General features: G+C 33.2%; 3 protein-coding genes across 3 annotated transcripts in view; all 3 read left to right on the plus strand.

Moving 5' to 3' along the window:
* LOC109790937 (uncharacterized) overlaps positions 1–4,570 on the plus strand; it is a 9,208-nt gene extending 4,638 nt beyond the window's left edge. The window contains exons 3-4 of the mRNA XM_083063093.1: positions 489–912; positions 1,817–4,570. Of these exons, the coding sequence (XP_082919219.1) occupies positions 489–912; positions 1,817–4,099 (2,707 nt within the window). The 3' untranslated portion in view covers positions 4,100–4,570. The remainder of the gene's footprint in view (positions 1–488; positions 913–1,816) is intronic.
* A 4,126-nt stretch (positions 4,571–8,696) lies between these two features.
* Positions 8,697–14,292, plus strand: LOC114915274 (receptor-like protein EIX1). Its single transcript, XM_083076199.1, has 2 exons — positions 8,697–13,409; positions 13,969–14,292. The coding sequence occupies exon 1, from the start codon at positions 9,942–9,944 to the stop codon at positions 13,404–13,406; it is 3,465 nt and encodes a 1,154-aa protein (XP_082932325.1). The 5' UTR covers positions 8,697–9,941; the 3' UTR covers positions 13,407–13,409; positions 13,969–14,292.
* Positions 14,293–37,223: 22,931 nt separating this feature from the next.
* Positions 37,224–46,698, plus strand: LOC145951624 (receptor-like protein EIX2). The gene is made up of 4 exons (XM_083063114.1): positions 37,224–37,434; positions 41,110–43,688; positions 45,882–45,988; positions 46,308–46,698. The coding sequence occupies exons 1-4, from the start codon at positions 37,224–37,226 to the stop codon at positions 46,696–46,698; spliced, it is 3,288 nt and encodes a 1,095-aa protein (XP_082919240.1).
* Positions 46,699–61,496: the final 14,798 nt, after the last annotated feature.

Below are 61,496 nucleotides of genomic sequence, written 5' to 3' on the forward strand. Positions count from 1 at the left end.
TTCTTTTCAGGAAGTACACCCATACCTTTCTTGTGCAGTCATCGACGAACGTCATGTAGTATGTCGATCCTCCAAGAGATATCACCGGTGCTGGCCCCCATAAGTCAGTGTGTACGAGCTCCAGTTTTTTCATCTTTGGAGTTCTCCCCGTGGTCATAAAGCTCACCCGCTTCTGCTTTCCAAGCACACAATGCTCACATAGACCTACGTCCACCGACTTTAATTCGGGCAACCGTCCGATTGACTTCAGCACGCTCATGCCTTTCTCGCTCATGTGGCCCAAGCGATTGTGCCACAAATCAGCCTGCGAGACTGCTCCTGCAAAGGGGATGTTTGGGTTGGATCCTCCTGCCATGTAGAGCGTTCCTGACTTCAGCCCTCGTGCCAATGTCATAGCTCCTTTTGCTGACCTTCCACTTACCGTCTCCGAACATTATGTGGAAGCCGTCACTATCCAGTTGTCCGACTGAAATCAAATTCCTCTTCAGTCCTGGTATGTGCCTTACATCTCGTAAGGTCCAGCATGACCCATTTGCATACTTGATCCGTACATCACCCTTCCCTACAATCTTCAGGGGTTTGTTGTCTGCAAGATATACCATGCCAAAATCACCTGTAGTGTATGGCTCCATGATGTCTCTTCTACTGCATGAGTGGAATGAGGCCCCTGAGTCCATGACCCAGTCATCGGACGAGCTGCTCACACTCAACAAGAGTGCATCCACCGTTTCCTCTATTGCGGCATTTGCTGTCCGGCCCTCCTTCTCCTTCTTTGGCGCCCGGCATTCACTTTTCATGTGCCCGGGCATCTCACAGTTCCAGCACACCATCTCCTTCTTGCCTTTGTTTCTCCCCTTGGATTTTGACCTTCCACGGAATTTACCCCGTGTGTCGGGTCTCCCTCTAGACTCTGTATGTAGTGCAGATCCAGACGACCCTCCCGCCTGATTTCTGCGGGTCTCTTCGTTCAACATCATGTCCCTGATGTTGTCGAACTTCATCTTCTCCTTGCCAGACGAAGTGCTCACCGAAGTAACAACCACATCCCAGCTGTCGGGCAACGATGAGAGCAGGATTAAGGCCTTTACCTCATCATCAAACTCAATGTTCACAGACGCCAGCTGCGTCGTGAGTTGGTTGAAGTCGTTGAGATGATCGGCCACCGACTTCCTCTCCTCCATCTGCAACTTGAACAGCTTCTTCATCAGCATAACCTTGTTCATTGCTGAGGGTTTCTCGTACATATCGGCAAGTGTCTGCAGGACTTCCTTCGTGCTTTTCGCTCCCTTCACATGGTAGGCGACATTCCGAGAGAGCGATAGAATTATAGCGCTCATCGCCTTCCGATCGAGCACCTTCCATTCTTCATCACTCATCCTCTCGGGCTTCTCTGCAAGTGGTGCGTGCAGGTCCTTCCCATACAGGTAGGCCTCCATCTGCATGCGCCAGAATCCAAAGTCGGAACCATTGAATCGTTCGACTGGAATTTTGCCCTCCATCTTGATACTATGACCTGGCTTTGATACCAGTTGTTATGAAATGGATCAAGTCAAGATGGCCAACAACAACACAATAACGAATGTGAAAGCGATAAAGCGATAAAAGACACGAATTTGTTAACCCAGTTCGGATAAAAATCCTATGTCTGGGGGCGATACCAAGCCAGGAGAAATCACTCAAAAGAGGAGGATAAACCGAGGAGTACAACTCACACACACTTGTATGAAACACTCACTCTCTCAACTCAACTCCTTTCTTATTTCTCACTTGGAATTTCTGCACACAAAATGAGGTTTGCCTACAATGGTATATATAGCCAAGCCAATGTCCCAAACTTGTTCAACCCCATTGGGATTGCTTTGAGTCTACACTAGGTTTTGGCATCTCCAAACTTGCAAGACTCCCTTGCATGGAGTACACTCCTCAATTTGTTATTGCTTTCTTCCTAAGTCTTCTATTATGCAATCTTCACACCTTAACACGGGTGACATCTGCTTCCATTAAAAATTCTTCATCTTCTCTTGTCATCCTCGAACTCCAGGATAATCTATTGAAATCATCAGCTGTATTCCACTGGATTTCCAACATCACCACCAATCTTCGTAGCCTCGGGCTTGGTGGAAACCTCTTGGAAGGTCCTATTCCAGAAGGATTTGGGAAAGTAATGAACTCTCTTGAATATCTATACCTTTCTGATAATAAACTCCAAGGTGAGATTCCAGCTTCCATTGGGAATATATGCACATTGCAGTTTTTATACCTTGACAATAACAACTTGAGTGGGGAAATAACCACCATCATTCAAAATTCTTTGTGGTGCAACAGACACATATTTTTGTATCTGGATTTATCTTATAATCGGTTTATTGGCATGCTACCTAATTTTTCAATTTTTACATCTTTGAGGGGATTATATCTTTCCAATAATCAATTAACTGGTGATATCATTGAATCCCATCTCACAAATTTGACCAAATTGGAGGACTTAGACTTATCAGACAACTTATTGTCTCTAAAGTGTGGTACTACATGGGTTCCACCTTTCCAATTATCTAGTTTGGGACTAGCTTCTTTCAAGTTAGGTCCCAGTTTCCCAATTTGGCTTCAGACACAAAAATACTTGAACTTTCTTGATATTTCTAATGCTGGGATTGATGACTCTGTACCAGATTGGTTTTGGAACAAGTTACGGTCTATAAGGCGGATGAATATGTCTCACAACAGTCTCAAAGGTATAATTCCAAATTTACCGATCATTATCAAGCTTCCTAATGATAATACTTTTGTAATTCTAAATTCAAATCAACTTGAAGGTGGAATTCCTTCTTTTTTGTCACAAGCTTACGCATTGGATCTTTCCCAAAATAAGATTACAAATATAAATGCATTCTTGTGCGAAAAAAACCCAACCACAAAAATGGAAATTTTGGATTTGTCAAATAATCAAATAATGGGACAACTCCCCGACTGTTGGGAACATCTAAATTCCATACGATATCTTGATTTGAGCAATAATAAATTGTCAGGGGAGATACCACAATCCATGAGTACTCTTGCTAATTTAGAAGCTTTGGTCTTAAGAAACAACAGTTTAACTGGAGATCTACCATTCACATTGAAGAACTGCAGTCGTTTAAATATATTAGATGTGAGTGAAAATTTGTTGTCTGGTCCAATTCCTTCATGGATTGGAGAAAATTTACAACAATTGGAAATCTTAAGCTTTCGATTAAATCGCTTCATTGGAAATGTTCCTGTACATCTCTGTTATTTGAGCCAAATTCGTCTTTTGGACCTTTCAAGGAATATTTTGTCAGGAGGAATTCCTACATGTCTGGAGAATTTTACTGCATTGATGGAAAGGGAAGTAATAACAAGAGAGATGGTTAGGGATCGACAAATGACATCTAGAGTGACATACTATCAAATTTATGACTCTAACGTGTTATTGATGTGGAAAGGTCAGGAATATGTGTATTGGAATCCTGAGATTCTTCTAAAGAGCATTGATCTCTCAAGTAATGACTTAACAGGTGAAATACCAAAAGAGATTGGATATTTACATGGATTAGTTTCTTTAAATTTATCAAGAAACAAATTAGATGGAGAAATTCCTTCTGAAATGGGGAATTTAAATTGGCTTGAATTTCTAGACATGTCAAGAAATCATTTCTCTGGCAAAATTCCGTCTACTCTTTCCAAAATTGATCGTCTTGCCATGTTGGACTTATCAAACAATGATCTTATTGGAAGAATTCCCTGGGGAAGACAATTGCAAAACTTTGATGCCTCTAGTTTCGAAGGAAATATTGGTCTTTGTGGTGAACAAATTAACAAAAGTTGTCCTGGAGACGGGGAAATAGTACAGCCTCGAGGACATGAATTGCATAGTGAAGATGACAATTCAGTTTTCCATGAAGCATTATATATGAGCTTGGGGCTAGGATTCTTCACAGGCTTTTGGTGCTTAATGGGGTCAATACTACTTTGGCAACAATGGAGAAATGCTTACCTGAGATTCTTGAACAATCTGACTGACTATATATTTCTAATGGTTCAACTGAAGGCAACTAAATGCCATAGGTGGCTCAAAGGCTAGAAGTAGAACATAGCAGGTACATATTCTAATAACTTCTTTGAACTTCTATATTGTGTTTATTGCTCAGCTTTGGCTATATAATTTAGTGATTCCTTTTGATATGGAAACCAAGAATCTTCTGACAAAAAATGTACAACTTGGCATGAATTTGATTGTTACAATTTACTTTTTCCGTTCTTTATCCTTGCTAATGCTAATTCAAAGAAGTATTTACTTCATTGTATATCTCTTGTTCCAACACACTCATACCGGCTTTCATCAAGATAAACATTGAGCATATTGATTCTCCTCTTTCCTTATTTCTTTAGTTTCTACCTTGACTTATACCATAATTACTTCTCCCAGAAATTAGATGGTATGTTCTATTTAGAGAAATTTATTGTTTTCAAATGACTTATCCAAAATTTAAACCTCATAAAAAATGTCTGCTCACTATTACATATACCACATTTAGTAACATTTATATGCCAACATGTAACAAAATGTTACTAATTTTTCTTAATTATATATTTTTATAACAATTTTAACAATAAATGTTACCAATTAATTTAAATTATTCTTTGCAAAAAATTTCTGCGAATATTTTTTTGCAAAAAATTTCGCAAAAAATTTATGTGAATATTTTTCTCAGAAAAATTTGTAAAAAAATGATATTTTTGTAGTAGTGTTTTAAGTTTGATTAGAAATTTTTTATGTACATTTGATAATTTCAAAAGTTCTGTTTGCAGATATTTTTTAGTCATTCTATAAATATTATTTAACTTATCTAAACCTTTCATTGCGAAAAGGATTAAAAAAAAAACTTTCATTACTAAAAAATAAAAACTAATGTTGCTCGTAATAGCGCTATCGTTTCGGAAACGTTTGGCATACTTTTATGTACTCTATTTGCTTGTTTGTTATTTTTCAAACTTCGCAGCGACAAACGTAGAAAAATAACACATTGAAGTGTTGAACACGGTCAACTGTGCCTCAAGATTGAAATGTTTTTCCACAAATCATGGACGTTGGATGCGTGCAATTCTTTCAACACTATTCTTCATGATTTTATAAAAACGTTATTTTTATTATTTCTTTTAATATTCAGTTTTAAAAGAATAATGATGATAAAATGTCATGCTGTTATTTTCAGTGGAATTAGTTTTGAAAATTGAATACAAATAATTTTTTAAGTACGACTAAATTTTTTTAAAAAGAGTGTAAATTCTTTTTATTCTCGGTGTTAATCTATTGGTTTTCAACTTGCAAGATAAGAAAAGTTAAAATTACAATTCGTATGAGGGAGAAATAGATTGCAGAAATGTAAATAAGTTAAGAGTTTAGAGAAGAAAAAAATATTAAGAAATGAAAGAGTAAGTTTAAAGAAGAAATAAAGGTTAAAAAGCGAAAAAGTTTAGAGAATAAATAACAAAGAAAGACATTACAAATAAATTTAAATTATTGAAATTGAAATGATAATTTAGAACAATGTAATAATTCATTGATTCGTGAGTGTCACTGACGGGGACGGATCCACCTTTGTGATTCTTGGGACAAATGCCCTCACCAAGTGAGTGAGCGAGTGTGTATGAGAGAGAAATTTTTTTTTACTAATTTACACCCACTTTTTTTTTTTTAACTATTAAGTTATAATTATTATTTTTTAAAATGCACAAAAATTGTTCTTAAAAAATAAATGGATATAAGTTAACAAATCCTTATATATGTATTTGGGTAAAATTTTAAGATAGTCGAATTTTATAAAATCGAAAAAGAGTAAAAAGATGGAGAGGGTTTCAAAAACGAGGTAATGCTCAAAACAGAGAAAGGTTTGATATAATGACTAAAGACCTCAAAGAAATCATTCGGTAATGTATTAAGAAATCGAGAGGGCAGCTGCGAGAGGTTAACAGTAGTTGAAAGTGGTTACCTGCGTCACATAATGCGGAGTGGTTATATATCACATGTCGAACTAGTGCAAAATAATCTCCTCTTCCCTATTTTCCATAAATAAACAATCAGGCTCATTCATGAGGATCATGAATTCAATACTTATACACTCACACACATTCATTGCCTACATATATTCATGGCTCCCGTGCACGAGATTATTGAGTATAATTTGTTGGCCATCTTCTTTTCTTTCTTAGCTTAGTTTAGCATAGTTTAGTATCTCTATTTCTTCACAGAATCTCATGCCTTGTAATTCACGAACTATTTGAAGTAAAGGATATGATTATTGTACTTAATGCACGTGTTGTTCATTCTATTTACTTAAGTGTCTATATACATGAATCTTGTTTTGTGGTAGTCATAATTGAAGAACATCTGGAAATCTTTGCACGTTAAAATACATAAAATTGAATCTCAATTAGTTTAGCTTGTTTATTTCAATATAGTCACTTATATTTTATGTGTATGAGATTCATTTCTAGAAAATTTATTGCATGCTAAGAACGTACATAATTGAATATGGGTGTCTTATGCATACAAAATTCATTTGATTTGGTTTAATCTTTATAGTTGCAAAATTAATTAGTGATCATAATCGAGAAATACGTAGGAAACACCACTTGCTACACATATCTGGATTGAAAACTTTATTAGTTTGAACAAGAAGGATCTATAAACAAAAATCCCCGCAGACAAATTGGCACTCCCTGTGGGACTCGTTTGTACTAATTCAAACATAATTGGACTAGTTATAAGCATGTTTTATACTTAGGAGTGGAAGAACAATGTCTACATCTAGTCAAGTAAATATGAACAATGAAAAACATTGAAATGTAGAAAATAGGAACCCTAATCAAAAAAATGTATATGTAATGGTAAATGTAACCACAAGGACAATTTCTCCACCTCCTATAAATGTTACTAATACTGCAGGATTAGCAAATGTGTCATAAGAAGTTGTGAACACTACTCGAGAATACCCATGGGGCATGGCTTCAAACTGGAGGGCTACCTAGCTTATAAGTGTAGAAATGTCAGTACCTTACCCTATGCCAAATCCTGAAATGGCTGTTAGTCTTATGGGTATAATGCGACCCCTAGAAAAATAAGGTTTGTTATGCAAGATCCTTACCAACATGTGGGTACGAGTTAAGAATGGTCATTGATTCAACAAGGTAGTTATATGCCTATGGATATAAGTAATTAGACTATGATGACTCTTCAACAAAAAATGAACCATAGTAATCCTGACATGGTAAATTTATTATCAACTCAGACCATAATGTATTAACTCCCTTATATGACTTGATAACTAAGATAAGAGACAAATCGAGTGATAATCAGTCCTCGAGAACAAATAGCACTAATAGGAATGGAATTGATAATCATAACATGGTAGATGAGGCAACAAATCGAGACAAAAATGCCTGAAGAATGTTAAATCAAATTCACCAGAATCAGGGTGTACAACATAGGAACCTCGAGGACAATTTATATCACATAGTCGAGTGAGTGTTAAATAGACATGAATTTGATATAGGACAAAATGATCGGCCTTATTTTGTGTATATTTTTCGTTGATTATGTGATACAAGCTAAGTTGCCTAGATCATTTTAAATCAATTCCTTGTCTTTAAAAATTCTTAGGGTTTAGGGTTTAGGTTTTAGGGTTTAAGAAATCATTAGGTGATTCTTTAGTTTACTAAATCAAAGTTCACACATTAGGTTCAAGAATTTGTTCAACTAACTCTAAATCTGTTTATAACCTTTAGAATCATTAGGTGATTTGATTCAAAATAAATTTAAAAAATATTTCTCTTAGTTTGCTAGCAGCAGTGCGATTCCACTAAGTATAGAGACCATGACGGGTCGTTATGCTATTTACATATCCTTTTGATTCTTACAATATTTTAGGAAATTAATAAAACACATTTTCTTTTAAACCTAGTTGGATAATTATCAAAAGGCTTACAATTTTTAAGAAAATGGACACTTATAAATATTACAATCTTGGCGTGCTATAAATCATTGGTACAGTTTAATGTGCCAACATATATAATTAGAATTTCCTTCTCTATTATGATGCATTTGCATGCTTTTCTAAAAAAAAAAAAATTTACTATATATTAAACACGAACATCTATCTTATGTGAGAGTGTTTATAAGAATTTTTTTTAAACAAGAAAATTTGTATAGATTTTTTTAGCTTCTTATCTAATTTCATTTTTATTTATCCAAAATATTTATAAATTAAATATTAATATTCTAAAATAAATTATCAATAAATAAAAATAAAATTTTGTTATAATACAAATTATCTATCATAAATCTAAAATATAAGTTATCTATTTAAAAATATTTATGTATATTAATATTAAATAAAATTTATATAGTAAAATATAATATTTATTTATATATAATTTATTTTTAATTATATATAATAAATATGTCTATACATTACACTAACTAAAGTATTAGTATAAATTTTAATTATATAAAACACATATATACCACATACATTTTGTAAACTAAAATAATAGTAATAATATAAATCAATACGGATATATATTAAAAGCGCAGTTCAGATTTGGTTTAATTTTAATAATAAGAATTAAAAACCAATTCTAACAGCAATAAAAAAATGTGAGTTTCTATATATATTTGTTTGATTTTTACTTATTTATTTTTGACAAAACTTGAGCACATTTTTTTAGATAATATTGGTGTTATTATCGAATTAAAACTAGTTTTATTTCAAAATTATATAAATATATTTAATATTTATGTATATTATCAAATAAAATTTTAAGTCTGACCAGAAAATAATACCAATCACAATTAAAAAGTTGTACTTTGTACATTTTTTTAATGTAGATTTGATGATTTAAAAAGTTTTGTTTGCGTTATATTTTAGTCATACTATAAATATTATTTAACTTATTATAGGGGGTGGTGTCTTTGTTCGATCTAAACCTTTCATTACTAAAAGTAAAAACTAATCTTACTCGTAATAGCGCTATCGTTTTGGAAACGTTTTCCCTACTTTTGTGTACTCTATTTGCTTGTTTGTTATTTTTCAAACTTGGCAGCGACAAACTAGAAAAATGACACATTGAAGTGTTGAACACGGTCAACTGTGCGTCAAGACTGAAATGTTTTTCCACAAATCATGGACGTTGAATGCGTGCAATTCTTTCAACACTATTCTTCATGATTTTATGTATGAGGATTATTCACTATAAAATTGATGGTACTTACTCGAAATAATATACTAAAATATTATTATGAAGCACTTAGTTGAAATACTAATAAAAAAACTTTTTTTTTAATATTATCTAAAATTGACGGTGATAATAGCTGTTAAATATTTATGTTTTTAATTAATTTAGCATCCTCTGTTTTGTAGAATATCCGCGTTATCTCTTAGTTCTCATCTCATAAATCTGAGCGTTATTTTCATCGGTTATAGTTGTTTATGCTTTACTTTTTTCAATGTATTAAAATGGTACATGTAAGTAAATATTCAGTAATTCAGTTTAAATATATTTATTATCCATTAAAGCTCCATTATAATTCAAAATTTCTGTACATCTATTATGTTCTTATTGCTTCTTCTCTCGATTTAAAACCAAAGAAAATTATATTTTAAAGAGGTAATTGTGTCATTCAATTTATCTTTATTTCCATATTATCTTATTTTGTGGCTTGAGCAGTTTTTTGTGATTTCAACTTTCTTGCTTGCTTGACTGGGAATAGTCGATGAAGACTAAGAGCATAGAAATTAAGTAGCGTGTGCAACTAAACTAACTACTTAAACCCTGTCCCCAAGTTTGCAAGACATCACAAATCATAATTCGAAGTGTTTGCTCTTTTACACTTATAGCAGAAATTTCATATCTGCAAAATTGTAATGGGTGATTACTTTGTGAAAATCTTGTTTGCAATCTTAATATGCTTTTTGCATACTCAACAATCCATTCATGGATTCAACTCTCCATCACATGTGAAATGCAATGAGAAGGAGAGACCAGCACTCCTCAACTTCAAACATGGCCTCATAGATGGGTCTGGCATGCTGTCTACATGGAGGGAGGATGACAATAACAGTGATTGCTGCAAATGGAAAGGCATTGAATGCAACAATGAAACAGGTCACGTACATGTGCTTCATCTTCCTGGTTCACAAACACATTATTTGAGAGGTGCAATCAATATCATTTCATTGTTTGACTTGCAAAACATTCAACATTTGGATCTCAGTTTTAATGATTTCAGGGGCACTCAAATCCCACAACACATGGACTCCTTAAAAAACTTAAGATATCTCAATCTATCATGGTCAGATTTTGCTGGGAGGATTCCTCATGAGTTGGGAAATCTCTCAAAGTTGGAGTACCTTGATCTTAAAGAAAATTCTCTCTATGGAACAATCCCGTCTCAACTAGGGAAGCTTACAAGATTATGTTATCTTGATCTAAGTTACAATTCTTATAACTTAGGTGGAAAAATCCCTTCTCAACTAGGGAAGCTTACAAGGTTACGTTATCTTGATCTAAGTTACAATGAAATCCATGGAGAAATCCCTTATCAACTTGGAAATCTCTCACAGTTGAGGTATCTTCATCTCTTGGAAACTTCACTTTCTGGAATTCCTTTCCAGGTTGGGAATCTTCCTATGTTGCATTCTTTTAAATTTTCTACGTATACCTATTTTTATCCTAAAATTACTGATGCAAAGTGGCTATCTTCTCTCTCTTCATTAACAACTCTTCACCTAGAATTGTTTCATATCATTGAATCCTCTCACTATTGGCAACAAGCGATTAGTGAGCTTATTCCAATCTTAAGAGAGTTGAGGCTAAGGGGTTGTCAACTTTCAGATGATAATATTTCATCTTTGTTTCCTTCTCATTCCAACATTTCCACTTCCCTTTCCATCCTTGATCTCTCTTATAATTGGCTCACGTCATCATCGTTTCAATTGTTGTTCAACTATAGCCATAATCTCCAAGAGCTTTATCTTTATTTTAATAATATTGTTTTGCCGTCTCCTCACTTTCCAAACTTTCCTTCTCTTGTGATCCTTGATCTCTCTCGTAATAATATGACATCATCAGTATTTCAAGCAAATTTCAACTTCAGTTCCAAACTACGAGTACTTTATCTAGCATATTGTAGTCTTAGTGAAAAAAATTTTCTTGTGCCATCTGTTTCCATTCAAAATTCTTCATCTTCTCTTGTTACCCTTGATCTCTCCTTTAATCTATTGACATCATCAATTATATTTCACTGGATTTCCAACTTCACAACCAATCTTCAGAGCTTATGGATTCGTAGAAACTTGATAACAAGTCCCATTCCAGATGGATTTGGGAGAGTAATGAAGTCTCTAGAAGTTCTTGACCTTGAGTCTAACAATCTGCAAGGCGAGATTCCATCTTCCATTGGGAATATACGCACATTGCAGCAATTAAACCTTGGCAGGAACAATTTGCAAGGGGAGATTCCAATTTCTCTTGGGAATATATGCACATTGCAGAAATTACTCCTTAACGAAAACAATTTGAGTGGGGAAATTTCTAGCATCATTCAAAATTCTTCAAGGTGCAACAAACATGTATTTCTGACTATGGATTTATCTTATAATCAGATTGCTGGAGTGTTACCTAGTCTTTCAATTTTTACATCTTTGAAGGAATTATATCTCTCCAATAACCAGTTAACAGGTGATATCACTGAACAACATCTCACAAATTTGTCTAACTTGGAAAGCTTAGACTTAACAGACAATTCATTGTCTCTAAAGTTTGGTTCTACCTGGGTTCCACCTTTCCAATTATATATTTTGGGACTAGCTTCGTGCAAGTTGGGTCCTAGCTTCCCACGTTGGCTCCAAACTCAAACTCAATTAGAGTTTCTAGATATTTCTAATGCTGAGATTGATGACTTTGTACCAGATTGGTTTTGGAACAAGTTGCGGTCTATAAGTGAGATGAATATGTCTTACAACAGTCTCAAAGGTACAATTCCAAATTTACCAATCAAGCTTCCTAATGATCATACATACGTAGTTCTAAATTCAAATCAACTTGAGGGTGAAATTCCTGCTTTTTTGTCACAAGCTTCTCGAATTGATCTTTCCAAAAATAAGATTTCAGATTTAAAGACATTTTTGTGCAGAAGAAACACAGCCAGAAAATTGTGGTATTTGGATTTATCAACTAATCAAATAACAGGACAACTACCCGACTGTTGGAAAAATCTAGGGTCCTTAACATATCTTGACCTAAGCAGTAATAAATTGTCAGGGAAGATTCCACAATCCATGGGCACTCTTATTTCTTTGAAAGCTTTGGCCTTACGAAACAACAATTTAACTGGAGACCTATCAGTCACATTGAAGAATTGCACTGATTTAAATATATTAGATGTGAGTGAAAATTTGTTGTCTGGTTCGATACCCTCGTGGATTGGAGAAAGTTTCCAACAATTGAAAATCTTGAGCTTGCGAGTAAATCAGTTCTTTGGAAGTGTTCCTGTACATCTATGCTATTTAAGCCAAATTCAGCTCTTGGATCTTTCAAGGAATCACTTGTCAGGAGGAATTCCAACATGTCTCAGGAATTTTACTACAATGATGGACAGGAAAGTAACTAGAGAGGAAAGAATTTCGATTCGTCAAATGAAATCGAAAGTGTTTACCGAATTAGATAAGTATGATCCTAGCGTGATATTTATGTGGAAAGGCCAGGATTATGTGTTTTGGGATCCCGAGGGTAGCATTGATCTCTCAAGTAATGGTTTAACTGGTGAAATACCAAAAGAGGTTGGATACTTACTTGGATTAGTTTCTTTAAATTTATCAAGAAACAACTTGAATGGAGAAATTCCATCTGAGATTGGGAATTTAAGTTCTCTAGAATTTATTGACTTGTCAAGAAATCATTTATCTGGAGAAATCCCTTCTACTTTATCCAATATTGATCGTCTTGCTGTGTTAGACTTATCAAACAACGATCTCGTTGGAAGAATCCCTTGGGGAAGACAGTTGCAAACATTTGATGCCTCTAGTTTTGAAGGAAATATTGGTCTTTGTGGTCAACAACTTAACAAAAGTTGTCCAGGTGATGAGACAATAGAAAAGCCTAAAGGACAAGCAATTCATGATGAAGATGACAATTCAGTTTTCTATGAAGCATTATACATGAGTTTGGGGATAGGATTCTTCGTAGGCTTTTGGGGCTTATTAGGGCCAATACTACTTTGGCCACCATGGAGAAATTCTTACATGAGATTCTTGAACAAAGTAACAGACTATATACTTGTGACGATTGAAGTGAACTTATTGAAGTTCCAGATGTGGCTCAAATGGTAGTAGGTATGTAATTCTAATAATTTCTTGCTTTGAACGTTATAGTGTTTATTTCTCTATTTTAGTTAAATAAACCAATAACTCTTTGACATGGAAATAAGAATGTCCTTTTTTCTAAAATTAATGTACACAATGGCATGACTCTGATTGTTAGAATTTACTTATTTAATTCTTTATCCTTGTTAATGCTAACTCCAAGAAGTATTGGTTTACTTCATTGTATATCTCTTATTCCAACACACTCATACCGGCTTTCATCAAGATAAACATTGTGCATATTGATTCTCCTCTTTCCTTATTTCTTTAGTTTCTGCCTTGACTTATCCCATAGATTGAATTACTTCCGACAGAAAAGATATTTTATTGTTGTAAAGAAATTCGATGACATGTTCTATTTAGAGAAATTTATTGTTTTCAAATGACTTATCCAAAATTTAAATCTCTTAAAAAATGCCTACTGTTTTGTACTTTAGCTAGTTAGAATTTCAGTTTCATTTAGTTTAATATTAAAATCCAATCTTTAGTTTTTCTCCATCACCATTAATACGTGTAATTTGAATTGTAGCACAAAATTTGCAGTTTATGGCAAATTAGCTTCAAACTTCCAAGGGATGAAAGCTTCGTGGATTGCTGGTTGTGTACGTAATATTGAGGTTTACAATGTAATGCTAAATCAATGTTTTAAGGATTGATTTGTTTTTTATTTTATTTTATATAATCTATTTGTAATTTTACTTTGTTTTGATTGTCTGATTTGGTTTCTTTTTGGTCATCCATCTTGAATAATAATGTCTACTATTAGCGTGTCACACATACAATTTGATCACAATTTTCTTATACATATTGCTTATGCACTGCTAAAATACCAAAACATAGCAATATTCATTGACTTTTGCATCTAGTCTTATATTAAAGGTCCGCAACCTTTTTCTTACTTTTTCCTTTTTTTGTCTTTGAATGAATTGAATTATCTCGTGTAAGAGTGTAATAATACTAAACAATATTAGTTTCAATATAAAGCCAATCCTATTGTATAATCTCTCATTTGAGGGAGTCCGTATACAATTGTTGCTCCAGAGTGATAATAAAAAGCCTCTACTATGGTATAAAAATGATACGACCCATATAAATATAACAATGCCAGACGGAGAGAGGGTAGTGCAATTGATGTTATAGTTAGTTGCTAATACTTATAGCTGATCAAATAAGAAGCCTAAAATGTGTGAATAAGACTTAGATGACTAATGCAAAATTCTAGAAAATTGTATGATGTCTATGATTTTTTAAAAGAGGCAACAAATTATTTTGACACCAATACGTGTGACTGGTTCTGCATATCAATTGGTGGAACACATTGAATGTCAGAAGACTTTTTTGTTTTACATAAGAATTTTTGGAAGCCATTATAGGATATTGGTGTCAAGAATTACAAATATACGCTTTTTCGTACTGTAATAAGTAGCTGTAGTTTTGTTTCATTTACTTCGTTGCTTATATTTAGTCTTTAATTTTTCTCCATGACCATTATTGTGTAATCCGAATTGTGGTACAAAAATTGCAGTTTATGGTGGATTGCCTTCAAAATTCAAATATGGGACGAAATCTTCATAGATTGTAGGATATTTAGCGTTGAGGTTTACAATATAATGCAAAAATACTGAATATTTGAGTGATCGTCTTTTATTGTATAATATATATTTGTAATTTATTTTGTTTTGTTTTTAAGTCAAGACCGTATATTATATAAAACTAGATTTTTACCATTATAAGTAATTATATACGATATGATTTAATTTATTATAATTTTTTTAAAATATTACTTTAACATGAAAACATAAAAATAAATTTATTAATTTAAGATTAGGGAATAAGCTGGTTGACTTAAATCAAGTTTGGATGGATTCATTATTCTTTCCGATCAAAATTCAATGGCTTGAGTTGGGTTAGGTTGGATTTGTGCATTTTGTTTTGAAATACATCTCAATTCAACCTAATCACGAACGGTTTAAGTTAAGTTGGGTTAATTGGATTAACATAATTAAATTTATTTATTTTTATAAAATTTAATTATTTTGTAATAGATGTAAATCATTTGACATCTTATTGCAAATGCAATTTAATTAACACGTAAAATGAATAATCATACAAACTAAATTTTAATTTTTTTTTATTTACTACATTCTTATCAACTCAAACAGTCAACATTAATACAAAATAAAATTTAAAATAAATATATTTATGATTATAATGTTATCAACCTAAAAAAAATTCTTTATTAAGGCGATGATGAGTATTTTCATGAGCAAGTAACCATCCAAACACTATCATATTGTTTTTATTATTATTATTATTATTATTATTATTATTATTATTACAAGGGATCGATTTACTTCACGAGGAAGTTTACTTAGACTTTATTCCACTCAATAACTCATATTCTATATTAAATTTTAACGATTCAATGTTAAACCAAAAGTTCTTAATGTATAAATAAAGTCTATAAAATTTTTAAAAATTTAAAAATCATTTGATACTCCATTTCATTGATTCAAATTGATGGAAGAAAAGCACTTTAGAAATCAATGGAAGAAGTTGTTGCAAATTTGAATCAACAACCTGGAGGCATTGTTTCCACTACTGCTGCTATTGCAAATCCCCCTAATCCACAACGAGAAAGGAGGACGATGGCTGATCGCATGGCACATCGAGACCATAGAGAATTCAATGGTATTGCGAGACCTTTAGTCAACACAACTTAGATTGAAATTATGCTAACGTTACTAAACCACCAAAAAGCCTAGAAACCAATTTGGAATGTCCCATTCCACTGACCAAAATGATCATTCCAATTGGCTTTGACGCCTATAAATAGGTGCCTCAATCATGCGCAATGCAAAGGGAGGGGATTTTTTTACCGAAGATTGGACCAAAAATTCAGAGAAAAGCTACTATCTTTGACTTGTTTCTAGTAGTTCTAGTTCACAAATCTCTTCTACCTCTATCTTTTGTATTTCATGAGTATTGTGAAGACATTTGTAGTGTGAAAGGCTACTAAAAAGCACCTGGACCCCACATTTGAAGAAGAATTTTATAAAGCTCACTTCAGAGGTATTACTATTAACTCTCTCTCTTTCTTTCTCTTTCTCTCTCTCTCTCTCTCTCTTTTCATTACTATTTCATTCAAATATTGTTGTCACGAATAATAAATCATCATGTAGATGTACTATTTTTAAATGTATGGGGGTTTAAAACCCTATTTTATAAGTAATTATAATTTAAAATAACATGTAAATAACCATTTAGAAAGAGAATAACATATTCAAACTATTATTTTTTTAATATGCTAATTTCATCATAGGGTTACCATTTAGGGTGTTGTAGGATACCTTCCCTAAAAGTAACTGACCCTGAGCCCAATTTTGGCTATGAAGGCCATTATGGTAATTTTAAAAAATCTTTTCTTTTATGTTTTGAGTAAGACATTGGTGGAGACTACTTTGAACCTTTTCAAAAAACCGTTGATTAGGGATTAGTCTGGTTTTCAAGCATTCCCTAACCGATGAGATTTTCAAAACGGATGTCTATACCATCTGTGGGCAAGATTAAAATTTTTTGGGTTTCAACATCATCCTAGTACTAAAATGATGACTATTATTATAAGTAAACTCTATTAAAGATAGATAAGTATCCCAACTACCCCCATGTTCTAAGACATAAGCTTTCAACAAGTCCTTTAAAGATTGTATGGTTCTCTCAGTTTGGCCATCTATTTAAGGGTGATAGACTAAACTCAACCTAAGCTTGGTACATTAATCCTTATGCAAGCTCTCACAAAATCTAGAGGTAAACCTAGATCTTTATAAGAAACTATACTAGCTAGATTCCTATGCAACCTCATAATCTCTCCTATGTATAACTTAGTCAATCTCTCCAAAGGATATTTAATATTATATTTATAAGGATAAATTAAGTAGACTTAGTCAGGCTATCCACTATAACCAAGATGGAATTGAACATCTTTGTGGTTCTATGTAAACTAACCACAAAGTCAATGAAGAAGCTATCCATTTCCACACAAGTACATCTAAGGGTTGTAACTTCCTGAAGGTTTCTAGTGTTTTACCTTATACTTTTGGCACACTAGACAAGCATAAACAAATTCTTCTATCTCTCTCTTTATCCTAGACCACCAACATTCCTACCTAACTCTAAACTCACTTTCTTTCCCTTGGTTCAACATCCCTACTTGACTTACTAGAAAAGGATCTATCTTTTAGCCATTTCTAATTTCATTTATTAGGCTATTGAACACTCTCAAGGTTCCAAATCTAATACTCTTAGGAGTTAACTCACAAACTAAACTGAGGACTTTAAACTCCTCCAATAAGCTAAGATACTTGAAGTGATTTCCTATTCAAAGCATTAGCCACTGCATTAGCCACTACAAGACCTGAGGCCATAGGACAAGGTAGTGGATGAGAGTTTGCCTTGGGTGTAGGTAGAGTGGTTATATTTAAAGACCGGGTATGTGTACCTAGTGAGTCTACGCTTAGGCACTTGATCTTTATAGGGTCATAGAAGTAAAGATAATATTGTGGTAGATGCCTTGAGTAGGATGAACATTCACCTATCATTTTTGATGATTTAAGGGTTGGATCTAATTGAGGAGGTTAGAAACTTAAGCGTGATGTGTAAACTTACCCTTAGGAGCATTAGATTGAGTGTATGGAAGTGACTAGTAAATTGATGGATGAGATTAGAGAAGCTTAGGAGTTAGATCTTTTCTTAATGAACCAAGTGGAGAAGATTAGTAGGAGTATAAATAACCCTTTTCCGAGTAGGAGTTGATGTTGTTTTGAAATTAAGGAATAAAATTTAGGTGTTTAGTAATCCTAAATTTATGAAAATGATCTTAGGAAAAAGACATACGAGTACTCTTAGTGTTCACTTGGGAGCTACTAAGACATATCTGGACCTTAGGAAGATGTTCCGGTGGCCTAAGATGAAGAGAGAAGTAGAGGAATTTGTGTACTCGTGTTTAGTATTCCAGAAATCTAAGGTAGAACACCAAAAGTATTTAAGACTTTTGTAGCCTTCAAACGTCCAAGTTTGAAAGTGAGATGGTGTATCGACGGACTTAGTTGTAGGCTTCGTTTGAGATGCTTAAGAAACTTGATTTTATTTGGTTATAGAATAAATTCACCAAGGTTGCTCACCTTATCCTTATTGAGGAATTTGTGTACTCGTGTTTAGTATTCCTTGGGAAGATTGATAGAGTTGTACATTTGTGAGGTAGTGAGGTTATATGGGTTTTCTTACTAGTATATTTTCTGATAGGGAACTAAGGAGAGTACGACTCATCAATTTGAGAGCCAAATGTGAGAGTACCCGATGTTGTTCTTAATAGGTAAATTTCAGGGACGAAATTTCTAAAAAGGGGGAGAGAGTTGTAACATCCCGATTTTTCATACTTTATATTAATAACATTGTAGAAATTATTTTAATATTTAATATATTTATTTTGGAATTTTTGATATTATTTAATTCTTTATATGAACACTATGTTATAAAGCATGATTTGTAATTATTATTTTGACTAGTGATATAAAGATATTTTTATGGAATGTATTTTGTTTAGAAATATGCTTAAGTTATTTATTAAAAATGAGGAAATATGTTTAAGTATATTAATTATTTTATGAGAAGGGAAGGAACGACGTTATGATCATTTATTAATTATTATTATTATTATTATTATTATTATTTTATTAATTTGAGAAAAAAAGAGTTATTAGGAGTTAAGGACATTACCTACGTTCTTATTCTGACTCATAATTCTTTCTACACTTCTGAAGACTGAAGAGAACCAAAAGGAAGAGAACACCAGGGAACTGCACGCACTTCATCTTTTACTCATACAGAAAAAGGGGGAGTGATAAACCTTACTTGAGAGTCTAAGAGTAACTGTTGGGTAACAAGATTGACCGCCAATCACTTGCCTGATGTATGCCTATAGGAATAGACACTTTATGAAAGTTTTGTTTTGCTTTCTGATTGTTCTATTGCATTCTTTATGTGATTCTAAGTATGGATGTGTGTTCAATTTCAATAATGGATATGTTTGGTAGTGGGATTGACCACAATCCCTTACCTAATGCATGCTCTTTGAAATAGGCACTTTTCGAATGTTTTTTGTTTTTGTGTTTGGATTTTATGTTGTGTTCCTTGATGGTTGTTGAATGTGAATATATGATTAATTTCTAAAAAATAGATAAGTTTTGATATGAATTAGAGTACTCTATGAGTTCCTATATGAAACCATTTGAGAAATAGGAAAATTTTGAATGTTTTCTGTTTTGCCTTCTGAGTTTTCTGTTATGGTCCCTGATAATTACTGAGCGTGGTTGTATGTTTAATTCTGAGTTTGAATATATTTTGATATGGATTAGAGTGCTTGTAGACACCCAATTTCGTCCGGGGGTACACAAACAAGGAAATGGACCTTCGTTATGAAGGGAAGGGGCTCCCGAAGCAGGCAAACAACAAGAGAGGACATCAGAAGGCCTAAAGGCCAAATAAGGTAGTTTTAGTAGCCCAGAATGGCCTGTTCCAAAATTGGAACTGGCCGTTCTGAACCCCAGAATGAGCAGTTCCAATATCAGAACGGGCAGTTCCAACGTGACCAAAATCCTAAAGAGTCCTAGGTTGGAACGGGCCGTTCTGGAAAGGGGAACTTTGTGCTACTTTCCACTCTGGAACGGCCCGTTCCAGGTTCATAATTTGCACATAACGACTGGCCCAGAATGGGCTGTTTCGAATTTGGAACGGGCCGTTCTGGTCCCCTTCTGATTCGTATAAATAGAAGCCTCGGGCACAGTTCTCAAGGCGGTCAGAGAAATTTTGAATAAAACTCTTTTGAGCACGAAAATTCTCTATCTCTCTCCCTTTTATTTTATTTCTTGAGATTTGTGTCGCATCTCTATATTCTCTCTCCCTTCTATTATATTTCTTGAGATTTGTGAGACATATTATAGTATGAAAGGTCGCCACAAAGCACCTTCTCCATATTTGAAGATTCAATAAAGCTCGTTCAAGAGGTATTTTAGTCAATCTTCTTCTCTTCCTTTTATTTTTCATCTTTATCTCTTTTTTGTTATAATAAACGTCATAATGTAGATATTTTAGGATTAATCGCTTAATTTATATTTTAAGCATATAAATAAATATTAATAAAGAGGATTCAATATTTAATTTATTAATTCTTATCGTGTTAATTTTATCATAGGGTACTGATTTAGGGCGTTGTAGGGGTGCTTAATACCTTCTAGTTATCAAGGCCATTATTGGGCCTTAAAAAAACCTTTCCCTTTTCCAATGTTTTGAGTAAAACATTGGTGGCGACTCCATGAACCTATTTTCAAATCCATTGATTAAGGATTAGTCTGGTGTCCGAGCATTCTTTAATTGATGAGATCTTTCAAAAGGATGTCTAAACCATAGGTCGCGAGATCAGAAATTTTCGAGTTGCGATAGATGGCGACTCCACTATGGAAGTTTTAAGAAGGTCAGGGCCTTATAAATGATGAAATTAGCATTATAAAAAATAATAATTTAAATATTTTTCCTTTTTACCTTGTTTGTTTTCTTTGTTTAGCTTTGATATTTATTTGCTTGTTTAAATTCTGCACATGCTTGAATTAACAACTATACACAAACCATAGCACACAATAGTCCTCCTACACCCAGGGGCATGAGGGTATTAAACATAGGGAGTGGTTGACTTACGACTGGCCCAAGTTTGACCTTGGAGCCTGCGAGCCTTGTCGAAAATCACACTCAAGGTGATAACCGGTTACTCTAACTCGAAATACTGCGACAAAACTTAGAGTTTGCCAGGTGACGGTGACAGAGGTACTAGGTCCCTATGATGGGGGCACCTTAGGGGCCTTAAGACCAATGAGATTAGAACTATCCTATATAATGCACTTTTCTTAATAGGGACCACAAACCAAGGATTTGAATGTGACTGTTCGCGGGTTACTTTGTATGAACATATGTTTGTTGCATTTTGTCTATTCAAAGCATTCATTTATTTTTTTATAATTCCCCTAAGGTAAAGAAAAACATAAAAATTAAAATGCATTATCATGAGGTAAAACCTAGTGTGAAAATAAGAATTGTGAGAAACATACATCTCTTCTTTAAAAAGGGGGGCATCATGCATTTACAACCAAAAAAACAACAAAAACAAACACAAAAAAGAATAAAAATAAAAAAGAAAGTAAAAAGGAGGGACATGCATACCACATACATTCCTAGGATCACTAGGAGGCTTCTCACAAAGACTGATGAACTCCAATTAGTGTGACCTTTGTTACATCGTAAAAAATCACAAAAAGGGACACTTTGATTTCGTTTAAAGGAGTGGCTACCAAGTCTTTGTTGAGAGACCTCCTTCATGCATTATCATTTAAATAAGCTTAATAGGAAATTATCTTATATCCCTTAAAGGTGGCTTTTCAACATCTCGTACTCACACGAGCTCAAAAGATAAAAGCTTTGGAAGGCCTAGAGGAAAGAAATCGTGTCCTCAATGAGGAGCTTGAACAGCTTAAGGAACAAATGGCTAGAATGCTTGAGGCTATGAACAAGTTGCAGCACGACAATAGTACTAGCAACGTCGGTGACGTTTCCACAAGTCATTTGAACGCCTTGGAAGAAAGACTAAGAGCTGTGGAAGGCCACAATTTTAACGTTCAAGAGGCTACGGATATGTGCTTGGTGCAGGACATCCAATTCCCTACCAAGTTTAAAATCCCTGACTTCCAAAAGTACACCGGAGCCAGTTGTCCAAAAGGACATCTAACAATGTACTGTAGGAAGATGGAAGCCTATACATGGGCAATGAAAAGCTCTTGATACACTATTTTCAGGAAAACCTTTCAGATGCTGCACTCAACTGGTACATGCAGCTAGATAGAGGGAATATCCAAACATGGAAACAGTTAGCCGACGCTTTTCTCCGTCGATACAAGTATAACATCGACCTAATTCCTGATAGGTCTGATTTACAAAGCTTGAGCATGAAGGGCGATGAATCCTTCAAAACCTATGCAAAGAGATGGAGGGAATTGGCTGTGCAAATAGAGCCTTCTTTATCTGACAAGGAGATGGTGACAATGTTCATCAAGTCTTTAAATGGACCCTATTATGACAAGATGATAGGGAACACGTCGACCCTTTTTGCCGACAAAGTCACCATAGGTGAAAGGGTTGAGCAAGGCTTGAAAAGTGGGAAGATAGGGAAGGCACCGTCGAGTTATGGCTCCAGGAAAATCTATGAAAAGAAGAGGGAATAAGGGGTCCACGCTATCATCTTTACTCCAAAAAGTCAAGCCACACCACAGGCAAAGCCTAGAGACGACAAGGTAGTAGACAAAATCCCCACCACATACGCAGAGCTACTACCTCAACTCCTAGAGGCTTCGATGATGGTTCGACTTCCTCCAACGAAGAAGATGGACTCTCCTTACTCGCCGTGGTACAAACCCGAGGAAAGGTGTGACTATCACTCTAACTCCCCGGGGCACTTTGTGGAACGATGCAAGGCCCTACAATTCTGTGTGCAAGGACTTATAGACCATTACAAGAAAAAGTTAAATTTTTGACGGATAATTTCCCACGGACAAAAATCTGTCAGAAATTTCTCACGGATTTAGATTCGTCAGAAATTTCTGATAGAATTGCCGACGGAATTTTAACTGATAGAATTTTTGACGGAATTCCTAACGGATTTAAATCCATATGAAATTTGCGACGGAATTTCTGACAGATTTAAATCCGTCTGAAATTTCTGACGAAATTTCCCATGAATTTAAATCCGTCTGAAATTTTTGATAGAATTTCTGACGGATTTAAATCCGTCTGAAATTATTAAATAAAATATAAGCCAATTATTTTTCAAATGCAAGCAATCCTGATCCCATCGATACACATAACAATATTGCACTATATAATATTTTCATTATTATATGGGTGTTTTCAAAATATAAATATATTGTAATGAATAAGATAAATATAAATCAGAGTGAGTGAGGTATGACTTACCTATATATAATTATATGTTTAGGTTATTATAAATTATAAACTAATTAGTGTAAATGTGTTTTTTTTTACTTATCTTGAAAAATACCAACACATGACGTCCAAATTTAAGAATAACATATCTTTTCTTTAATTTTTAAAAATCAATCATCTCTTTGAAAATAACGTTATTAATTAATTAAGGGAGAAAAAAAGTTAAATCATTTTATGCAAATCATATATATTTATCTATTATTTATTTCTAAATTACATCCAATACTATATCATTTTCATGAAAACTTTTATTGATCTTCAATTTTGAAAATAAGATTTTTTTTCAATTCATTTTTAAAATTATTACTTAAATTTAATATATTTTTTAAATCACAGTGTGCATGATATTTAAAATAAACTTCAAAAAAGTTGAAATAATGAAATAAGAGATCAAATCTCATTTAATTATTGATATTTGTATTAATAAATTATTTTCTCTTAATAGTATATAAATAGTATTATCTTATATAAGTAGTTGTATGTGCCACTTAAATAAATAAATAAATAAATTAATACTCACTTAAAAATTTGAGAAGAGATATACGTATGACGTTATTGAGAAAAACTTCAAGTAGGGGTTAATGGAATTTTTTATAGATTAAATCTTCTTTATTTAAAACTTAAAACATTAAAGTTAAAATAATTACACTAAATAATTATTTTTGTTCCTAATAACTGCTTGATTTAAAAATCTCTCTTTAAGAAGTAGAATTTCTTAAATTTATATTTTATTGATTTCTGAATTTTATATTTAAGTAAATCAGTAAAATACAAAGTAACGAGTATAAATATGAGTATTTAAAACTTCAATGAATCTATATATAGAAAGTAGAGATAAAGACAGAGAAAATGAATGGAAGAAAAATAATTAAATATATAGTTTTTTGATTATCAATAGTAATATATAAAGGGAAATATATGTCATCTTGTAACTGATTTTGTCTACAAAATAATAGATAATCATACCCTTAACTGATTTTTATTTTATATATTATGATTTTATTTGTAATAATATGATTATATATTTAAATAGTTTAATTTTAATAATTTTTTAAGTATATTTTTGTCTTTTCACTTAAAATATTTGAATTTCTATATTTTAATGTAAATTATTTTTTAAGTATATTTTTGTCTTTTTGTCTTAAATTTTTGAATTTCTATATTTTAATTTTAATAATTTTTTATTTCTATTATTTATTAATTCTTTTCTTTTTTAATGTTTTATAACATTATTAAAATTTTATAATTTTAATCTTTATAATTTTATCTTACTTTTTATTTTATAAATATAATTTGGATTATTCATTTTATAATTAAATAAATTTTTTTAAAATTTTTTATTAGTTTACATTTTAAGAATGTATTGAAATCCCTCAATCTTTGATTATTAGATAGCAACAACATGGATATTCTGATTATTAGACATTATGTTATAATTCTACTAATCGTACTATATGTTATTTTTAGATTTGAATTCCTAAACTTTATTTGTTATGTATGACATTTTATTTTGTATGAATGAACTTGTTTTGATTTACAAAATTATGATTGATTTTATATCTTTAAATAGGATAATTATTTAATACAATTTTGAATTTAAAAAAAATAATAATTTTTCACAGAATTTCCCATGAATTTCCACGGATTTATCCGTGGGTAATTTCCCACGGATTTGTCCGTGGGTAATTTCCCACGGATTAGTCCGTGGGAAATTACCCACGGACAAATCCGTGGGAAATTACCCAAGGATTAGTCCGTGGGAAATTACCCACGAATAAATCCGTGGGAAATTTGTGGGAAATTCTGTGATTTTTTTTTAAATTCAAAATTATATTAAATAATTATCCTATTTAAAGTATTAAATCAATCATAATTATGTAAATCAAAACAAGTTCATTCATACAAAATAAAATGTCATACATAACAAATAAAGTTTAGGAGTTCAAATTTAAAAATAACATATAGTACGATCAGTAGAATTATAACATAATGTCTAATAATCAGAATATCCATCTTGTTGCCATCTAATAATCAAAGATTGAGGGGTTTCAATACATTTTTAGAATATAAACTCATAAAAAATTTAAAAAAATTAATTTAATTGTAAAATGAATAATTCAAATTATATTTATAAAATAAAATGTAAGATAAAATTAGAGAGACTAAAATTATAAAATTTTAATAATGTTCTAAAACATCAAAAAAGAAAAGAATTAATAAATAATAGAAATAAAAATTTATTAAAATTAAAATATAGAAATTCAAAAATTTAAGACAAAAAGACAAAAATATACTTAAAAAATAATTCAAATTAAAATATAGAAATTCAAATATTTTAAGTCAAAAGACAAAAATATACTTAAAAAATTATTAAAATTAAACTATTTAAATATATAATCATATTATTACAAATAAAATTAGAATATATAAAAGAAAAATCAGTTAAGGGTATGATTATCTATTATTTTTTAGACAAAATCAGTTACAAGATGATGTATAACTTTATATTAAATGTGAATTTTATAAATTCAACCGTTAAATTAAAAATATTTTACTCTTAAATCATATATACAAAATGTTATATTAATCGAAGATGATTTCTTATAAAACAAAATTAAATCTGTTGGAAAATTTATATTTTTGATGAAAATTTTTTTGTAGGAAAAGCTATATTATTGATGAAATATTTCAGACAAATTTATATTTGTCGAAAATGTAAGAACTGGTTTTAAATTTGATATGAAAATATTATGATATTATTAGATAGGATTTTAAGTTAGTATTTTATTAATGGATAATTAAAAAATAAAACAAGGATAAATACATTTTTTGAATTTTATATGTTTGATTTAAGATAACTTACAAAATAACTCTTGGTAAAGTTATTCCGTTCAATAACTCATGGCGTGTGTTGAAGTTTATCGATCCAATTAATTGTTAAATTAAAATTTATTAAATTTTACTAATAATTAATATAAAAAATTAATTAGTTTTGAAATAAATTATTTGCTAATTAACAATATAATTGAAACATTAAATATTTTAAATTATTTAACTAGAATCTTATTGACAATTTACTATATGATCTTAATATTTTTGTATAACTAATATCTGGTTTTAAATTTGATATGAGAATATTATATATAATTAGATAAGATTTTAAGTTAGTATTTTATTAATAGTTGATAATTAAAAAAAAACAAGGATGAATACATTTTTTGAATTTTATATGTTTGATTTAAGGTAAATAAATATATTAAATTAATTAATAATTTATTTAAAATATTAAAATTTAATTTATAAGTATGTAATAAATAAATCTTTATAATTTTATAAATTATATTATCATTATGTATTATAAAATTAAATAATTTAAATTATAATTTTAAATAAAAATAAGTAGATGTTACTTATAAAAGTAAGTACATATAAATAAATAATAATTAAATATATTATTATTATTATTAATTATTATTATTTGTAATATAAAATTATTATATATTATTATTATAGTACAAATATGAGATTGTATATTTGAGGATGACTTAAATGAATTAATTTGTACAAGTTATACTGACAACATGCATATACATTTGGGTAGCTTACTCATCAGAATTTCACAATTAAGCGTGTTTGACCTGGAGTAGTACTGGGATGGGTGACCTTCTAGGAAGTTTCCCATAAATTGCACAAGTAAGGATAAAACACGCTAAACAATGAAATATCGTGAAATAGAACAATTGAGAGACCAAATATAAGGGTTGTTACATTAATAAATTTATTAAAATTATTAAAAAAAATTATAATTTTTGACGAAAAATTCCTTCAGGGTAATTTCCCACGGATATATCCATGTGGGTAATTACCCACGGATAAATCCGTGGGAAAATCCGTCGATAAATATTTCAGACAAGCAATTTACCGACGGATTAATGTCCGTCAGTAATCCATCGGAAATGCACTATTACCCACGGTTTTTTGGCATTTCCCATTGATTTTGGCCGTCTGTAATAGCGAATTTTCTTGTAATGGACGCTGGGTGGTTAAAATTTGACACCAATGCACCTAGCATCGACAAGCACCCACTGCACAAGCATGACGAGGAGTGACCTTGGAGTATAAAATTGAGAGATTACTAGAGTAGGGGGCTCTCTTTTTCAAAAAAAAAAATGCTCAAACTCATGACCTTCGCCCACGGTCTCGAGTTCAAAATAAGAGCTTGTATAAGTTTTTACATTCATCAATAAGATATGTCATTTTTAAAAATTTTTGTTTCTTTCCCTTCTCCCTCTTATCACTAAAATCTAAAACCAATCATAGTGCCCAAAACCCAAAACAAAACAAAAAAAGAAAACAAAAAAATAGACATGACTAAAGATAATAAAATTAATCAAAGCTTCAAACATCTATGACGCATTATCTGAGTCTAAGGAGATCACTTCCTCGAAACATAAAAGAATAAGAAAGTGATCAAATGCAAAATCATAAAATTCTCATTGCACAAGAAGAATCTTACGAAAACATCGACTCAATTTGGTTGACAAAGGAAGTACAAATCTCGGTTCATGAAAGAACTCTCAACACCCGTAGGTCGGCGCATCATCTTTCTCCTTGGTGTACGGACGGGGGTAGTGTTAATCACCAAAGACACTAGTCCTCCCAAACGCAGATGGCAGGAGCTTTTGTCAAAGCAAAGAAGTCACTTGCAAAATACCGCTAGGATGAAAAACCGCAAAGGGCATCCTAGGAAAAAAAAAAGCCCAAAATTTCCCACTAGGATATGTCCTAGGCAAAAATTAGGAATCTAAAAAGATTAAAAATAGCAAGTGACGACTTTCCAAGTTGAAAACCAAAAGGCGACTTGAATACACCTACTAGAGGCCAAAACTTTTTGAAGACTCTGCCCCAGACTTAGATATGTAGTCTAAGACAATTAGAAGAATGATTATAATAATTATCCAAATAAATGTTTGTTTAAAAAACTTAAACACTGACCTACCTCAACCACATATTCATTCTAAATCATCCTTTTTTTCCTTTTTGTCTTGTCCCATCCTAATGACATATATTGTTGATGGTTGTCAAAATTTGAACATGTCCAAAAAAAAATGAAAATAACCCTTTGGGATGAAAACCCACAAAGGGCATTCTAGGCAAAAATTAGGGCAAAAAAAAAGAAAGAAGAAAAGAGAGAGCCCCAAAATGGTTCAATACATCAAACGACCAATATAACTAAATGTTGTGCATCAAGTAAAGTAATTTATTCGTGAGAAGGAGAAAAGGGAAGCCACCTTCTAAAAACTAAAATCAACATGCATTGCATGCATCCGAAAGCATTTCACATACTTAGAAAGCTTTCTTTATCCAAGGGGGATTATTCAAAAATAAAGAAATAAATCTTGCATAAATAAGCATTCAACATTTCTGCATCCCAACAAGAAAATCCAAAAAAGGAAAACAAAAACTCCAATTGACAACATCTGAACAAAAGACAAAAGCATCCCAAATTAGAGGCATCACAACACACGTCTTGCCCAACATCCTTGGGGCAATATCTACTACAAGTCAAGCAAACCAATGAGGGCACCGATAGTTTCCTCAAAATACAACAAAGGTCTGGAGAGATTGTACTCACATCCCAATCCGATATATGACAAAGCCATGAAGGAAAGATCTGGAGAGATTGTACTCACCTCTTAATTTGGTATACGACAAAGCTGTGAAGGAAAGGTTTTGAGAGACTGTACTTGCATCCCAATCTGGTATACGATAAAGTTGTGAGAGAAAGGTCTGGAGAGACTGTACTCACATCCCAATCCGGTATACGACAAAGCTGTGAGGGAAAGGTCTGGACAGACTATACTCATCTCCTAATTCGTTATACGACAAAGCCATGAAGGAAAGGTCTGGAGAGACTATACTTGCATCCTAATCCGGTATACGACAAAGCCGTGAGGGAAAGGTCTGGAGAGACTGTACTCGCATCCCAATTCGGTATACAAAAAATTCATGAGGGAAAGGTTTGGAGAGACTTTACTCGCATCCCAATCTGGTATACGACAAAGTCGTGAGCGAAAGGTCTGGAGAGATTGTACTCGCATCCCAATTTGGTATACGACAAAATCGTGAGGGAAAGGTCTGGAGAGATTGTACTCACATCCCAATCCGGTATACGACAAAGCCGTGAGGGAAAGGTCTGGAGAGACTTTAGTCACCTCCCAATCTAGTATACGACAAAGCCGTGAGGGAAGCTGAGCTACGAAAATACTCCATCTTCAACAAGCTACAAATAAAAGAACGCACTATCACAAAAATAATGGAGCATCTACTTGAAGATCGAAGATCAGGTGTACAGTTTTTCAGCCTTGTTACCCAATAGAGTATGCAACCAACACTCAACTGCTCTAAAGGGCGAAGACATGAGCAAATACACCTATCCAAGAGAAGGAACGTAGAAGCGCCAACGCCAAATAGAGGAGCAGGAGACCCGAACGAAATGTCTACGTCTTTACTTGCCTTTGGAAAAGCAACACATAGCTACTCCAAAGGACAAGTAAAGAGGGCCAGTTGTAGACACCCAATTTCATCCGGGGGCACACAAACAAGGAAATGGACCTTCGTTATGAAAGGAAGGGGCTCCCAAAACAGGCAAACAACAAGATAGGACATCAGAAGGCCTAAAGGCCAAATAAGGTGATTTTAGTAGCCCGGAACGGGCTGTTCCAAAATCAGAACGAGCCGTTCTAATACCAGAACGGGTCATTCTAATACCAGAATGGGTCGTTCCAAAACAAGTCAATTTGGAATGGGCCGTTTTGGAAAGGGGAACTTTGTTCTACTTTCCACTCTGGAACGAGCCGTTTCGTTTTCAGAACGGGCCATTCCAGGGTGCGTAATTTGCACATAACGATTGGCCTAGAACGGGCCATTCTGGTCCCCCTCTGATTCCTATAAATAGAAGCCTTGGGCATAGTTCTCAAGGTGGCCAGAGAAATTTCAAATAAGACTCCTTTGAGCACGAAAATTCTCTATCTCTTTCCCTTCTATTGTATTTCTTGAGATTTGTGTCGCATCTCTATATTATCTCTCCCTTCTATTGTATTTTTTGAGATCTGTGAGGCATACTGTAGTGTGAAAGGTCGCCACAAAGCACCTTCTCCATATTTGAAGATTCAATAAAGCTCGTTCAACAGGTATTTCAGTCAATCTTCTTCTGTTCCTTTTATTTCTCATCTTTATCTCTTTTTTTGTAATAATAAACGTCATAATGTAGATATTTTAGAGTTAATCACTTAATTTATATTTTAAGCATGTAAATAAATATTAATAAAAGGGATTCAATATTTAATTTATTAATTCTTATCATGTTAATTTCATCATAGGGTACCGATTTAGGGCATTATAGGGGTGCTTAATACCTTCTCTACAGTAATCGACCCCCGAATCTAATTCTGGTTATCAAGGCCATTATTGGGCCTTAAAAAAACCTTTTCTTTTTCCAATGTTTTGAGTAAAACATTGGTGGCGACTCCATGAACCTATTTTCAAAATCATTGATTAAGGATTAGTCTGGTGTCCGCGCATTCTTTAATTGATGAGATCTTTCAAAAGGATGTCTAAACCATAGGTCGCGAGATCGGAAATTTTTGGGTTGCGACAGTGCTCTATGGGTTTCTGTGGGAAACCTTTTGAAGTGAAATTAGGGATATGATCATTGGATGAATTTTGAGGATTATATTTAAAATTGATGATGGATTCGTGTTTTGGATAGTATTTGGAGTGTTTTGATCGATTAAAATATTATATTAACTGGATGGTTGTAAAAAAATAGGTGAAATCATGAAGTTGGGTTTATGACCTCTATACTTCATATGTTATGAATTGCAAATTGAATGTGTATGATATTGTATAATTTCCTGGTATGGCTTATGTGCTATTCGGATGTATATAGCTATGGGAAGTCCCTTGTATGAGACTATGTAAATATGATGTGAAAATGTGAAAAGTGAATGTGTGACCTATGAAATGATAGTATGAAAGATAACGTGGTATGGGATATGAGAATCTGTGACAAGTAAAATGATGAGTCAATTAAGTGTCAATGTGTGACATGCATCATATACATCTGTCTGACTAGTACGATATGAAGTACATCGTTACAGAAGGCCTTCCTTGCGTAACAACTTGAGGGAGTTATAGGGGATAGTGTGGTTTGGATGTCTTGATTCCACCTGTTTGTGAGCATGAGACATAACTTGTGCAGCTTCACTATCTCGACGAGATCCTAGTAGTACATCCTTCTAGTTGAGAATGTATGGGTAGCTCCCTACAAGTACTGCTAAACTACCTTAGGTGTGTTGTTTAGGCAGTACACCAATGATATGTGATATGTGACTGGTGCCACATGTATGCATTTATTAGTTGAGTCCATGATATCATTACATGATGAATGACTGTGTATGTGTTACTATTGTGTGTGTAACTTGAATTTGCACCTGGTTATCACTCCCTTGTTTGTTTTTGTATATGTTCTCATTTATGCTTGCAGGTGACTTTTAGCCTGACACTAATGAATTCCATGATGATGTTTAGGTGGGAAGTTTTGATTAGGATTTGTGACACCATGGGATAAATTAGAACATTTTATTTTGTGATTTGGATTTCTTATGATGTTGATTTGTGATTATGGATATAGTTATTTATTTACTTAAATTACCTTGATATTTCATTTAGTTTATTATGAAACTGTTTAAGATGTGAATGTGAGCCTTTTACCCTTACGTGCTTGGATTGGAGACTTTATTTTAATTATGAAAATTTTATGTTATATTCATTGTAGAATTATGTGCAGAGTAGAGGGTGTCACATTAAGTGGTATCACAGTCTGGTTGATTCAAATCGGACATATGTGTTATGTGTTTATCATGATTCTATTGTGCACTCTGACAGTGTATTGCTTGTTGTGTATTTTGGTGATGCTTTGCTTTGTGATGATAATAATGATGATGTTTTCTTTGTGTTGTTGCTGTTGTGCTTAATTGAGTGTTTCTCTTATCAGAAAATGACTGGTAGACATGATATATAGCTTAACTGATGCTATTTATGATTACTTTTTTCATTCTCATGATTGCTTATTTATTTTGATACTTCTTGCTTATGTAAGAAGTAGTAGTTAGGTGGTATCGCTCGTATTGTGAGCATATGTGAAAGTAGTAGTGGACGAAGTATTGTGCTAATCAATTAGAAACTATTGGGACCTTGGATTTGGTTGAGACATTGATTTGTCGAAGGTATTAATAGTCTATGGTTAATGGAATTTTTGAAATCTATAACTATAGAGATTGAATGCAAAGAGGTTGTATGTTGAGAATTAGAGTTTTGATCAGTGTTCTTGATGAAAGACTAAACTGTTGGTGATTTCTTAAGTTTTGATACTTGCATGTTGACCTTTTTATGGTTTGAGTTGTATATGGGTTTTATTTCAGTTCTGAGTCTTTTGCATGGAATATGTGAATTTTTTTGGTTTAGGATTTTAGTGGGAAGCTTGTGAATTTGAGGTGGAAAGGAGTGAATTGTTTTGCCTTCTTTTTCTTAGAGGGATCGAAGTCCTGAAAATAAAAAGGGGTGAGTGAGAAACAGTGGGAAAGAAAATAGAACAACAAAAAGGAGAGGAACTACCTTGGAACGAATTGAGACTTTATCAGAAGCAGTCTTTAATTTTTTTTATCTGAGTGAGGTCTCTTGTCCTGCATCATCCTCACTCTCCCATTGTTGGCTATCATCTGGATATTGTGGAACTCGTTGAGCGATAGCCGCTAAAATCGACTTGAAATTAGAACTCAAAACTAAAGAAAAAGGGGTAAGCAAAACAAATTAAAGAATCATCAAAAGAAAAAACTTTTACCCAAGGGCACAACTATTCTATCAACCCAACAAAGTGGCCACCATTTATACTTGGGAAAATTGTGCACAAAACATCTAGGATAAGTAACTCGATTCTTCATAGGGATGCTTTTATGTTCCAAGTAACAGGGATCGAGGGTCTTCACCCAAGGAGGGTAGGATAAATATTTTACTAGACCAAAAAGAGCATTTGGAAGAGGGGGAAGGTTTTTAGGGAAATTTTTTTCAAAAGTAGTTCCTCCTTGAATGTTAATGACTTTATTTGTAAGCATGTTCTTTCGCACCATTTTCGTCAAAGATACAGAGGCATCAAAAATTGTGTGAGGCGAGTTATTGGGTCGATAACAAACTTTAAAATATTGCTTGAATTGGTAAATAATATTGCGATTCTTGTAAGTACCTGAAATCTTATGACCCTGCATGGGAAAGGAGAGTTGATCAGACGTCGAAGGAAGTCCTCGAATGAGAAACCCTTATCAATGTAATATTTTAACCACCAAACAGGGAAACACTTCGATACAAGGAAAGAAGGAGAACGTACATCTTTCTGTTTCATTTGACATAGTACAAATTACCTTGCAAAAAGTTATGGTTGGTATGGGTAGACACGTACATCTTTCTGTTTCATTCCCGAGAAGATAATGTCCCATGACAAGAATCCAAACCAGATATCTGTCATCTCTCAAGAAATGCAACCAACATGGTTATTATTTTGCAACCATGCAGGACCTACTAAGTTAGGGTGAATGAAAGGGGCTAGATCTTTAGAAAATTCCTCAAAACAAAGTATGGTCTGCACATACCTAGAAAATTTGTCAATAGATCTCTTTCGAGGTGTTAAAGTAGCTAACCTAGCCCCCTCGAGGGTATAAGTAATGGAAGACTAAAGAGGGGTCAGTTTAAGTTTTGGCTTGAAAATGGCATTGAGCCATAAATGAAGCAACCAAAGAGGTCCTGAAAGATTCCTAGGGCCAGTCTCTCAAAATAAGATCTCTGAAGCTTCATCAAGACAAGGGTAAAAGGAGGCCAATAACAATTTACTCAAGCAGACCCTCTTTCTTAAATGTAAAGATTGAGCAAGAATATAATAATATTTTGGTACTTGGAGGGAAGGAGTGCAGAAAACGCAAGCTGACTGCCAATAAAGAAGAAAGACAATATGTTCCAAGTCAAACACAAGCTCATCTAGTTGACCATGATGAGCATTGATGAACGCCAAGTAAGTTTTATTGTCCCACACAATCGAAATATCTTTGGATGAAATTTCTTCCTCGAAAGCATTAGGGTGATAGCGATACCCTATAGGTTTCAGCCTCATAATAGCAACAATATCCAATAGAGTGGGGCATACAAAACCACAAGAGAATTCGAAAGCTCGGGTTTCCCTATTCCAGAAGAAAATGGCAGATAGTAACATTTGCGAGTCAAAAATATGCAAATTAGACTTGGCTAACTGAACAAGGTCAAACATACCAGCATCCACCCAAATAGATTTCATAGAACCTTCAACACGCTCAAGCCATTGAATGTGCCTTCAAGCTAGCGGGAAATACACATAGAAGGGGGGGTTGAATATGTGTGTTTGTGAACGGAGGTATTATAAAATCTTTTCGCAAGAGAGCCTTCTTCGTCCAATAAAAATACTATTTTGAGTTCTTAAAAGCTGTGCAGAATTTGTTCAACAAGGAACATTTCGTCTGAAGGTTTATTGTCTGCACATGAAAAATATTTCTCAAACTAAAATTGTTTCTTAAGAAAAAGTACTGCTACTTTAGATAATGAATTAAACAAGCATGTTTTTCGTCTCAAGATAGCTTCATTTAAGAATACTTGATGGACGAAGTTTTCAATATGTTTTAACTAGTAAATAGAATTTCGTCTGAAAGATAAGTAGATAGTGCAAGGGTTTTTATATTGGTTCGCTCAAATTAAGCTACGTCTAGTCTCCTTCAATTGAAGGGTTCCACTAGATATTCAATAATGCACAAGTATTATCACCACTTTTGGTTTGTAGAGTATTATCGATCACTCTGACCTGTCAACTTCACTCGTCGACGTTAGTATTCTTTAATCAACCTCTTCAGGATCGTAGTGAGTATTCTCGACCACTCCTAGTCCCGAGTATTCTTAACCACTCCTGGTTGGCTAATAGCACTAGTATTCTTTGCTCAGCCTCTTCAGGCTCTCAGTGAGTATTCTCGACCAACTCTTGGCTCTCTAACTTCACTCACTAGCACTAGTATTCTTTAATTAGCAACTTCTGGCTCGTAGTGTGTATTCTTTGACAAGCCTCTCCAGGCTTTTACAAGTATTCTTTGCCTAGCCTCTTCAAGCTTTACAAATTACAAATGATAGTTTTGGTTTGAGTGTTTGGTTTACTCTCTTAGAGAGGATACAAATATTTTCTACACTCACTAAGGTACATGTTCCTATGTTACACTTAGAACACCTTAGTCTACAAAGATAATTACATCAAGGTACATTTGACTCTAAAAGCTCTATCTCTGGTTTCATTACTTCATGGGCTAGTAATCACTCTTTGTCTAGCTTGAGCTAGTCTCAACCAAAAGCCAACCTTTCCAGGTTCAAATTTGTGACATATATATATAGTCTTGCAAAATTTTCCTGTTGCAAGTGTCTGTTTAAGCGGATGTAGTCGTTCATGACTAGTTTGATCTTTCATTTAATGCTCAAGATCTTGCATTAAATGTTGCTTCCTATTTATAGACATTGCGCGAAGTCTTCTTTGCTTTGTTAGCAGCAGTGTCTGAATTTAGTAGAGACCTAGGAACCTTTTTATCTTTTTCCAGTCGCGTAGCTGTAGAACATTGTCCTTATTTGAAAAAGTAATGTACTTTTTCTAACACATGCATACTTTTACTTTTGTGCTTGATTTTCTCTTTCTTCTATTCTTCTTTTACTCGCACAATCATGTTGAGAGCTTTTATGATCGTAGACAATGCCTGAATTATCCTGGGAGACATGATTTCTCAATTGCTTGTATGGTAGTTTTCGTCTGCGTCTATTAGTCCTATGCGTCTCAAGTCTTGACATTCGTCTAAGCATTTGTCGTTGATGCTTTGACTTTATTTATGGTTTGGTCAATATTTTAGATGGACAGACTTAGTTTCCTTCTGGAATACTTTTCGGTCTATGTTGTCCTTCGTTTGATGCATAGTTGATTTTCTTCTGTTCTTTGACCAAAGGTTCGTCTAATTTCTTGCGCTTTAGGTTGTCTTGACATACCCTCGTCTGAAGTTTGTTATCGTTTGACACACATTTGTATTCCATTTATCATTTGTCTTTGCTCCGTCTAATCCTTAAGCTATGCTTTGCCTTAACTATTCTTCATCTGGGTTTATATGGATTTCATCTGATGCTCAACCCACTTTTGTCTTGTTCTAGTGTAGGAAGTTGCACATGTTCTAACCTTCATTTTTCCTGTACTTAAGTTTTTCTGAAACACTAACACACTTTTTAGTAATAACAACATGTATTATATTTGTCTCATTCAAAACCTTGTTGGAAATTGCTACATCTGACTCAACATGCCTATCCTTGGTTGGGGAAAAGCTCTAAATATTTTGGTGGTATCAGTAAAGAGAGAAAGATCAATCTTAGGAGAATAGATAAAAGGTAAAGAAGCGTCATCATCGAGGAATAGAGTATTAACATATTTATTCTTATTCTGGCCAGAGAAAGGACCTAAGAAAGCATGGGGAGAACCATCTTGAGCAGAAGAGGCAGTAAATCTTGATGCTCCCTTCTTCCATGCCAGGAATGGGTACAAAAGGGTTGCTACCCCCTTCTAGAACAGAACTGGCAGTGTTTTCCATAAGAAGAGGAAGTCATTGGGTAGAAGAAGCAAAAACCAAAATCAGAGAAAGCCTAGAAGTAGTGGCTGAAGTAGAAGCGGTGGAGAAAGCCATGGCAAGAAGTAAGAAAGAAATAAGAAAGCTCGGAGAAGGAAGGGAACTTTGCTCAAGAAACGGTAAAAGTAAATTTTACCCTAGGCTCTGAGGGGAATTTAAACAGTGAAAAGGGGTAAGTGGGCCTAGACAGAGTGGGCCGATTTTTCAAATCATCTGCCAATACATAAAAAGTTGTGATCACATGCTGTCAAAATCATAAAGGTGATTAATGACAGAGATTCAGTTCAAAAGTAACGGTAAACATATTTAATGATCATAATAGCTAGGGTTTTGTCGAAAATGAATGAGAAGTCAAGTAGGAAACTTTAGTTCTCCCTTCCATGCTCCTCGAAACAAAAGTTCCCTATGGTCATCTATTGGGGGTAATTGAAAAATATGCGGTTGTGAGATGCTATTAAAGACATGATAATTACTCGAATCAAACAGAGGCTGAGTTACACTACAAAATTCCATGAATAATGGGTTCTTAAAGATAAAGATTTTGAGAGAATTCTCATTGACATACTCAAGGGGCGAAGAATGATAAAGGTTTACTAGTAGTTAGAATTGGTCTAGAGAAGTTACTTACATAAGCAGATCAAATATTCTCGAAGAATATGCAAGGATCGACTAGTAAAAAGGGGTTGGTTATCAAAGGTTAAAAGTTGTTGAAGAAGTTATTTAAGTGGCGTAGTGGGGAACGGTTGTGCATACCACATTAAACATGTATAGAATTAACTGTTCCCATAAGGATTCTATAAATAGACAAAGCAAACTCTCTTCAAGGGGTCAGAAGATCATACTTGTACTTTCACAAGCACTCATTCACTAGTACAAAAAAGACATTTTATGTTTGTTATTTTGGACTTTTTATGTCGGAAAAAAGTCCAACGTCAATGCGGGAGACGTAAATTTACGTCGGGTGTTTTAGCCGACGCGCATAAAATTACGTCAGACATCCTCCAGGTTCGACGTAAAATGGTTGACAGATAAACAAAAAAATAACCTCTATCCGTGAAAACGTCCAAAAAATACCCAAATGCTTCAATCCAATCAGAGAGATAGGTCCAAAATAAAGAATGGGTCTTGTTGTCGTGTATCGTGAACGGAAAAATGCCCAAAGGTCTCGCACCACTGTCGCCAGAAATTGCTGGAGAGGAAAACAGTGTCAAAACACTTGCGTGCAGGAATAAAATAACATTTTTACACAGAAAGATCAATACACGCATGAAAGCACTAACCTTGATCCATGAAAACGCCTAAATGTTTCAACCCAATTGGAGAGATAGGTTCATAATCAAAAATGGGTTTCGCCGTCGTTGTCTTCACGGATCACCATTGTTGTCGCTGCTCACCGTGACCTTAAAACACGCAAAGGCCCGACGGAAATCACACCACCTTTGCCGGAAATCGCTAGATAGAAACCCTAGAGGAAAACAATGAAAAAACACTTATGCACACGAAAAAGACAAAGGTGTTGGGGGCAATAAAATAACTTTTTTACATCGGGCAAAAGGGGTCTGACATAAAAATTGAAATCTACGTCAGACTGTACTTCATAGCTGACATAGATTTTAGTTTTTATGTCTTAGCCCCTTTGGTCTGACGTAAAAAAGTTTAGATTAATTTCAAAAATGCCACTGTGTATTTTTTACGCTGTATATTTTTATAATCCACGAGAAAACGCTAACGTAAAAGACCGATTTTCCACTAGTGATTGCTTGCGCATATGACTTCTTGGCCACATTTCTCTTCTTTTTCTAGGATTGTGTTAGTTTAGCATAGCTTAGTCTCAGTTTGTTTTCTTAAGATTTTTATGTATTGTAACTCGACAATTATGTGAATTGGATGATGATTGGTATTGCCAATATATATGTCATTCACTCAGTTTATTTGAATGTTTACATGCATGAAAACTATTTTTTTATAACTATCGATGAATGTTCTGAAGTTGGGATCTGTTAAGATAGAAAATTGTTCTTGTTGAGATGCAAGCAAAGTCCCACATCATTCAAGCAAGAGGATGGACATGGGTTTATATACACATGATTGTCTCCATTAGTTGAGAGGCCTTTTGGATAATGTCTAAAAGCAAAATCGTGAGGGAAAATGGCCCAAAGCGGACAATATCTCACCAATGTGGAGACATGTATATATGTGTGGTAACCACCTGGTGCACAACAGTTCTAATATAATCGCTTCTGCCTCTACTCTTACAAGAGGTTTAGTCACACATACCTGAATTGAAAAATGACTTTGCTAGTTTAAACAAAAAGAACTCATAAACGAAATTCCTCACAAACAATATCACATGTTGGAGGCGTGAAAACAAATGTTTCGAATGAATTCATTGTGAAATAGAATTTGTAGTAATTTTTTTGATTTTTTTTCGTAAAAAATATTTCTATAGAATTTATTGCAAAAAAATTTGCAGGAAACTTTTCTGTAAATTATTTTTGCAGAAAACTTTCCTGTGAATATTTTTTACATAAAATTTATTGCGAATTTTAAAATTCACAAAAATATATTATTCACAAAGATATTATCTACATATAAAATTTGGTAAAAAAATTCGTAATAATAATATTTACTATAAATTTTAATACAAAATTCACATAAAAAATCATATGTAATAAGAGAAATTCTACTAAATAATGATTTAAATATTCAAATGAAAGATAGACTTAATTGACTCAATTATGTTTGAAGCTCAAGTGATGATCCGATCAAATCTACAAAAACATTGCTTACGTTTTCAAGAAATTATTATTAAAAAGATATTGAAATCAAATATGGCATTCGAAATGTACATATGTATGAAAAAATATATAATTAATAAAATTACTAATATGCTTAACGTCTTATATGTTCGAACCTTATTATAATTTTTCTCTACCAATAAAAATAAATTAAAAAAACACAGTGATTGGATATTGAACCGACTTGTATAAATAGCAACCTCGTTTGGACACCGAGCCAAATCCAATCAAAAACAGCCATCATTTCATTTTTTCTATCATCGAAATAAGCCCATCAACTCATTACATAAAAATAATTCTATCTTTTGAAACTTTCTTGCTTACTTAGTAGTTAATATGAAGACAAAGGACGTACAAACTAACACTTGTAAAGTATAGACATTATGCCGGCAATGCTAATCAATGTGGTATAATAAAATATTGTTAAAATATGAGTAAATGTATAAATACTGATTCAACATATTATTCTAACTTTTCATAACAATTTAAATTAGTTAGTAATAATTAATAACGTTATAATTTAAAATTGTATTATACTATAAAATTAAGTGATCTAAGTAATAGTTATATTAATGAAATTATAATTATAAATTAAGAAAAAAAATTAATAAATACATTCAATTTCACAGAAAATTACTAATAAATTAAAAGCATAATTTTTTTTAGCAATAAATACATTTAAAAATAAATTTATATTTTTTATAATTAAAAACAACATAATGTCTCGTTTTCGCTTAAGGAGTTCCCTTTAATTTTCTTTACATTTAAATAACTTTATGGTTGAAACTTTCTTCATGTTTGCTAGCTAGGTTTGGAATAGTTGATGGAGACAAAGGGAGTAGAAAATAAGGTGTGCAAGTTATATAAAGCCTGGTGCTCTGTTTTCACACATCGCAACTCAGAATTCTCAGCAATTGATTGTTGTTTTCAAAAAATTTCATTTCTAAAATATTGCAATGGGCACTTACTTTCTTAAAATCTTGCTTGCTGTGTTAGTGTCTCAGGTATCCATTCTTGGATTCATCTCACCATCACAGAGCTCAAATGTGAAATGCATAGAGAAGGAGAGACAAGCACTCCTCAACTTCAAACATGGCATCCTAGATGAGTATGGCATGCTGTCTACATGGAGGGAGGATGACAATAATAGAGATTGTTGCAAATGGAGAGGCATTCAATGCAACAATGCAACAGGTCATGTACACATCCTTCATCTTCCTGGTTCTGATACACAATATTTGATAGGTGCAATCAACTTCACTTCATTGATTGACTTGCAAAATATTCAACAATTAGATCTCAGCTATAACGTATTTTCAGGGAGTTACATCCCTAAACTCATTGGCTCGTTCACCAACTTAAGATATCTCAATCTCTCATCTGCTGCATTTGGCGGGAGCATTTCTTATGAATTGGTAAATCTCTCAAAGTTGGAGTTTCTTGATCTAAGTAACAATAATTTTGCTGGGAGAATTCCTTATGAGCTTGGAAATCTCTCCAAGTTGGAGTATCTTGATCTTCGATACAATGAACTTGATGGAACAATCCCTTCTCTATTAGGACAGCTTACAAGTTTACAACATCTAGATCTGTCTGAAAATTATCATATCTCTGGAGAAATCCCTTATCAACTTGGAAATCTCTCACATTTGAGGTATCTTGATCTTTCCATAACTTCACTTTCTGGAACAATCCCTTTCCATGTTGGGGATCTTCCTATCTTGCATACTCTTAAGCTTGTTGGCAGTGTTAAGCTTAAAATCACCGATACAAAGTGGTTGTCTTCTCTCTCTTCATTAACAACTCTAGACCTAAGTTCATTGCCTAATCTTCGGTCCTCTCGTCAATGGATAGAAATTATTAGTAAGCTTATTCCAAACTTAAGAGAGTTGAGGCTATCTAGTTGTAGTCTTTCTGATGATAATATTTCATCTTTATTTCCTTCTCATTCCAACTTTTCCACTTCTCTTTCCATCCTTGATCTCTCTTATAATATGCTCACATCATCAACATTTCAGTTGTTGTTCAACCACAGCCTTAATCTCCAAGAGCTTTATCTGTCTCATAATAATATTGTTTTATCGTCTCTTCACTATTTAAGCTTTCCTTCTATGTTGACGATTGACCTCTCTTATAATAATCTGACATCGTTAATATTTGAAGGAAATTTCAACTTCAGCTCCAAACTACAAGAACTTTATCTAAGGAGCTGCGGTCTTACCGATGAAAGTTTTCTTGTGCCATCTGCTTCCATTAAGGAGGATTTCTCATCTCTTATCACCCTTGATCTCTCCGGTAATCTATTAAAGTCATTGTCTGTATTTCACTGGATTTTCAACTTAACCACCAATCTTCATAGCCTTTACCTTCACGAAAACTTGTTAGAAGGTCTCATTCCAGATGGATTTGGGAAAGTAATGAAGTCTCTTGAAGTTCTTGTCCTTGAATCTAACAAACTACAAGGTGAGATTCCAGCTTCTCTTTGGAATATATTCACATTGCAGAAATTATTCCTAAAAAAGAACAACTTGAGTGGAGAAATTTCTAACATCATTCAAAATTCTTCACAGTGCAATAGACATGTATTTCAGACTCTTGATCTATCTTATAACCAAATTACTGGAAAGCTACCTAATCTTTCAACTTTTACATCTTTGAGGATGTTAGATCTTTCCATTAACCAGTTTACTGGAGAAATACCAAAAAGCATTGGATTGCTTAATGAGCTGGAGTCTCTTCACTTGGGGGGGAATCACTTCGAGGGTGATATCAATGAATTGCATCTAACAAATTTGTCTAAATTGCATGAGTTAGACTTAACAGATAGCTCATTGTCTGTAAAGTTTGACACAACCTGGGTTCCACCTTTCCAATTATATGTTTTGGGGCTAGCTTCTTGCAAGTTGGGTCCTAGATTCCCAAGTTGGCTCCACACTCAAAGAAAGTTAAGCTTTCTAGATATTTCTGATGCAGGGATTGATGACTTTATACCAAAATGGTTTTGGAGCAAGTTACAGTCTATAAGTGAGCTGAATATGTCTTGCAACAGTCTCAAAGGTACAATTCCAAATTTGAGAATCAAGCTTGCTGATGAAGCATTTATAATTCTAGGATCAAATAAACTTAAAGGTGATATTCCAACTTTTTTATCACAAGCTCATGCATTGGATCTTTCCGAAAATAAGATTTCGAATTTCAATACATTCTTGTGCATGAAAAGCGCAACCACAAAAATGCATACTTTGGATTTATCAAATAATCAAATAACGGGACAATTGCCCAACTGTTGGAAACATCTAAAAAATTCATTAGCATATCTTGATTTAAGCAATAATAAATTGTCAGGGAAGATTCCAAAGTCCATGGGTACTCTTGTTAATTTGCATGCTTTGGTCTTACGAAACAACAACTTAACCGGAGGCCTACCATTCACATTGAAGATATGCACTGATTTAGTCATATTAGATGTGAGTGAAAACTTTTTGTTTGGTCCAATACCCTTGTGGATAGGAGAAAATCTTCAAGAATTGAAAATCTTGAGTTTGAGAGTAAATCGCTTCTTCAAAAGTGTTCCTGTAAACCTATGTTATTTGAGCCAAATTCATTTCTTGGACCTTTCAAGGAATAATTTGTCGGGAGGAATTCCTACATGTCTGGGGAATTTTACTGCAATGGTGGAGAGGGAAATAACAAGAAGTGAAATTGTAAAGGGTCGAAAAATAACACCTATAGAGACATATTATTCTATTTACGACTCTAACGTGTTATTCACGTGGAAAAGTCACGATTATATTGTTAGGCAACTGGCATTAAAAGAGAGAATAAAAGGATAGAAGAGAGAAATAAACAATACTAAGAGTATTTGTTTTTGGTGTGTCTTAAACCTTACAAGGTGCCTCTATATATATAGCATAAGGAAGAGGCAAGCATTACAAACTAAGTGATGTGGGACTTAATAAGTAAGTTAAACTAAACAATGTGGGACTACTTCAATTTTAGAACTTAGACTACACACTTAACAATTCTCCCACTTGGAGTCTGAGTTCTAGTTAGCTTCCTTGTAAGCATCGAGTTCATATGCTCCTTCGCCTAGTGCAGCTTTCTTTATCTTCAATTATCCCTGAAGACCAGCTGAGGTAATGCAGAGCCTCAGTTTGTCAGTTGTAACAGTCTTAGTTAGCATATCTGCTGGATTTTCTGATCCTGAAATCTTCAGCAGAGATAATTCTTCATCATTTATCAATTCTCTAATGAAATGATATCTTAATTGAATGTGCTTGCATCTAGAATGGTAGACACTTATAAACTAGCCAATGTTCCTTCATTTTACCGATGTGGGACTTGGGATGAATCCCAACAAACCTCCCCTCAGACCAAGGACCACATGTCTCGTGATCTCCTCCCCTCAAGCGATAATCCGTCACCATCTTGTACCGCCGTTAACTCTACGGGACACGCCGCCTGAACACCACAATATCAGAAAGTCTTCCTGATATTGTGGTGTTCAGGCGGCGTGTCCCGTAGAGTTAACGGCGGTACAAGATGGTGACGGATTATCGCTTGAGGGGAGGAGATCACGAGACATGTGGTCCTTGGTCTGAGGGGAGGTTTGTTGGGATTCATCCCAAGTCCCACATCGGTAAAATGAAGGAACATTGGCTAGTTTATAAGTGTCTACCATTCCACATAGTATGAGGCCTTTTGGGAAGGAGCCCAAAAACAAAACCGTGCGGGCTTGGGCCCAAAGCGGACAATATCATACTATGGTGGAGGAACGGGTGGACTAGCGGGCCCTACAAGTGGTATCAGAGCCAACGGTTCGTCTGGGTTTGATGCGGGAAGACCCTCAGTGTTGTGCCTCGCGATGGAGATTCGAACTTGGTGCCTTGTGTCGAAAGTCTTCCTGATATTGTGGTGTTCAGGCGGCGTGTCCCGTAGAGTTAACGGCGGTACAAGATGGTGACATGGTGACGGATTATCGCTTGAGGGGAGGAGATCACGAGACATGTGGTCCTTGGTCTGAGGGGAGGTTTGTTGGGATTCATCCCAAGTCCCACATCGGTAAAATGAAGGAACATTGGCTAGTTTATAAGTGTCCACCATTCCACATAGTATGAGGCCTTTTGGGAAGGAGCCCAAAAACAAAAACCGTGCGGGCTTGGGCCCAAAGCGGACAATATCATACTATGGTGGAGGAACGGGTGGACTAGCGGGCCCTACAAGTGGTATCAGAGCCAACGGTTCGTCTGGGTTTGATGCGGGAAGACCCTCAGTGTTGTGCCTCGCGATGGAGATTCGAACTTGGTGCCTTGTGTCGAAAGTCTTCCTGATATTGTGGTGTTCAGGCGGCGTGTCCCGTAGAGTTAACGGCGGTACAAGATGGTGACATGGTGACGGATTATCGCTTGAGGGGAGGAGATCACGAGACATGTGGTCCTTGGTCTGAGGGGAGGTTTGTTGGGATTCATCCCAAGTCCCACATCGGTAAAATGAAGGAACATTGGCTAGTTTATAAGTGTCCACCATTCCACATAGTATGAGGCCTTTTGGGAAGGAGCCCAAAAACAAAAACCGTGCGGGCTTGGGCCCAAAGCGGACAATATCATACTATGGTGGAGGAACGGGTGGACTATCGGGCCCTACAAGTGGTATCAGAGCCAACGGTTCGTCTGGGTTTGATGCGGGAAGACCCTCAGTGTTGTGCCTCGCGATGGAGATTCGAACTTGGTGCCTTGTGTCGAAAGTCTTCCTGATATTGTGGTGTTCAGGCGGCGTGTCCCGTAGAGTTAACGGCGGTACAAGATGGTGACATGGTGACGGATTATCGCTTGAGGAGAGGAGATCATGAGACATGTGGTCCTTGGTCTGAGGGGAGGTTTGTTGGGATTCATCCCAAGTCCCACATCAGTAAAATGAAGGAACATTGGCTAGTTTATAAGTGTCTACCATTCCACATAGTATGAGGCCTTTTGGGAAGGAGCCCAAAAACAAAACCGTGCGGGCTTGGGCCCAAAGCGGACAATATCATACTATGGTGGAGGAACGGGTGGACTAGCGGGCCCTACATATATGTTTTGGAATCCCGAGATATTTTTAAAAAGCATTGATCTCTCGAGTAATGCTTTAACGGGTGCAATACCAAAAGAGATTGGATATTTATTTGGATTGGTTTCTTTGAATTTATCAAGAAACAGATTAGATGGAGAAATTCCTACCGAGATCGGGAATTTAAGTTGGCTAGAATTTCTAGACTTATCAGGAAACAAATTCTCTGGCAAAATTCCATTTACTCTTTCCAAAATTGATAGCCTTGGTGTGTTAGACTTGTCAAACAATGATCTCAGTGGAAGAATCCCATGGGAAGGACATCTGGAAACATTTGAGGCCTCTAGTTTTGAAGGAAATCTTGAGCTTTGTGGTGAACCACTCAACAAAAGCTGCCCTGGAGACAAAACAGCAGCAAAGCCTGAAGAACCAGCAGTTCATGGTGAAGAAGATAATTCAGTTTTCAATGAAGCATTATACATGAGTTTGGGGTTAGGATTCTTTGCAGGCTTTTGGGGATTATTAGGGCCAATAATGTAACATCCCAAATTTTATTTAATGAAAAGAAATATTTTTTTTATGTATTTATTATGTGAATAAGTATTTTATTTATGTATTTTACTATTTATGTATACATATTTTTACTATTTATGTATACGTATTTTACTATATACGAATACGTATTTATGAATAGTATTTTACTATTCATATGAATAGTAATTTTGAAAAAAACGTAAGCACTTACGTCAAAACTCAAATTATTTGGATGAATAGTATTTTACTATTCATGAATAGTAATTATATTATTATTTTAATGAATAGTGCATAGTGCATAGTAACTTCAAAATTTCTATAAATAGGGACCTAAGGATTTTGAAAATTCATAACTAGAGAGAAGAAAAGTTTAGAGAGAAGGAATTCTAGAGAGATAGAAAGAGAAAATAAGAGAGAAGGTTCTGCCTAGGTTGTGAAAAGAGGAGGAGAATAGAGAAGGTTCTGCTCTAGTTCCGGTTCCGGTTTAAGGAGAAAGAGAGGAGATTCTGCCCAAATTCCTATTTATCCAAGTAAGGGGGGGAGTGGGAAACCTTGCTTGGGGGTGTAGAAATAATTGTTAAATAGTCTGTTTGTTGGATTGGCTCCCGATCCCTTGCCTGTTGTTTATTTCTTTGAATATGTATTATTGATGTGTTTTGTTTTATATCTTATTTATTTACATATTAGAATCTGTTATTTGAATGGAAGGCTAAGCCTCCTAAGTATTTATAAATTTGTAATCTATTATTTAAATGGAAGGCTGAGCCTCCTTATTATCTTATATTACCTTTTAAGCTTCCTACTTTACTTAAAAGATCTTAATATATTATTATTGAAAAATATGATACCTAAGCAACCTTTGGACTGTTTGGACTGTTGGACTGTTTGGACTGTTGGACTATTGGACTATTAAATTGGATTATTGAAATAATTCTTAATTATGAAATATGAATATGATATGTGTAACATGCTAAAGGTTGAGTCTGTGAATGTATGACATGCATCATATGCACATATTACTCCAGGTGTGCCGCTGAGGCCGCATACCCACGACTAACAAGGTGTACCTTTGGGTCACCCACGATATGCTAACGAGGTGTATGAACACCAATGATAGGTGTACCTTAGGGTCACCGACAATTGTATAGGTGTGCCTTCGGGTCACCAGTGATGAATTCTGCAACTTCCGTATGGCGCCACATGCATACATTAGTGAGTCAAGTCAAGAAAATCATTATACATAAGCATATATGTGAGATTGATTATATATGTGAATTATATTGCGTGTGTGTGTGCTATTTAACTTTTATTTCTATATCTGCAACTGAGTGAGAAGTTTCTCACTCCCTTGTCATTTTTGTGTATATTTAAATTATGATGCAGATAATTAGCATGAGGCTGAGGATGTTGGTGGTGAAGCTTAAGCTTCTGTTTGGGTTTCGCTCTGATAGGATGTGACATCGGGATTAGCTAGACTTATTGTTAAATTATTATTATTTTTCTTTTGTAATTTTTATGTTATTTATGTTGAAAGTGTGTATTTTTGTCATATTATAATTTTACTAAAAGATTATAAGTTAATTCCTAACTAGGAGGCTCTGCCACCTTTACTGGGATTAATCTATAATCTTTATTTTATTATTTCTTGACAATTTGATACTTACAGTTGAAAATTATGAATGTGCATCTTTTACCCAATGATACTTGAGATAATTATTTTATATTAGACTAAGAAAGAATTTATATATATATGGTTTATATCTATTGTAATTATGTTGGGGTAGAGGGTGTCACAAATAATACTTTGGAAACCATGGAGAATTGCTTATCTGAGGTTCTTAAACAGAGTGACAGACTCTATACTTGTAACAGTTGAACTGAATATAGCCAAGTGTTGTAGATGGTCGGAAAGCTAGCACTAGCAGGTACATAATACTCTTAACTTCTCTCCTCTATTAGTTAAAAATAAATCATTAACTCCTTTTGATGTGGAATGGGAGAATAATTTTCAATTGTTCATCTTTGCATGAATTTGATAGTTAGAATTTACTTATTTCGTTCTTTAGTCATTCTATTGCTGATTCCAACATGTACATTTTTTGCTTTCATCAACTCCCTTGTTAATTTCTTTACTTCGTGCCTTTGCAAATGGTAGCTATTTTTCTAAAAATGATTACTTTTGTTGCTGTAAAGGATTTATAGGTGGTGTTCTGTTTAGAGAAATTTTCTTGTTTTCAGATGACATCTCTAATTTTTAAACCTTCTAATCCTTACACTAACGTACTTTTTTGTACTCCAATGGTTAGTATAGATTTTCAGTTTAATTTAATTTGCTTCTAAAACTTAGTCTTTAATTTTTCTCCATAACGATTAATATATATAATCTGAATGATATTACAAAATTTAGAGTTTGTAGCAGGTTAGCTTCAATTTGGGATGAAAGCTTCAAGGATTGTTAGATATGTAAAATTGCTGTTTCAACAAACTTGCAGATTTGATTATCTTTTGTTGTATAATCTATTTCTGATGTAATGTGTTTTTATTTATTTTTAAGCCACGACTAATAAAATCTAAAATGTGAAGTTTTTGTGTTTTATTTTGAATAATGATGCTGCTAGTTGTATGACAGCGTCCTTAACATTGAACTTAATATTTATTTTCATATAGATACTGCACATGCTCTTCTAAAAATCAAACCATAGCATTAATTGACATTTGTATCTAGCTTTACTGTTGTCTCAAATTTCAAACATAACTATAAATGAAAATTGTTTAAATTATATTGATTTGAAAGTATGTTAAATATATAATTTTATTGTTTAATGTATTTATTTTCACAAGTAACATACTTTTAATTATTATTAAGTTTATTATCACAAATATTTACCATTTTCACATGAAAACAATATTTACAAAAATAATCTAACATTTTGTACAATTAATTTATTTTAATAAATTGGGTGAAATGATATTTAATTAATTTTATAAATAAAAATTAACAACAATAATATATAAAATATAATAATATTAAGAATTAATAAAAAGTAATATTAAAAAATAATATATACATATCTTGACACCAATTTAACTACTTAATATGATTCTTCCTTCTAAAACATATTTTTCATAATAATAATACATTAGCAATAGAAATTTTTATAATTAATTTTTTATATTTTAAAGATAAAGAATTGTTGCAAAAGTTGTTCACTTTACTAATGTGCTTTTTTTTTCCGTTAATATTCATTATTTTTAACATACAATCATAATTATTCTTTATATAATTATATAATTATTTTTACTTTAAACTAACATAATTTAAAATTAATGTAATTAATGAATTTTTGAGAAAAATACTTGCAGCAGAAATTATTTCTTTTATATATACTAATTTTATATTTTCTATATAATTTTTATTTAAATTGATTTTAAAATTGAAATAATTAATAATTATTGTAACTAATGTTTTAAGGTGTTACAATTTACAATATCAATGTATTAAATTTTTATTTTATAGGAATATTATTTCAGATGCAAATCTTTAGAGTTACATTTTTTTTTTTGAATATTTTACTTTAAAAATATTTATATAAAATATTAATATTTTTATGTAAAATTATTTTTAATTATATTTTTTATATTAACATATTAAATAATAATTTTATAATTATATTTATGATATTTTAGAGAGAAAAAATGGTTGTATAAGTTGTTCACTTTGTTAATGTGCTGTTTTTTCTTGCTTATATTCATTATTTTTAGCATATAATTATAATTATTTTTATTTTAAAACTGTAATAATTTAAAATTAACGTGGTTAATATTTTATTGTAATTTCTTTATTACTTTATTTTAAAATTGAAATAATTAATAATTAATGTATTAATATGTTATTAAAGTTTACAATATTGATTTATTATTATTTTATTTTATAAAAATATTATTTTAGATGAAAATTTTCTAGGTTAGAAATTTTGAATATTTTACTTTAAAAATATTTGCAAAAAAATAGTATTAATTTTTTTTTATGTAAAATTATGTTTAATTACATTTCTTAAATTAACATAATAAATAATAATTTTTATAATTCGTATTTATGATATTTTAAAAAGAAAAAATTATTGTAAAAATTGTTCATTATGCTAATGTACTATTTTTTTGTCGCTAATATTCATTATTTTTTAGTATATAATCATGATTATTTTTATGTAAATTTTATAATTATTTTCTCTTAAAATATACTGCAATAATTTAAAATTAATGTGACTAATTTCGTATGATTTGCATTAATGAATAATTTAAAATTGTAAAGGGTAAATTAAAAAAAGTGAAAAATATATATAATAAAACTGCAATTAACTTATGTTTAGTGGCATCAGTACATATTTTAGTCTGACATCCTTCATTTATCTATTATTTGGTTTACATATTTTAAACCCGACAGTGATTAGCTAATATATCCGTCGGCATCAACTAGTCCAAGTAGTGTGGAAAAATAATAAGGTGAAGCTGAATAGTTTTTCCCCAAATAATGTATGAGGGTGAGAGAAGTTTCTTTTAAATTTCTTTTGAAATTTTGTTGTTGGGATTTTTTTTAAATTTTTTTAATTATTTTGATTTGTTTTTTAAAAAATAATTTGATTTTTTTTAAAATTTTAAACTTTTGAAATAAATTATTTTATTAAAATCTTCCATCTAAACATATTGTGAATTAAAAGATGACCTAATGGTGAACCAAGACGACGACTTGTTGCATATGGGTTGTGCATGAACTCCATCGTTCTTTGGGTGAAGTTAATAATGTATTAATGCATCACAGCTTGTGTTTTGGGGTAGCTTCGAGGGATGTATAACATGCTTTCTAGTGTAGAATATTAAATGAGTCTAAACTCTAAAGTCATCAGAGAGAGAAAAAGAAAACAAAGTAAACTTTTTCATAAATATTTTTGAGAGAGAAAAATAACTATATATTACATAAAACCAATAATTTAATAACCTTAATAATTTTTCCTTGGGTTATAGTACATTTCGGTAAACCAATAAAATAGCCTTAATAATTTAATTTTTTAAATATAAAATAAAATTAAGTTTAAATAATTGGTAGCTTACGATCTTGTTTAATTATTATTTTAATGAAAAATTAAATTGAAGAACGAAACACAATTATTTATTAGGGTGGTTCTTAAGAGTCTCAGGTAAATTGGTCCCAAAAAATAAAAAAAAGAATCTCAAATAAAATACATATATAAATAAAAGTCTCGGGTAAAATCAGTTCTTATGGTGATTGTCATTTTTTTTTTTCTAATTTAGATTCTACCTTATATTAGAAAGATGTAAGGTTCATGCACAAGCTAGTATTTTAAAATATTTTTCATCGTCAACTGACAACCGTAATTTATTGGCTAATCCACATCCTATGCGTCATTAGTCGTCCATCTGATAGTTTTTAATGCTCATCTATAATAATATATAATTATTCCTGTTCTTCACTTTTAATGAAATCATTTTATTAATTTTTAATAAAACTTTTATCAAATAACTGTATGTACATTATATTTCTATTATTAAAAAAAATTCAATTAGATAACTATATATTACATATCTGTTTTTAAAATTATTATATCTTTTATGTAAAACAAATAGAAGCACCATCTCACTGGTTTAAGAATAATAGAAAACTATAACTATTAGATGCATATTGTTTCTCATCGGTGGGTGTAACACTAGTCTTTTAAAAATAATAATAATAATAATAATAATAATATTATTATATGATATTTGAAAAGAGTTATTTTTATTATTATAGGAAAATATTATTTTTATTTATTTATCTAACTATTTTAGGGAAAAGAGAAGTGGATTGGGTTGACTCGACCCAATGGATTATTTTAAGAAATAGATTAGACAGAGTTAATCATATTTGCCTCATATTGTGTTTTAAAGAGTTAGGAGAAAAAGAGAAGAGAAGAATAGAGCTCTGAGGAGGGGTACTCAAGGTTAATCTCAAACTGCATTATTGGAATTGCTCTAATCAACGCAACAAGGTACGGGGAAAAAAAGAATTTTTGTATGCAAAGTCACAAGAGAGAATGGGTAGAGGAAGAGAGTTCCCTAAGATTCTCAGTAAATTTATAATGTTTTTTGTTTGTATCTTTGGTAGATGTAGATCGGATAAATTCTACTTGTATTTGTGACACCTTCTACCTTAACATTAATTCACAATAAACGTAAACAATAATAATTTTTTTCCTTTTGAGTAAATAAAAATCTTTCATAGTTGACAACACCTTTCATGGATAAAACAATTGTCTCAAATTTCATAAGGTAGAAGATTCACATTCGTAACTCATAAATAATAAAAAGTCAACATGTAAGTTTCAAATCTCAAGAAATCATATAAAGAAAAATATAGATTAATTCCAACAAAGGTGGCAGTGCCTCCTAGTTAGGAATTAATTTATAACTTCCAAATCATGTAATAAAAATAATATGACAAAGATGCACATTTTGGTCTTTTATCAAGAACGTTCAAAATTACAAATTAAAAGAAAACTAAGGCTTTTAAAATAATAATATCCCAAACTAAGCCTAACTATGCCCGATGTCACATCCTATCAAAGCATGCCCAACTGAAGCCTTAAGCCTCATCACCAACATCCTTATGATGATGATCACCTGCAACATAATTTAAACATATACAAGAATAACAAGGGAGTGAGAAACATCTCACTCAGTTTCAGGTGCATAAATAAAAGTTAAATAGCACACACACACACAACAAATATAAGTCACATGTAAACAATACACATACATAATCAATATCACATATACACTCATTTACCATGCAATGATGTCATAGACTCGACTCATAAATGCATGCATGTGGTTCCATACGGAAGTTTCACATTTCTCATAGCCTGTTACATCACTGGTGACCCTAAGGTACACCTTGTTAGCATGTTACATCGTGGGTGACCCTAAGGTACACCTTGTTAGCATGTTACATCACTGGTGACCCTAAGATACACCTGGTTACATCACTGGTATGCGGCCTCAGCAGCACACCTAGAGTTATATGTGCATATGATGCATGTCATACATTCATTATTTCATTGACTTAACATTTAACTTATTACAGAATTTCATTTAGTACATCATGTCATCATTTTTCATATTCCCATAATCACAGCTTGTCTCAATAGTCCATTCTTATGTCTCATGTCATTTGTGCATGTTTCACATAGTCATGTCATAATTATTCCTCATAAGGTCCGCACAGGAATCCATAGAGAACATTTTTATTCATATTAAAACTTATTTATTTTTAACATTAATTACATATTCATTTATTACTTCCAACAAGGAACAAAGTAGAGCAAATAGAAAGTAAAACAGAACACATTAATACTTTGCATGTTCCAAGAAGCATGCAACATGCAAGGGATTGGGAGTCAATCCGACAATCAAACTATCCAACAATTATTCCCACATCCCCGAGCGAGGTTTCTCACTCCCCCTTACCTCGATAAGCAAGAGCTGAAACTTGAGCAGGACCTTGTTACTTTCTTCCTCTAGATTCCCTCTTTTTCTTTCTCTCTCTTTCTTTCTCTTTCTCTCTCTCTCTCTCTCTTTCTCTCTCTTTCTTTTTCTCTCTCTAGGATTTTACCCTTCTCAGTTATAATGTTTTCACCCCCTGCCTCCTATTTATAGGCATTCAGGGGTACTTAGAATGGCCCGTACTGAGTCCGGAACGGCCTGTTCCGGAGCCATGTGTTATAGGCAAAATTTACAACTGGAATGGCCCGTTCTAAAATCAGAACGGCCAGTTTTCAAAAAGCAAAATGGCCCGTTCTCAAAATGAGAACGGCCCGTTCTGTGATTCATTTTTACACATATTGACCATCATTAGAACGGCCCGTTTCCAACTAAACTTTTTAGGCAATTTTAGCATCTTGGAACGACCTATTTCACTTTGGGAACGGCCCGTTCCGCCATTTGGGAACGGCCCGTTCTGGTCCTTCAAAAAGAGTTCACTTTCATCGTTTGGAACGACCTGTTCCACTTTTTGGAACAGTCCGTTCTGGGCCTAAAAAAAACATAATTTTATATAAAAATTTTCATAATTTTTTTTTAAATTATTACAAACCTTTACAATATTCTACAAAAAACCCTTTAATAACTAAAATAGCTATAAAAAATAATTTTCATAAATATAAAAATAATTAATAATTAATATTATAATAGTAGAAAATTCGGGGTGTTATAGTATTTGTGGTTATATTACAAGAAAAAATGATTTTTATGATGACAATATTTGTCACTATAACCTTAAAAAATCATCACTACATATATCTTGTGACGACATTTTGATTTGTCACCAGTTGTCACTAATATGCAAGTCACTATTTCATTAGTGACTATTTTTTAGATGTCACAAATAAAATATTTATTATGATAAAAATATCGTCACTTGTACTCATACACAATAATAACAAACTCATGTTGTCACAAGTATACAAGACTATATAGTAACAATTTAATCGTCACAACTAAAACTTAATAATGATAATAATAATAATAATAATAACAAAGCATTATTATTATTATTGCTATTAAATGTCATTTTTTTGTCACTGATTATTAATTTTAATCGATAGCATTTTATGACTGTAACGACCCGGCTGACCATTTCACTCACCACTAAACACATCGGAAACACTAGGCAGAATAGAACAAGTATATAAATATAGAGTCTAGAATATAAATATATACATATGTCCCGAATCCGACTAGCGTTAGGGCATGAAAAACAAAAACAATTACATCAATGTCACTATGCCAAGTGACCAACAGACAAAACATCCATAGATATCAGCTTCATCTCTCAGCTGCCGACCCATCACAATCCATCACCTATCCCTGCTCTGCTCCCGTACATAGTACGATCATAGCAGTCCAACCACATGGAAACACAAAGGGTAAGCTAGTATAAAGAGAAACAACATATGGGAAATTTTTAACAATAACAACAATTATGACCATCAACGAATTATCAATAAACATCCAGTCAGTTATTTCCACACAGATTTACCAATACACACAAAATGCGTCGTCACGCATATCACCTCGGAGATCTCCTACAACACCTTAGCCTTTCGGCCTACAACACCTCAGCCTTTCGGCCTACAACATCCAAAAGCAACACACAGTAGCACACAACTGTTCAGCTTAACATCTCAACTTACAAGAATATGCACTAATATATTTCAACATCATCAACACTATTTTCTACTTTAGATTCCACTATTTCAAATCAACTCAACACAAACAACATTTCACATCATATAATACAACTTTATTCACGCGCCCGGTGCACTTGTAGTTGCGCCCAGTGTGACACCCTCTACCCCAACATAATTACAATAGATATAAACCATATATATATAAATTCTTTCTTAGTCTAATATAAAATAATTATCTCAAGTATCATTGGGTAAAAGATGCACATTCATAATTTTCAACTGTAAGTATCAAATTGTCAAGAAATAATAAAATAAAGATTATAGATTAATCCCAGTAAAGGTGGCAGAGCCTCCTAGTTAGGAATTAACTTATAATCTTTTAGTAAAATTATAATATGACAAAAATACACACTTTCAACATAAATAACATAAAAATTACAAAAGAAAAATAATAATAATTTAACAATAAGTCTAGCTAATCCCGATGTCACATCCTATCAGAGCGAAACCCAAACAGAAGCTTAAGCTTCACCACCAACATCCTCAGCCTCATGCTAATTATCTGCATCATAATTTAAATATACACAAAAATGACAAGGGAGTGAGAAACTTCTCACTCAGTTGCAGATATAGAAATAAAAGTTAAATAGCACACACACACGCAATATAATTCACATATATAATCAATCTCACATATATGCTTATGTATAATGATTTTCTTGACTTGACTCACTAATGTATGCATGTGGCGCCATACGGAAGTTGCAGAATTCATCACTGGTGACCCGAAGGCACACCTATACAATTGTCGGTGACCCTAAGGTACACCTATCATTGGTGTTCATACACCTCGTTAGCATATCGTGGGTGACCCAAAGGTACACCTTGTTAGTCGTGGGTATGCGGCCTCAGCGGCACACCTGGAGTAATATGTGCATATGATGCATGTCATACATTCACAGACTCAACCTTTAGCATGTTACACATATCATATTCATATTTCATAATTAAGAATTATTTCAATAATCCAATTTAATAGTCCAATAGTCCAACAGTCCAAACAGTCCAACAGTCCAAACAGTCCAAAGGTTGCTTAGGTATCATATTTTTCAATAATAATATATTAAGATCTTTTAAGTAAAGTAGGAAGCTTAAAAGGTAATATAAGATAATAAGGAGGCTCAGCCTTCCATTTAAATAATAGATTACAAATTTATAAATACTTAGGAGGCTTAGCCTTCCATTCAAATAACAGATTCTAATATGTAAATAAATAAGATATAAAACAAAACACATCAATAATACATATTCAAAGAAATAAACAACAGGCAAGGGATCGGGAGCCAATCCAACAAACAGACTATTTAACAATTATTTCTACACCCCCAAGCAAGGTTTCCCACTCCCCCCCTTACCTGGATAAATAGGAATTTGGGCAGAATCTCCTCTCTTTCTCCTTAAACCGGAACCGGAACTAGAGCAGAACCTTCTCTATTCTCCTCCTCTTTTCACAACCTAGGCAGAACCTTCTCTCTTATTTTCTCTTTCTATCTCTCTAGAATTCCTTCTCTCTAAACTTTTCTTCTCTCTAGTTATGAATTTTCAAAATCCTTAGGTCCCTATTTATAGAAATTTTGAAGTTACTATGCACTATGCACTATTCATTAAAATAATAATATAATTACTATTCATGAATAGTAAAATACTATTCATCCAAATAATTTGAGTTTTGACGTAAGTGCTTACGTTTTTTTCAAAATTACTATTCATATGAATAGTAAAATACTATTCATAAATACGTATTCGTAAATAGTAAAATACGTATACATAAATAGTAAAAATATGTATACATAAATAGTAAAATACATAAATAAAATACTTATTCACATAATAAATACATAAAAAAATATTTCTTTTCATTAAATAAAATTTGGGATGTTACAATTCTCCCCTCCTTTTAGAAATTTCGTCCCCGAAATTTTTGCAATGGTAAACTCTTTGCATTCTTACTTCTAATTCTTATGCAACATCACTACCTTGTTGATGTACAACTTTTATCAATTTCTTCAAAGGATTTGCTTAGGGAAAGATCTTGACGAATTTATCCACTTAAACACAAAAAAAATCAATTTCTTAAGCGTCTTAGACAAATCTTCCACTAGGGTCTATCTATTCACCATCTTACTTCCAAAATGGAGCATCTAAGTGCTACAAGATTCTTAAAAACTTCTAGTATGCTAACCATAAATATACAATTGCTTTACTCCTCTCTTCATCTTAGGTCACAAAATATCTTCTTAAGATTTTGGTACATCTTAGTAGTTTCTGAATGGATACTAAAGATACTCTTATGACCTTCTTCTAGGATTGCTTTATTAAATTCTAGCACACTAGGAATGCACAACTTATCCTTAAATCTCAAAACTCCATCCACTCCAAATTTAAACTCACTCTCCATACCTTGATTCAAGTTCTTTACTTCGCTTTCCATATTAGACCATCACGCTTCCCTTGCGCCACTCTGATACATTTTAGTAACTCCTAAATAAATGTTAAGAGTACTCTTATGTCCTTTCAAGTTTTATAACTAAACATCCAACTGTGTCCTTTCTAATCTCTTGCTTATTTGGGTCACTAATAAAGGATCTAACTCCTAGTTCCTCTAATCTCATCTATTAGTTACTTCCAACATAAATAATTCAATGCTACTATGGTAATCTTACACATCAAGCATAAGTTTCTAAATTCTGCAATCAAATTCAATCCTTAAATCATCAAAATAATAATTTGGTTATCATTGTAATCCAGATATTTGCCACAACATCAACACCTAAGCATTAGATACACATATCAGATCACTAATTTTACTACTCTATCTGTGAAGTCCCACATCGGTTAGGAAGGAGAACGAAGCATGCCATATATATGGGTGTGGATACCTTCCTTTTGTGGAGGCCTTTTGGGGTGGCATGCGTGCCATTGCCAGAAGCAAAACCGTGAGGGCTGCGGCCAAAGCGGACAATATCCACATGCGGGTTGCTGGGCTGTTACATTTGGTATCAGAGCCGGGACCCGGGCCGGTGTGCCAGCGAGGGCGCTGGACTCCCTTGAGGGGGGGTGGATTGTGAAGTCCCACATCGGTTAGGAAGGAGAACGAAGCATGCCATATATATGGGTGTGGATACCTTCCTTGTGTGGAGGCCTTTTGGGGTGGCATGCGTGTCATCGCCAGAAGCAAAACCGTGAGGCCGTGGGCCAAAGCGGACAATATCCACATGCGGGTTGCTTGGGCTGTTACAATAGGCAAGTATATCATCTTAGATATAATACGACATGGGCCTGCTAAGTTGATATAAGGAGACATTGAATAATAGACCATCCAATATATTATACAAGTTGAGTTAAAACAAATTGTATCACTTAATAGATTGATCAAAGTTAGAATGAGGGACAAATGGTGTTAAACTGACCTCTAATAATAATCATGCCTAAAGAAAGTTATAATTAGTCTAACCTTGGAAAATTTGGACCAAATCTTATATTTAATAAGCTAGATAACATGCCAAGATATGATACCTGAATTATCTTATAAAATCCCAAAACTCTCGAGGCTCATGAACCTATAAATAGACAACTACAAAAACCCTGGTCCTAAGGTAAAAGAGGACATATTATACTTTTAGATGTTCTAGCTTTGATAGAGCAATTATATTAACCTTACAACATTCTCCAAATCAGAACACCCCTAAGACTCCAACTAGCAAGAAAGGATACAACGTGTAAAGAAAATTTAGTTTAGTATCTCTACCATCCCAAATCATATTTTGTCTGGAAAAAATATGGAAGTGGCTAGAGGCAACCAAATCTAGCCCATTTTTGCTTATAAACAAACAATAAATCATGCAGAGTTGATTGTTGCCAATTGTTTTAGCAGTAACTTACATCACCATATCCATTTCATGTAAGAATTGTGTCGTGGCATGGACAATCTTCTGGTGAATATGAATAAAAGTTTCAATAATAACAAACCTGGTTTTGGATGACTTCTACACTTTTTAGGATTTTTTGGGTCATTGTAATGACCCAATAGGTCACTACACATAATATAATTTGATCACAATGTAGCAGAAACAAATTAATTAATGATAACAATTGCTGGCTTTGTTCTACAAGGTTGAGGATAGACCATGAAGCATCAAACTCTGTGAGAAGGAAGCCACTTAGGTTTGGAAGATGCAAGTAAGGGCTCTTGAGAAGTATGATGCCTAGCACAGCGATCAAAGTGTCTGTCAGCATCATATTGAGGCATTATCTACTTCCCTTTATGGATTGAATAAATAGCAAGCATGGAGACAATGTCTTTAGTATAAAACTTGGTGCAAGGTGTTAAGTCTCATGTTTACTTGCATTTTTTGATACAAATTATTGAGCAACTTCAACTCCTTCATTTAATCCTACATAATTTTGTTCTCTTTTGATTCAATTTTTGTGCATAGATAGCTAACTTGAAAATCAATTAACAATACCCTAATACAGATCATTTTTTTGTGTAGGTATTGAGCAGAAGAGTTTGATGTTGAGGATCCCTTGGATTAGAGCTGGAAAGAGCCATAAATGACGAGCTAAGGAGTTGGAGAAAGCAATTGGGCTTGTGCGTTATTACATCCAAAATGAATTGAGACAAAGAACACTAGTTTCTGGAATGCCCACTATGTTGGGTGTGGTTGTCCCTGCGTCGGGCGTGCTTAGTATAGAGAGAACCCCTCTTTGAAATACATTTTTTGCGCTGAGCACGTATGAAACTGTGCTGAGCATGATTCCAGGCAAAAAAACATCAACTCTCTAGAAGACTTTGTGCCAGGCGCGAAATTATATTGTGTTGGGCATGAAAACCCTGTCTTGGCTCATCCAACTCATATTTGAATACATTTTCTAGGGTTTCTTTATCATTCACACAGGTTGTAAATTCTAAGAGTTGTGGAAGGGATTCTCGGTATTTGGGACCATGTCGTGTGTGGTTCTTTCCTTTGGTTCTTCCATCTTCTCTCCCATTTCTATTTTGATTTTCCCTTACAGTTTTGAGTGGTTTTACCCATTTTTTTGTGGGGTTAGATATAACCAACTAAACTCTTATGTATTGTTTATCCCATTAATGATAAATGTTTTTGTTTCATTCATTGTTGTATTATGTTTCTATTCATAATGCTTGTTTTGGATTGATCTCCCATTGCTTGATATAAGGTTCATTGGGTGTTGGAAAACAACCCTTAAAACTAGCTTTAAAACAAAATACCTAAAGGAAAATGTATCTAGGAATGGAGTTTGGCCCATTAGTAGTCTTAAATCGCTATCCATTAATGATACTCAAGGGATTGATATTCAATATATGTTCCTAGGCTCTCTCTCTAAGGAATTAGGTTTAAGTATACTCATGGATTGACGAAATAATGTTTACAACAAGAGAAGAAGTAATGCATAAGAGTATAATTTGGTAAAATCTAACCCTCACGATTTCACAATTCCACAATACCATTATTTCTTATCTCTTCCACACACAAACTA

The sequence above is a fragment of the Cajanus cajan genome, chromosome 1 (genome assembly GCF_000230855.2).
Source record: "Cajanus cajan strain Asha chromosome 1, NIPB_CcT2T_4, whole genome shotgun sequence".
In the NCBI taxonomy this organism is placed as follows: Eukaryota; Viridiplantae; Streptophyta; class Magnoliopsida; order Fabales; family Fabaceae; genus Cajanus; species Cajanus cajan.

Bases quoted from the DNA above. Each gene is read 5' to 3' on its own strand.
- LOC114915274 (XM_083076199.1), top strand. From the start codon at position 9,942: ATGGGTGATTACTTTGTGAAAATCTTGTTTGCAATCTTAATATGCTTT.
- LOC145951624 (XM_083063114.1), top strand. From the start codon at position 37,224: ATGGGTACAAAAGGGTTGCTACCCCCTTCTAGAACAGAACTGGCAGTG. The intron at 37,435-41,109 runs GTAAAAGTAAAT...TTGCTGTGTTAG, and splicing joins GGAACTTTGCTCAAGAAACG to TGTCTCAGGTATCCATTCTT. The intron at 45,989-46,307 runs GTTTGTTGGGAT...ATCAAGAAACAG, and splicing joins GGTCCTTGGTCTGAGGGGAG to ATTAGATGGAGAAATTCCTA.